The sequence below is a fragment of the Salvelinus namaycush genome, chromosome 37 (genome assembly GCF_016432855.1).
Source record: "Salvelinus namaycush isolate Seneca chromosome 37, SaNama_1.0, whole genome shotgun sequence".
Classification (NCBI taxonomy): domain Eukaryota; kingdom Metazoa; phylum Chordata; class Actinopteri; order Salmoniformes; family Salmonidae; genus Salvelinus; species Salvelinus namaycush.
In genome coordinates, this window is record NC_052343.1 from 19,707,376 (window position 1) to 19,779,250 (window position 71,875).

A 71,875-nucleotide genomic window follows, 5' to 3' on the forward strand; every position below is an offset into this window, starting at 1 on the left:
TGCCTCACTCATCTAAACATGTCCTCTTTAGTCTGGGTATATCAACCACCCCACCAACCAGGGCTGTATTTTTTGCCACCATCTATATCACATAAATAAGTGCTCATCACCTTCCTCCTTCCATCCAAAATAGCCCTGCTGTGAAATAGAGACCTGTTGCTGTTATTGTTTTTGCTCTTTATCAGTTTAAAGGCCTGTTCGTGGGCCCCTATTTAAACAACACACCTCATTTAAAAACACAGGAAATTAGTTCACTGACTGCAGTTTATTATTACTTACTTTCCTTACAGAGGATAAAGAAACACTTCAATCTGAGGAGTTTTCCTAAGTCTTCAAGTGACCTCAAGACAGATGGCATTTAATCTGCTCAGGAACTAGAAATCATATCTCATTGGGTTCATAGCTCGAGTAAATGTGTGTCTTTTACTGGGTTGACAGGCATCATACTCAGAACCATTCTACAACCATTAGTGCAAATCAACACATCATTAAAAAAAAGATAAAATAAACAAGCATAACCATATCACCTTGGGAACAGATTAACAACAGGTGTCCTACTGGACTAGAGGTTGGTCAGTGGACTGATGCTGCCCTCAAAATGCCACTCTCAGGGCTCCAGAGTAATGGTATTTTAGCACAACATGCTGACAGGCCCTGTCCAGAAACAAAACCTATCCCCTACCCCCCTAACAAGCCCTAGACACTTGGCCTCCATCTTACCACCAGCACTGAGAGAGAGCTTAGCCTCTCAGGTCATGGGTTTATTCATCTGTCTCAGTTCAAAGGTCACAGTTCACCAACAGACAGGGTAGTAGTATTACATCTTTATTACAGGAAGGTGCCAACCCAGCCCGTTCAAAATAAGATCCCTGATTGATTTATGGTATAGTAATAACAGGGTTCATACCCAGGAGGAACCTCAATTGGGGTGACAGGCTCGTGGTAATGGCTGGAGCGGAATCCGTGGAATGGCATCAAATACACTGCTCAAAAAAATAAAGGGAACACTTAAACAACACAATGTAACTCCAAGTCAATCACACTTCTGTGAAATCAAACTGTCCACTTAGGAAGCAACACTGATTGACAATACATTTCACATGCTGTTGTGCAAATGGAATAGACAAAAGGTGGAAATTATAGGCAATTAGCAAGACACCCCCAATAAAGGAGTGATTCTGCAGGTGGTGACCACAGACCACTTCTCAGTTCCTATGCTTCCTGGCTGATGTTTTGGTCACTTTTGAATGCTGGCGGTGCTCTCACTCTAGTGGTAGCATGAGACGGAGTCTACAACCCACACAAGTGGCTCAGGTAGTGCAGCTCATCCAGGATGGCACATCAATGCGAGCTGTGGCAAGAAGGTTTGCTGTGTCTGTCAGCGTAGTGTCCAGAGCATGGAGGCGCTACCAGGAGACAGGCCAGTACATCAGGAGACGTGGAGGAGGCCGTAGGAGGGCAACAACCCAGCAGCAGGACCGCTACCTCCGCCTTTGTGCAAGGAGGAGCACTGCCAGAGCCCTGCAAAATGACCTCCAGCATGCCACAAATGTGCATGTGTCTGCTCAAACGGTCAGAAACAGACTCCATGAGGGTGGTATGAGGGCCCGACGTCCACAGGTGGGGGTTGTGCTTACAGCCCAACACCGTGCAGGACGTTTGGCATTTGCCAGAGAACACCAAGATTGGCAAATTCGCCACCGGCGCCCTGTGCTCTTCACAGATGAAAGCAGGTTCACACTGAGCACATGAGCACATGTGACAGACGTGACAGAGTCTGGAGACGCCGTGGAGAACGTTCTGCTGCCTGCAACATCCTCCAGCATGACCGGTTTGGCGGTGGGTCAGTCATGGTGTGGGGTGGAATTTCTTTGTGGGGCCGCACAGCCCTCCATGTGCTCGCCAGAGGTAGCCTGACTGCCATTAGGTACCGAGATGAGATCCTCAGAGCCCTTGTGAGACCATATGCTGACACATGCACATTTGTGGCCTGCTGGAGGTCATTTTGCAGGGCTCTGGCAGTGCTCCTCCTTGCACAAAGGCGGAGGTAGCGGTCCTGCTGCTGGGTTGTTGCCCTCCTACGGCCTCCTCCACGTCTCCTGATGTACTGGCCTGTCTCCTGGTAGCGCCTCCATGCTCTGGACACTACGCTGACAGACACAGCAAACCTTCTTGCCACAGCTCGCATTGATGTGCCATCCTGGATGAGCTGCACTACCTGAGCCACTTGTGTGGGTTGTAGACTCCGTCTCATGCTACCACTAGAGTGAGAGCACCGCCAGCATTCAAAAGTGACCAAAACATCAGCCAGGAAGCATAGGAACTGAGAAGTGGTCTGTGGTCACCACCTGCAGAATCACTCCTTTATTGGGGGTGTCTTGCTAATTGCCTATAATTTCCACCTTTTGTCTATTCCATTTGCACAACAGCATGTGAAATGTATTGTCAATCAGTGTTGCTTCCTAAGTGGACAGTTTGATTTCACAGAAGTGTGATTGACTTGGAGTTACATTGTGTTGTTTAAGTGTTCCCTTTATTTTTTTGAGCAGTGTACATTGTTTACATGTTTGATGCCTTTCCATTTGAGCCGTTCCGGTCATTATTATAAGCCTCCTGTGGTTCATACACATTTTGACACATGGAATTTCAAGACTTTTACATGACTTTAAAACCAAACTTCCATTACCAACCATTAGCGATGTCTCTATGTACATAATGTAGAAAAAAAGTAAGTGTAATGTGGTATTGACACTGGCAGGCTGCTCTCTGATCCCATTTACAATCTCCTGTAGTTGTGCAAGCACTTAACCCCCCAAAGTAAAATACCAGATAGGCAATTGCAAAAAACACGTGGTCAACCCTCAGTTTGTAGAGATACTGGGTGTGCAGGCATTTGATCAAGCCCTGTTCAATCACATCAGAGCCAGGTTATCAAGGCTCGGCTGAGCAGCTAATTTCCAAAATGTGGTTTGTTAAATGGGGACTGTAATAAAAGCCTGCACACCTACTAGCTCTCCTGGAGGATGGTTGACCACCCTTGATGTATAACATATAAAATACATTTTATGCCTTTGGAAATAATTCACTGATTTAATATATCAAAGAGCAAATGGCTATGGTAGGCTACACATCTTTTTATTCAGCAGATGCAAGTCCACAACTTTTCTTCAGGAAAGTACCTTTTGTAGTTTACTCATATTTATCTTAGCTACCGTAGAAGTGTTTACTTTGCAGGCTGACTAGTTATCTGCTAGAAGGGCTGGTCCATGTTTAGCCTAGTTGGCCTGCCTAACTAGTTGTTTCTTTTGTGAAAAAAATTATAATTATCTGGACTAATAATGGGGGCCTCAAGGGAAGAAAACGGGCCGGTTTGGGGGCCTCATGGGAAAAAAATTGCTGATGTTTTACAAACGCCAGGGCCGATTTCTGGTCCCAGTCCGCCCCTGCTGACTAGCATCTATTGAGTTGCAATGTCCTATACACTGGATGCCCAAATCAACTGGAAGTATCTACAAAACTAGTTTTGAAGCCAAATAATCCAAAAGAAAGGCAACATCTAATATTTTTTTCCTAAAATTACTGTTCGAGATTCACAAAATTATTTTGATTCACATTCCGATCTTGGCGATATGCAGATTTTTGGGGGGGAATGATAAAATATGTAAAAACTGTGCCTAAATACATTTTATTAACAAATTATGAAATACATTTCCATGACTTTTCTAGGCTTAGGAAACACCATTATAAAATTCCATTACTTTTAATGACCATAAAAACCCTGTAATAACTTTGTATTATGTTATGATGGTTGCTTAACCCTTTGAAAGAGGTCAATCAGATTTGACAAATTAGCAGGTAACATTTAGCCAGTTGGAACCAGCCTGATCGCTGTGGCTAAGTAAAATTAACCTAATCTAAAGTTATTCCTCACTGATTCAGCGGTGACAGAGTCTAGATTTCTGACAGAAACTACAGACAGTTAGGTTGCTTCTCACTCTATCCATATTGTCAAAGGTAGACTGGTATGATACAAACTGCGTCCCAAATGGCATCCTATTTCCTATATAAAACGCTCATAGGGCTCTGGTCAAATGTAGAGCACTAAACAGTATAGGAAAGTGTGTGCCATTTAAGACATACCCACCGTCCTCACTGCCCCCCACAAATACCAGGCCCCCTCCACAAAAGTAATTCCTTCAGTCACACAGACATCACTTCACACAACACCCCCAAGGCTTGGACCATGCAGGGTGGCCAAGATGATGGCATCACTTCTCAGAGCCAACATTAGATAAACAACACCTTCACTGAAAGAACACACAGTTGAGTATGTCTCAGATTCTGCCAATGATGGCAAAACAACAAACCAACCATGGCTGGCACTTCAGAAACTTATTCTGTGTCTTTACAATAAGGAACCGTTAGTTTCTTTAAATGTCCGGATATAAAAGCTTGAGAAACGACTTGTGAGAAACAAGTTTGTCCCTCGTCTCGTCTGGAATCTTGCAGGGATACTGTCAAACTGTTATCTAAATGCCCTCTGGTACATGGATACAGCTGCCTGAAAGTAAAGCCCTTTAACAGTTCTCTAGACACTTAGGTCCCTCTTGAATCAAGTCTGATAATGTGCTTGCTGGGATAAGACAAAAAAAATAACACAGAAAGATATAGAACATTGAGAGCCCTTAAATCTCCTGCATCCAATAAATAAATAAATACATATTTTAAAATGGTGTTTATTCGTTCACAATTCACACTCATTATTACACAAAGGGCAATAAACATCAAACAATAAAAAACATATTTGAATAGAAAATGAGACATTTAAAACAGGGAGCCCTATGTCCCCATGGAGTCCATTGTAAACCATAGGCAGGTGTCGGCCCAATCCTAAATGGACCCCTAGAACCTTCACCTAATGCTCTTGTGCAGATCTCTGAGGATTCGATTTGTATATGCAATATGGTGAAACTTTCACCTAGCCTATCAAACAGCAAGGTGGAGTTATTACCATATCGATTGCACCGGTCAAATCCTCTCCACAATTGCATACTGGCTTAGGGGTCCATTTGGAATTGGGCCATCCTGTGATCCTTACATCACTCCCCACCGTTGGTGGCCATCTTGTTGGTCTCCTCCTTTCCTGTCAATGTCCTCTTGCTGATGCCGCTGAAGTACTTTTCCCTGAAGGCGTTGTGGCCTTGGTACGGGCTAAAGTGAGGGTCTGACAGGTGGGCCAGCGCATCTGTCTCCTATAGAGAGAGAAAATACAATTTAGCCCCATATACCAATGACAGAAAGTTCTTAGTACAATTATACCTCTTAAATTTGCGAAAAAAGTGTGAGGGTTTGCCTTCACAAAGTGGAACCAATTCACCTACAACATCAGTTAACTAAACAAATTTAGCGTCATAAAAATGCCTTTGAACACAGGTGAAGGAAGAAAGAAACCACATGATATCAGACCTCTGCCAGGTATCCCATTAAACTAACCAAACAACCACAGGATAAAATGTTCACCTTGTATTCCTCTCCTTGCCGTCACAAGCTCAGTGTAACAATAATAAATGTTAGCAGAGTGTTACGTTCCTCATATTTTCCTGGTTAGGGCTTTGGCCAGGTTGTTAGGCAGTGTTTGGCAGGCCAGCAGGCAAGAATGTGCCGGGGCGGACGGACAGTTGGATGGAGCGGGAGGGATGGTGAGAGGGATGAGGAGTAACGAGGTGTCGGGGATGCAGAGTGCTAGCAGGGATGACTCCACAGCTGGCATGCCATTCGTCAACGCAACCGCTCTCTGTCGGCCTTGGTTACCACTGCCAGGCAACCTGTCATGGACCTAGAGATAGTTTCCTTCAGTCTCCACCACATCCAAGAGCTTAAAGAGCAATCCCAGATATGAAGCTCCTAATACTTCCTTAGAGCAGGGCTATTCAATAACCACAGAGGGTCAAAGTTTTCCAGGTTTTCTTTTCTATCTGGTAGTCATTGATAGGCCTAGAGTTCACACACCTGTCCCAAATCTGAACATTTCCCAACACGACCATACACCAAACCATTCAACACAGAATAGGAAAGCTCAGCAACTAACTTCAAAGTGCTCCGTGGTAGGAGTTAAAAACACAAACATCACTTCTGAATGGAAGCAGTTAAATTCACACAAACTGACACTGCAAACTCTCTCACACACACACACCCAACGCTGCTGTCCCATGTCATAGAGACATTGAACCACTGGACACTTCCCATTTCCCACTGAGTATTTAAATACTCTATTTCCATCATAGCTCATTCTAATAATTCTACTACTGTACTTTGTATTTAGTGACTGTTTATACCCACAGCATATCGTATTTACACACTGGATTATTGACATAGCTCACTAATATATTTACTGCTGTACACATCATTCTTAGTACATCTTGTGTAAATTGTTCCGGTGTATACATACAGTGCCTTCGGAAAGTATTCAGACCCCTTAATTTTTTTCCACTTTGCTACGTTACAGCCTTATTCTGAAATGGATTTAAAAAAAAAAAATATCCTCAGCAATCTACACACAATAACCCATAATGACAAAGCAAAAACAGTTTTATTTTATTTTATTTTTTATTTTTTTTAATTTGTGCAAATTTACAGAAATACTTTATTTACATAAGTATTCAGACCCTTTGCTATGAGACTTGAAATTAAGCTCAGGTGCATCCTGTTTCCATTGATCATCCTTGAGATGTTGCTACAACTTGATTGGAGTCCACCTGTGCTATATTCAATTGATTGGACATGATTTGGAAAGGCACACACATCTATATGTCCCACAGTTGACAGTGCATGTCAGAGCAAAAACTAAGCCATGCGGTCAAAGGAATTGTCCGTAAAGCTCCGAGACAAGATTGTGTCGAGGCACATATCTGTGGAAGGGTACCAAAACATTTGTAGCATTGAAGGTCCCCGATAACACAGTGGCCTCCATCATTCTTAAATGGAAGAAGTTTGGAACCACCAAGACTCTTCTTAGAGCTGGCCGGCCGCCCGGCCAAACTGAGCAATCGGGTGAGAAGGGCCATGGTCAGAGAGGTGACCAAGAACCCGATGGTCACTCTGACAGAGCTCCAGAGTTCCTCTGTGGAGATGGAAGAACCTTCCAGAAGGACAAGCATCTTTGCTGCACTCCACCAATCAGGCCTTTATGGTAGAGTGGCCAGACGGAAAACACTTCTCAGTAAAGGCACATGACAGCCCGCTTGGAGTTTTCCAAAAGGCACATAAAAGGACTCTAAGACCATGAGAAAGAAGATTCTTTGGTCTGATGAAACCAAGATTGAACTCTTTGGCCTGAATGCCAAGCCTCACATCTGGCACCATCCCCACGGTGAAGCATGGTGGTGGCAGTATCATGCTGTGGGGATGTTTTTCAGCAGCAGGGACGGGGAGACTAATCAGGATCGAGGCAAAGATGAACGGAGCAAAGTACAGACAGATCCTTGATGAAAACCTGCTCCAGAGCGCTCAGGACCTCAGACTGGAGCGAAGGTTTACCTTCCAACAGGACAATGACCCTAAGCACACATCCAAAACAACACAGGAGTGGCTTCTGGAGAAGTTTCTGAATGTCCTTGAGTGGCCCAGCCAGAGCCTGGACTTAAACCTGATCGAACATCTCTGGAGAGACCTGAAAATAGCTGTGATAACAATGCTCCCCATCCAACCTGAAAGAGCTTGAGAGGATCTGCAGAGAAGAATGGGAGAAACTCCACAAATACAGGTGTGCCAAGCTTGTAGCTTCATACCCAAGAAGATTCGAGGCTGTATTCGCTGCCAAAGGTGCTTCAACAAAGTACTGAGTAAAGGGTCTGAATACTTATCTAAAATTTTCAGTTTTACATATTTTATAGATTAGCAAAAATCAAAGGATAGAAAACTAAGTAATAACGATAGAAACTGAAAGACTAAAAAGCACCCTAAGGAAAAGCAGAGCTAAAAATGTGTGTTTTAAGATCCCTTTTAAATATGTCCAGTTTCGGCCCCCCTCAGGTTCTCTGGCAGGCTATTCCAGAGGCTGGGGGCATAGTCTTGGTCCTAAGCTTTGGAACAGTTAAAAGGCCAGTGCCAGAGGACCTGAGGGACCTACTGGTTACATAACTAAAAAGCATGTCTGACATGTATTGGGGTGCACAATCATTAATTGATTTAAGAACCAATAGAAGAATCTTAGCATTTATTGTATTGTAAGGAGCTGGTAACATAACCATTTCGCTGCACCCGCTATAACATCTGCTAAACTGTGTACGCAAACAATAAACATGGATTTGATCTCAATATGAATGGTAGCCTACATTCTCCAGCTTTCTAGCTATTTGCAAATCCTTACCTCTGATTGGATAAATAGTCATTTCAGTTTTAGACTGAACTTTGAGCCAACATCGCATCACAATATATGGAGGACGGGGAGAAGGGCCAGGTTCACGGCCCAGTCAGTAAAGCCTGTCTTGATTAGATTTTTACCACTTCAGCCTCTAAAGCAGAAGCCTTTGAAGACTGGGTTGAGCAGCATTGCTGGATACAGCCTGCCAGGAGGAGACTACGGAAATGTGATAAACAGTTGGGTTCCAAATTGACACCCTTGATAAAAAAACAATGACTGTATAAAATACATTTTTCAAATACTCCAAACTTCAAAGCATTTGCAGTTACTTTTGATTGTTTCAGATTATTTTGTGCACAACATAATTAATTGTAAATAATGTATTGTGTCATTTTAGAGGCTCAGTATTTGAATTATTTATTTTATACAGTCATTATTGCTCATCTTTATCAAGGGTGTCAATAATTTGACACCACTGAATACAGTGTCATCAGAAAGTATTTACGCCCCTTGACTTAGTCCACATTGTTGTGTTAAAGCCTGATTTATTTGTCTGACCCATCATACACACAGTACCCCATAATAACAAACAATGTTTTTTAGAAAATGTAGCAAATGTATTGAAAATGAAGTAAAGAAATATATAATTTACATAAGTATTCACACCCCGGAGTCAATACTTTTGTAGAAGCACCTTTGGCATGTTCTTCTGGCATGTTTTCCCATCTTAGCCAAGGAACTCTGTAGTTCAGTCAGAGTGGTCATCGGGTTCTTCGTCACCTCCCTGACCAAGGTCCTTCTTGCTCAGTTTGGTCAGACGGCCAGCTCTTGTTCCATATTTTTTCAATTTCCCAATGGAGACCACTGTACTCTAGAAAACGTTTTATACTTCCCCAGGTATATAGCTCTACGGACAGTTCTTTGGACTTTATGGTATAGTTTCTGCTCTGGCATACACCGTCAACTGAGCGACATTATATAAACAGGTGTTTCTTTCAAAATCATGTATAAATAATTGAATTGGCCACAGGTGGACTCCAATCAAGTTGTAGTGACATCAACGATGATCAAAGGTAATTGGATGCACCTGAGCTCAATTTGGAGTGTCTTAGCAAAGGGATGGACACACCTACACACCTACTCAAAATATTTTTACTATTTTATACATTGTAGAATAATAGTGAAGACATCAAAACGAGGAAATAACACATATGGAATCATATGGTAACCAAAAAAAAAGTGTTAAACAAATCAAAATATATTTTATATTGAAATTCTTCAAAGTAGCTACCCTTTGCCTTGACAGCTTTGCACAATCTTGGCATTCTCTCAACCAGCTTCACCTGGAATGCTTTTCCAACAAAGGAGTTCCCACATATGCTGAGCACTTGTTGGCTGCTTTTCCTTCACTTTGCAGTCCAACTCATCCCAAACCAGGTCAGGTGATTGTCGAGGACAGGTCATCTGATGCAGCGCTCCATCACTCTGCTTCTTGGTCAAATAGCCCTTACACAGCCTGGAGGTGTGTTGGGTCATTGTCCTGTTGAAAAACAAATGATAGTCCGACGAAGCACAAACCAAATGGGATGGCGTATCGCTGCAGAATGCTGTGGTAGACATGCTGGTTAAGTGTGCCATGAATTCTAAATAAATCACTGACAGTGTCACTAGCAAAGCACACCAATACCATCACACCTTCACGGTGGGAACCACACATGCGGAGATCATCCGTTCACCTACTCAGCATCTCACAAAGACACAGCGGTTGGAACCAAACATCTGAAATGTGGACCAAAAGTACAGATTTTCACCAGTCTAATGTCCATTGCTCGTGTTTCTTGGCCCAAGCAAGAATCTTCTTCTTGTTAGTGTCCTTTAATAGTGGTTTATTTTCAGCAATTCAATTCACACAGTCTCCTCTGAACAGTTGATGTTGAGATGTGTCTGTTACTTGAACCCTGTTAAGCATTTATTTGGGCTGCAATTTCTGAGGCTGGTAACTCTAAGGAACAGATCCTCCACAGCAGAGGTAACTCTGGGTCTTCCTTTCCTGTGGCGGTCCTCATGAGAGCCAGTTTCATCATAGCGCTTGATGGTTTTTGCGACTGCACTTGAAGAAACTTTCAAAGTTCTTCAAATGTTATGGATTGACTGACCTTCATGTCTTAGTAATGATGGACTCTCGTAATGCTGGACACTCGTTTCTCTTTGCTTATTTGAGCTGTTCTTGCCATAATATGGACTTGGTATGTTACCAAATAGGGCTATCTTCTGCATACCACCCCTACCTTGTCACAACACAACTGATTCGCTCAAACGCATTAAGGAAAGAAATTCCACAAATTAACAAGGCACATCTGTTAATTGAAATGCATTCCAAGGTGACTACCTCATGAAGCTTGTTGAGAGAATGCCAAGAGTGTACAAAGCTGTCATCAAGGCAAAGTGTGACTACTTTGAAGAAAATAATCTCATATAAATATATATATATATATATATTTTTTTTTTGTTGATTTGTTGAACTGTATCTATATATAGTAGCATGCTATGATATATATGTTTAAGGTTTGGGACACTGGGAGTCAGAGTCAGATTCCAGAGAGTGAGTGAGTGAGTGAGTGAGTGAGTGAGTGAGTGAGTGAGTGAGTGTGTGTGTATGCGGTGATTCGCACAGGGCTTTCCTTTATGGGAACAATTTGGTGTTTTGAAGTGAAGAGGTTGTCAAATCCAAAGATGGATTATTTTCCATAAAATGTGTGATTAAGTCATTTAAGTGCTGTATATAAAAAAAGCCAATCATAGCCAGATGCTGAGGTTTACTGCAGACCTCGAGAGAAGCACCATCGACATCCCCCTTAACTGTAACTGTGTTGTATTGCGCGTGTACATTTAAAGAACACACACAGACAACTCATAGTAAACATTAAAAAAAAGAAACGACCTCACTGTCAACTGCATTTATTTTCAGCAAACTTAACATGTGTAAATATTTGTATTAACATAACAACATTCAACAACTGAAACATAAACCGAACAAGTTCCACAGACATGTGACTAACAGAAATTGAATAATGTGTCCCTGAACAAAGGGGGGGTCAAAATCAAAAGTAACAATTGGTATCTGGTGTGGCCACCAGCTGCATTAAGTACTGCAGTGCATCTCCTCCTCATGGGCTGCACCAGATTTGCCAGTTCTTGCTGTGAGACGTTACCCCACTCTTCCACCAAGGCACCTGCAAGTTCCCGGACATTTCTGGGGGGAATGGCCCTAGCCCTCACCCTCCGATCCAACAGGTCCCAGACGTGCTCAATGGGATTGAGATCAGGGCTCTTTGCTGGCCATTGCAGAACACTGACATTCCTGTATTGCAGGAACTCACGCACAGAACGAGCAGTATGGCATTGTCATGCTGGAGGGTCATGTCAGGGTGAGCCTGCAGGAAGGGTACCACATGAGGGAGGAGGATGTCTTCCCTGTAACGCACAGTGTTGAGATTGCCTGCAATTGCCTGCAAACAACAAGCTCAGCCCGATGATGCTGTGACACACCGCCCCAGACCACGTCGGGCCCTCCACCTCCAAATTGATCCCGCTACAGAGTACAAGCATCGGTGTAACGCTCATTCCTTCAACGATAAACGCAAATCCGACCATCACCCCTGGTGAGACAAAACCCACGACTCGTCAGTGAAGAGCACTTTTTGCCAGTCCTGTCTGGTCCAGCGACGGTGGGTTTGTGCCCATAGGCGACAATGTTGCCGGTGATGTCTGGTGAGGACCTGCCTTACAACAGGCCTACAAGCCCTCAGTCCAGCCTCTCTCAGCCTATTGCGAACAGTCTGAGCACTGATGGAGGGATTGTGCGTTCCTGGTGTAACTTGGGCAGTTGTTGCCATCCTGTACCTGTCCCGCAGGTGTGATGTTCGGATTTATCGATCCTGTGTAGGTGTTGTTACACGTGGTCTGCCATTGCGAGGATGATCAGCTGTCCATCCTGTCTCCCTGTAGCGCTGTCTTAGGTGTCTCACAGTACGGACATTGTAATTTATTGCCCTGGCCACATCTGCAGTCCTCATGCCTCCTTGCAGCATGCCTAAGGCACGTTCACGCAGGTGAGCATGGACCCTGGGCATCTTTCTTTTGGTGTTTTTCCAGAGTCAGTAGAAAGGCCTCTTTAGTGTCCTAAGTTTTCTTAACTGTGACCTTAATTGCCTACCGTCTGTAAGCTGTTAGTGTCTTAACGACCGTTTCACAGGTGCATGTTCATTAATCACAATCCAAGATAGCGTAGCAGTCGGACGTGTGTTTGTCTTGTCCCATGTAAATAGTTGGTTTCATCGTTTTTCCCCCCGTATATATTTTAATCTCACTTTCCACCTACGATCTAAATATACTTTCCTGCAACACGCCTCACCCAATGTGCTACGGATCTGCTATTTTTATATGTTATAACTGGAACCTCCATCAGCAGCTAGCTAGCTAACTAGCTACTAGTTAGTAGTCACTGTTAGCCACGGCTAGCGGTCTTCACCTTTAGCTCGGACACCAGCCAGCTTCAGCTCGGTCAATACCTGCCAGTCTGCACAGCGCGATATCAACCCAGAGCATATCGGACACATTTTCTGCACCACATCACCGGATTCCTGCCGCAAGCTCTGGGCAATTACACCGGATCATCACAGCTAGCTGGCTACTGCTGGCTAACGCCTCTGTCCTGCAGCAAGCACCAGTTGGCCTTGAGCTAGCCTCGAGCTAGGCCCATCTCCGGCTAGCCTGAAGAAGTATACCCGCTAATTCGTGGGCTACAATACATCTTTTGCCAATTGGCCTGGACCCTTTATTGCCGACACGGAGCCCCGCCGATCCATCATGACTGGTCTGACGACGTAATCGTCCGACGAGGTTTCCAACAGGCTTTTCCGTTGTGTTGTCGCCGAAGACCCATCTGCTAGCCCCGGCCCGCTAGCTTTCTGAGCATCGTACCTCCCACTCGCCTAGCATAGTAGCGACTACCGAACGGCTCCCGGACTCACCTATTGCTGCTCATTGGACCCTATGATCACTCGGCTACACATCCGTCTCTCTAATGTCAATATGCCCTGTCTTCTGCTGTTTCGGTTAGTTATGGTTTTATTTCACTGTAGAGCCCCTAGTCCAGCTCAACATGCCTTAGATAGCTCTTTTGTCACACACCCCACACATGGGGAGACCTCACCTGGCTTAGCTGGTGTCTCCAGAGATGCAAGCTATCTCATCGTCACTCAATGCCAAGGTTTACCCCCACTGTACTCACATCCTACAATACCCTTGTCTGTACATTATGCCCTGAATCTATTCTACCACACCCAGAAATCTGCCCGTTTAATTCTCTGTTCCCAACGCACTAGATGACCAGTTCTTATAGCCTTTAGCCGTACCCTTATCCTACTCCTCCTCTGGTGATGTAGAGGTTAACCCAGGCCCTGTAGCCCCCAGCATCACACCTATTCCACAGGCACTCTCATTTGTTGACTTCTGTAACTGTAAAGGCTTGGTATCATGCATGTTAACATCAGAAGCCTCCTACCTGAGTTTGTTTCATTCACTGCTTTAGCAACCTCCGCCAACCCTGATGTCCTAGCCGTGTCTGAATCCTGGCTTAGGAAGGCCACCAAAAAATCTGAAATTTCCATTCCCAACTACAACATTTTCCGTCAAGATAGAACTGCCAAAGGGGGCGAAGTTGCAATCTGCTGCAGAGATAGTATGACAGCCTGCAGAGTTCTAGCTAGGTCTGTGCCCAAACAGTTCGAGCTTCTACTGTTAAAAATCCACCTTTCCAGAAATAAGTCTCTCACTGTTGCCGCTTGTTATAGAACCCCCTCAGCTGTGCCCTGTACACCATATGTGAACTGATTGCCCCCCATCAATCTTCAGAGTTCGTACTGTTAGGTGACCTAAACTGGGATATGTTTAGCCCCCCGGCCGTCCTACAATCTAAAGCTAGATGCCCTCAATCTCACACAAATTAGCAAGGAACCTACCAGGTACAACATTAAATCCGTAAACATGAGCACCCTCATAGCAAGCATCCTGACCAACTTGCCCTCTAAATACACCTATGCTGTCTTCAAACAGGATGTCAGCGATCACTGCCTCATTGCATGCGTCCGTAATGGGCCAGTGATCAAACGACCATCCCTCATCACTGTCAAAAGCTCCCTAAAACACATCAGCGAGCAGGCCTTTCTAATCGACCTGGACCGAGTATCCTGGAAGGATATTGACCTCATCCCGTCAGTAGAGGATGCCTGGTTATTCTTTAAAAGTGCTTTCCACACCATCTTAAATAAGCATTCCCCATTCAAAAAATGTAGAACTAAGAACAGATGTAGCCCTTGGTTCACTCCAGACTTGACTGCCCTTGACCAGCACAAAAACATCCTGTGGCGTTCTGCATTAGCATCGAATAGCCCCCGCCATATGCAACTTTTCAGGGAAGTCAGGAACCAATATACTCAGTCAGTTAGGAAAGCTAAGGCTAGCTTTTTCAAACAGAAATTTGCATCCTGTAGCACCAATTTCAAAATGTTTTGGGACACCGTAAAGTCCATGGAGAATAAGAGCACCTCCTCCCAGCTGCCCACTGCACTGAGGCTAGGAAACACTGTCACCACCGATAATCGATCATTTCAATAAGCATTTTTCTATGGCCGGCCATGCTTTCCACCTGGCTACCCCTACCCCGGCCAACAGCTCTGCACCCCCCGCAGCAACTTGCACAAGGCTCTCCCCGCTTCTCCTTCACTCAAATCCAGATAGCTGATGTTCTGAAAGAGCTGCAAAATCTGGATCCCTACAAATCAGCTGGGCTAGACAATCTGGACCCTCTTTCTAAAATTACCCGCCGAAATTGTTGCAACCCCTATTACTAGCCTATTAAAACCTCTCTTTCGTATCGTCTGAGATCCCTAAAGATTGGAAAGCTGCCCCAGTCATCCCCCTCTTTAAAGGGGGAGATACTCTAGACCCAAACTGTTTCAGACCTATATGCATCCTGCCCTGCATTTCTAAAGTCTTCGAAAGCCAAGTTAACAAACAGATCACCAACCATTTCAAATCCCACCGTACCTTCTCCACTATGCAATCTGGTTTACGAGCTGGACAAGGGTGCACCTCAGCCACGCTCAAGGTCCCAAATGACATCATAACCGCCATAGATAAAAGACAGCACTGTGGCCTCCCGGGTGGCGCAGTGGTCTAGGGCACTGCATCGCAGCGCTAGCTGTGCCACCAGAGACTCTGGGTTCGCGCCCAGGCTCTGTCGCAGCCGGCCGCGACCGGGAGGTCCGTGGGGCGACGCACAATTGGCCTAGCGTCGTCCGGGTTAGGGAGGGTTTGGCCGGTAGGGATATCCTTGTCTCATCACACACCAGCGACTCCTGTGGCGGGCCGGGCGCAGTGCGCGCTAACTAAGGTAGCCAGGTGCACGGTGTTTCCTCCGACACATTGGTGCGGCTGGCTTCCGGGTTGGAGGCGCACTGTGTTAAGAAGCAGTGCGGCTTGGTTGGGTTGTGTTTCGGAGGACGCATGGCGTTCGACCTTAGTCTCTCCCGAGCACGTACGGGAGTTGTAGCGATGAGACAAGATAGTAATTACTAACAATTGGATACCACGAAATTGGGGAGAAAAGGGTGTAAAAAAAAAAAGAAGAAAAAAAAGACAGCATTGTGCAGCCGTCTTCATCGACCTGGTCAAGGCTTTCGACTCTGTCAATCACCGCATTCTTATCGGCAGACTCAATAGCCTTTGTTTGTCAAATGACTGCCTCGCCTGATTCACCAACTACTTCTCAGAGTTCAGTGTGTCAAATCGGAGGGCCTGTTGTCCGGACCTCTGGTAGTCTCTATGGGGGTGCCACAGGGTTCAATTCTCGGGCTCTTGCTGGTGGTGATTCTCTGATCCACCTCTACGCAGACGCTGTTAACAAACCTCCAAACGAGCTTCAATGCCATACAACACTCCTTCTGTGGCCTCCAACTGCTCTTAAATGCTAGTAAAACTAAATGCATGCTCTTCAACCAATTGCTGCCCGCAACTGCCTGCCTGCCCAGCATCACTACGCTGGACGGTTTTGACTTAGAATATGTGGACAACTACCTAGGTGTCTGGTTAGACAGTAAACTCTCCTTCCAGACTCACATTAAACATCTCCAATCCAAAATTAAATCTAGAATCGGCTTCCTATTTCGCAACAAAGCCTCCTTCACTTATGCTGCCAAACATACCCTCGTAAAACTGACTATCCTATCCATCCTCGACTTCAGCGAAGTCATTTACAAAATAGCCTCCAACACTCTACTCAGCAAACTGAATGTAGTCCATGACAGTGCCATCCGTTTTGTCACCAAAGCCCCATATACTACCCACCACTGTGACCTGTATGCTCTCGTTGGCTGGCCCTCGCTACATATTCGTCGCCAAACCCACTGGCTCCAGGTCATCTATAAGTCTTCGCTAGGTAAAGCCCCGCCTTATCTCAGCTCACTGATCACCATATTAACACCCACCCATAGCACACGCTGCAGCAGGTATATTTCACTGGTCATCCCCAAAGCCAACACTTCCTTTGGCCGCCTTTCCTTCCAGTTCTCTGCTGCCAATGACTGGAACAAATTGCAATAATTACTGAAACTGGAGACTTATATCTCCCTCACTAATTTAAGCATCAGCTGTCAGAGCAGCTTACCGATCACTGTACACAGCCCATTTGTAAATAGCACACCCAACTACCTCATCCCCATACTATTATTTATTTGTTGCTCTTTTGCACCCCAGTATCTCTACTTGCACATCATCATCTGCACATCTATCACTCCAGTGTTAATGTTAAATTGTAATTATTTTGCCACTATGGCCTATTTATTGCCTTACCTCCCTAACCTTACTACATTTGCACACACTGTACATAGATTTTCTATTGTGTTATTGACTGTACGTTTGTTCATCCCATGTGTAACTCTGTTGTTGTTTTTGTCGCACTGCTTTGCTTTATCTTGGCCGGATCGCAGTTGTAACTGGCCTACCTGGTTAAATAAAGGTGAAATAAATAAAATAAAATAAAATAAAAATGGTTTATGGTTGATTGAACAAGCATGGGAAACGGTGTTTAAACCCTTTACAATGAAGATCTGTGGTTATTTGGATTTTTACAAATTATCTTTTTAAGACAGGGTCCTGAAAAAGGGAAGTTTCTTTTTTTGCTGAGTTTATGTGCATGCTCGTACATACAAACACGGCACAAACATGGGTACTTTACTCTTTAGATACATGTATGTAATTCATAGTAAGCGCAACACAAAAACCTACAATTATATGGTGTTGCAATCATATTCACAAAGGGATCCATCTACCCTTTCGAAATGGGTGACGTTCCACTCAAATGCATACACACGCTCGTAACAGCACAGTCACATAGAGGCCAGATGCACACACACAGGGTAGTACAAAAGGAAAAGCACACAAACACACACACACAGACAGACACATACAGATGGAAGGACAGACAGACACCCACCTCTGGTTCCTTGATCTTCTCCATGGTGATGAGACGTCTGGAGGTGTGGCTGGAAAGGGTCTGTTCACAGTTACTGACCAGTCTGAGACAGGCGTTCAGGGGCACCATCTCTTCACAGTACCTACAAACACACACTCTACTGGTGAATCATCATGGTTGAGTACATTTTTAAACAGCTGGTCTTGTACTGTAGCATGAACCAATAAGTCTAAAGGGTTGATGGGCCCAAATGATCCTCCAAACCACAATATCTGCATCTCACCATACACTCACCTGCAGAGTAGACCAGCCTTAGCCTCCATGTAATCCCCTCAAAATTACACTACATCCAGGCCAAGTCAGCTCTCTCTCCATTAAACTCAACCCAGATCAGCTCTCTCCTCCCTCCCTCCCTCTCGCTCACTCTCTATCCTCTTTCCCGCTCCCAACTCTAGGCCATTTCTCTCTCAGCTCCAGGCCTTTACTGACCATGTCATGATCTGACTGAAGTGGACAAAAGCCACTGTGAAAAAGGTGAACTAGATTAGATTTAAGATATCGGGAAAAACGTAGTCTTGTCAGGAGCGCTCTGTGTGTGTGTGTGTGTATGCATGTGTGTGTGTGTGTGTGTGTTTGCGCGCATGTCGGCCAAGCACCACAACTAAAGCTGTCCAGGGCAAGGTACTGTATTTATTAGGATCCCCATTAGCTAGGGTCAAAGCTGTAGCTACTCTTCCTGGGGTCCATGAAACTTGACATTAATAGACAGCTGAAGGACAGAACTACCTAAAATTACATAATACATAACATTAATCGACAGGTACAGAACTACATCAATTAAAAATAAGAATACACACTTTCATATTCTTTTGCCTTGGCAATCCATGCAACATGTACTCAAATGGCTCCACTACAGTCATCCATTTTGATACAGTTGCTTACTGTTACAACTGCAACTTCTGATCCTAACCTCTCAGAACCAGTTGTTCTGTAAACACTAGATAGAATCTCACAAAATTAGGAACCACCTGTGTCCTTGGCTCTCCAGTTTGACGTCAGTACTATTCATAATAATACATGTGATTAATAGATGCTATTGAATGCAAGTGCCTGTAGAATACAGGCCTCTTGTGTGTGGTTTGTGTTTGTTAGCACTGTGATCAAAGCAAGGCGTTCCTTCTACCTGCCAATCACATCTTATTACTGGGTAGCTGGACCTTCCACATGGGCCGTTTTACCACCTTTATGGATGGTAGACTTAGTTAACACTTTATGAGCGGTAGAATGTAACACACTGCACTATACCTTAGTTAACAGTTTATGGGGGGTAGAATGTAACACAGCAAATGTTTGGTTTAGTTAATTTCTATGCACTAGACAGGGCGAAGGACTACGTTATTATGAATAGTATTGACGTCAAACTGGACATGGGTGGTTCCTAATTTTGTGAGATTCTCGCTAGTGTTTACAGAACAACTGGTTCGGAGAGATTAGGATCAGGAGCTGCAGTTGTAACAGTAAGCAACTAACTAAATGGATGACTGCAGTGTACCCGTTATTATGAGTACAGGTAGATTACGAGAGAGTGTTTGTTTGCATATTTAGCACTTTCTCCTACCAGCACCACACTGACGCTGGGCCAGATTTTCACCCTACTGTTTGTCTCCTGGGTTGCCATGGCCACTGTGGAATACAGGCATCTAATGTATTGTGGTGTGTGCGTGCGCGCTTCGGTGAGCACCCTGAACAAAGCGGGCGTTAATTCATCCTGCCAATCACCTCTTATTACTAGGAAGCTGGATCTGCCATATTGGCAGTTTCATTTAAAGATGGGTGGGGCTGCGCCTTTCACTTTCAATACAGCTTTTTCCATCCTCAGACAAATATAGAGTTGAAACCTCTGTGCAGATGCTTATAAGCAGCACAGGAGGCTGCTGAGGGGAGAACGGATCATAACAATGCCCGGAAGGGAGCAATTGGAATGGCATCAAACATATCAAATCAAAATGTATGTCACATGCGCCAAATACAACAGGTGTACAACAGGTGTAGACCTTACAGTGAAATGTTTACTTACAAGCCCTTAACCAACAATGCAGTATATAAATAAACCCCTCCCCCCCCAAAAAAAATAAGAATAAGAAATAAAAGTAACAAATAATTAAAGAGCAGCAGTAAAATAACAATGGCGAGGCTATACACAGGGTGCACCGGCACAGAATCAATGGAAACCATGTGTTTGATGTATTTGATACGATTCAAATAATTCCGCTCCAGCCATTACCACGAGCCTGTCCTCCCAATTAAGGTGCCACCAACCTCATGTGATAGCAGGCAGACTAGGGGTCAGGTTAGAGGCCATTTAAGCCCAGTAGGCTGAGGTGCAGTAGACTAGCCCATGTCTTCTACCTTTATTTCCTGGTCAGGGCTCTAAACTGACTTTTTTGTTGTTGACAAGGGGCATGTGTGCGCCTAAGGTGAAAAATGTAGGAGCACACAAAGAAATTTAGGAGCACAATGAAATATATTTGACGTAACAAGCCGTTTTCTTTGTAGCAATGGTGCAAGGGTGACGGTCATGAATCTGCACTCCGTGTATTCTCCATGCCACTCAGGGGCTGCCGCACAGTGAAGTAATACTTGCAACAATTATCTTATTATTATTTATTGCCGCTCTGGTGCTCCAAATAAAAAATGTCAGGTCGCACAGCAAAATATTTAGGCACATATGCGATTAAAATGGTCGCACTGTAGAGCCCTGATGGTATACTGTAGGTCAGATAGACACCGGCATTAAGCACAAGGATCTGTCTCTCAGTAAGGCAGCAGCAGGAGTGTTGTAGACAAAAGGAAGTTGATAACCCGGTAAAACCAACCATGGGGGTTCAAACCCCATCAGCTTCCTGCTAGCTTTGCACTCTGCTTCATTAGCGCCGTCTGCCTTATGACTTTAACCCATAGAGAATTATAGAAACCTCGAGTGACCAAAAGGTCATTTTAGCATGGGCAGCGCCATTGAGGGCTTCCACCATGCTTCGGTTATTTTAAAGTAGTCAACTCGGAGGCGATTCCTATGGGTTGTAGCCTCAATGCCGCTGCCCATGCTGTCACAGATGCCATAATTTCACAGATATAAAGATGAGTCCTCTATCTATCTCTATGCTTTAGCCTCAGAGATAATGGGTTTGGTTCCTGCCAAGGCGCTGCAGCAGAGGAAATGGCAACAGACCACGCCGCGACTGGAAAAGTTTTGAACTAGTTCAAACTTAAACACAGCATCAGAGGGGGGAGAAAGAGAGTGACTAATGAGCTTGAAAAGCCACAGATTTAATTGAAACACTGAAAGGCAGCTGAGGCACGGGGCAAGGCAGTGCTCGTCATGATGACGGCGGAAATGTTTTAATTGGCCAGCTTGGGGGACCTCATCACTCAGGCCTGTGACCAGTGTTAGGGGACCCCGTATTGGCCTGCGTCTGGTCCCACCCCAGCCCAACATAACAGTAACACAACACAGCAAATAGTTTTTTCCTACAGCAGCTGCACTGCAACTCCCCTTTGTGACACCAGTGTTTACAAACAAGCATGTTGCTACACAGCCCTGTCCCCTTGGACCATTTAGTCACCCTGTTCTATGTCAAAGGTCCTCTGCAGTAAGTCATTGGTAAATGGTGACATCTAGTGGTGTAGTATAGATCGCTCTCTCAGGACAGACTTAGGACCACCTAAATCTAACCAGCTTAGACATCTACCATTAATGTTTCAACAGTGTTGAACAGATCAGGACCTGGAGACAGGCTGTGTTTGGTCAGTGTCAGCCAATTAGCATGACTGGCCTCATGGGTTTATTTTCGCACGCTGCCCTGAATGACAGGGTCAGGAACTGCTAGGTAGTTACACACCCGGAGTGAGGAGCAGAGCACATGCACACACAGAGGCACACAGTCAGTCAGTCAGACAGAGGCACACAGACACACACACACACACACACTCTCTCTCTCCCTCAACCATCAATGCTAAGGGCTGTAGCCCTCTCTCCCTTTCCTTGTCTCAGCCAGTCAGTGTGGGGAACTCCAGTGTGTGTGTCACAGACAGTCAGGGGGAACTGCTGGAGGTGAGCGGGAGGTGTAATAGAAACTTCACAGGGCTGTGGTGCATGGTCTGGTCTCATCTTCCTGATGCTCAGACCCTGCCCTGTAATCAGTGGCCACGAGTCCCAGGGCCCAGGGGCCTGTATCCTGTCCACAGTAAACCAGCTGTATGGAACAATACACCCAATATACCCCAGGACACCTGCACACTGACCAGAACACCACTAACCCCAGGCCTGAAGACTTTATGGGACAGAGAATGAGATGTACTGACGGGAATAAACCCCTGGTCCTGACAGAGAATATGATGCTTATGAGGGGAAGAGGTGCAGGGAGAAAAGCCTGTATCTAAACTAGAATGCTTCGTTAAGCAGATCTAGTACAGTAGCAACACTTCATCAGGGTGTAGGCTGTGACTGTTGCCCTCTATTGTTTTTTAAAATTATTTTAATTTCACCATTATTTAACCAGGTAGGCCAGTTGAGAACTTGTTCTCATTTACAACTGCGACCTGGCCAAGAAAAAGCAAAGCAGTGCTACAAAAACAGCAACACAGAGTTACACATAAACAAACATACAGTCAATAACACAATAGACAAATCTATGTACAGTGTGTGCACATGTAGAAGAGTAGGAAGGTAAGGCTATAAAATAGGCCATTGTGGCGAAATAATTACAATTTAGCATTAACACTGGAAAGATAGATGTGCAGACGATGTGCAAGTAGAGATACTGGGGTGCAAAAGAGCAAGAGGATAAGTAACAATATGGGGATGAGGTAGTTGGGTGTGCTATTTACAGATTGGCTGTGTACAGGTACAGTGATTGGTAAGCTGCTCTGACAGCTGATGCTTAAAGTTAGAGAGGGAGATATGAGACTCTAGCTTCAGTGATTTTTACAATTCGTTCCAGTCATTGGCAGCAGAGAAGTGGAAGGAAAGGCGGCCAAAGGAAGTGTTGGCTTTGGGGGTGACCAGTAAATATACCTGCTGGAGCGTGTGTTACAGGTGGGTTTTGCTATGGTGACCAGTGAGCTGAAATAAGCCGGGCTTTACCAAGCATAGACTTAAAGATGACCTGGAGCCAGTGGGTTTGGTGACGAATATGTAGTGAGGGCCAGCCAACGAGATCATACAGGTTGCAGTGGAAGGTAGTATATGGGGCTTTGGTCACAAAACGGATGGCATTGTGATAAACTACATCCAGTTTGCTGAGTAGAGTGTTGGAGGCTATTTTGTAAATGACATCGCCGAAGTCAAGGATCGATAGGATAGTCAGTTTTACGAGGGTCTGTTTGGCAGCATGAGTAAAGGAGGCTTTGTTGCGAAATAGGAAGCCGATTCTAGATTTGATTTTGGATTGGAGATGCTTAATGTGAGTCTGGAAGGAGAGTTTACAGTCTAACCAGACACCTTGGTATTTGTAGTTGTCACATATTCTAAGTCAGAACCGTCCATAGTAGTGATGCTAGGCTGGCGGGCAGGTGCAGGCAGCAATCGGTTGAAGAGCATGCTTTCATTTTACTTGCATTTAAAATCAGTTGGAGGCCTCGGAAGGAGTGTTATGGCATTGAAGCTCGTTTGGAGGTTTGTTAGCAGTGTTCAAAGAAGGGCCGGATGTATACAGAATGGTGTCGTCTACGTAGAGATGGATCAGAGAATCACCAGCAGCAAGAGCGACATCATTGATATATACTGAGAAAAGAGTCGGCCCGAGAATTGAACCCTGTGGCACCCCCAGAGACTGCCAGAAGTCTGGACAACTGGCCCTCCGATTTGACACACTGAACTCTGTCTGCAAAGTAGTTGGTGAACCAGGCGAGGCATTCATTTGAGAAGCCAAGGCTATTGAGTCTGCAGATAAGAATGCGGTGATTGACAGAGTTGAAAGCCTTGGCCAGGTCGATGAAGACGGCTGCACAGTACTGTCTTTTATCTATGGCGGTTATGATATCGTTTAGGACCTTTAGCGTGGCTGAGGTGCTGAGGTGCACCCATGTCCAGCTCGGAAACCAGATTGCATAGTGGAGAAGGTACGGTGGGATTCGAAATGGTCGGGGATCTGTTTTTTTAACTTGGCTTTCGGAGATTTTAGAAAGGTAGGGCAGGATGGATATAGGTCTATAACAGTTTGTGTCTAGAGTGTCTCCCACTTTGAAGAGGGGGATGAACGCGGCAGCTTTCCAATCTTTAGGGATCTCAGACGATACGAAAGAGAGGTTGAATAGGCTAGTAAATAGGGGTTGCAACAATTTCGGCGGATAATTTTATAAAGAGAGAGTCCAGATTGTCTAGCCCAGCTGATTTGTAGTGATACAGATTTTGCAGCTCTTTCAGAACATCAGCTGTCTGGATTTGGGTGAAGGAGAAGCAGGGGGGGGGCTTGGGCAAGTTGCTGCAGGGGGTGCTGAGATGTTGGCCGGGGTAGGGGAAGCCAGGTGGAAAGCATGGCCAGCCATAGAAAAATGCTTATTGAAATGATCGATTATCGTAGATTTATTGGTGGTGACAATGTTTCCTATCCTCAGTGCAGTGGGCAGCTGGGAGGAGGTGCTCTTATTCTCCATGGACTTTACAGTGTCCCAAAACATTTTGGAATTAGTGCTACAGGATGCAAATTTCTGTTTGAAAAAGCTAGCCTTAGCTTTCCTAACTGACTGAGTATATTGGTTCCTGACTTACCCGAAAAGTTACATATCGCAGGGGCTATTCGATGCTAATGCAGAACGCCACAGGATGTTTTTGTGCTGGTCAAGGGCAGTCAAGTCTGGGGTGAACCAAGGGCTATATCTGTTCTTAGTTCTACATTTTTTGAATGGGGAATGCTGCACTTTTAAAGAGCAACCAGGCATCCTCTACTGACGGGATGAAGTCAATGTCCTTCCAGGATACCCGGACCAGGTCGATTAGAAAGGCCTGCTCACTGAAGTGTTTTAGGGGGCGTTTCACAGTGATGAGGGGTGGTTGTTTGACCGCGGACCCATTACGCATGCAGGCAATGAGGCAATGATTGCTGAGATCCTGGTTGAAGACAGCAGAGGTGTATTTAGAGGGCAAGTTGGACAGGATGATCTCTAAGAGGGTGCCCATGGTTACGGATTTAGGGTTGTACCTGGTAGGTTCCTTGATAATTTGTGTGAGATTGAGGGCATCTAGCTTACATTGTAGGACGGCCGGGGTGTTAAGGGCACAGCTGGGGGCTGAAGGGGGTCTATAACAAGTGGCAACAGTGAGAGACTTGTTTCTGGAAAGGTGGATTTTTAAAAGTAGAAGCTTGAATTGTTTGGGCATAGACCTGGATAGTATGACATCCTGAAGAGTTCTATCTCTGCAGTACATTGCAACTCCGCCCCTTCGCAGTTCTATCTTGTCGGAAAATGTTATAGTTAGGGATGAACATTTCTGGATTTTTGGTGGCCTTCCTAAGCCAGGATTCAGACACGGCTAGGACATCCGGGTTGGCGGAGTGAATGAAAGCAGTGAATGAAACAAACTTAGGGAGGAGGCTTCTAATGTTAACATGCATGAAACCAAGGCTTTTACGGTTACAGAAGTCAACAAATGAGAGCGCCTGGGGAATGGGAGTGGAGCTAGGCGCTGCAGGGCCTGGGTTAACATCTACATCCCTAGAGGAACAGAAGAGGAGTAGGATAAGGTCTAACAGGGTAAAGGGAAAAAATAACAGCATCCATCAGCAGGAAAAACAGCTGACTGGTGAGGTTGACCCTGTGTGCAATAAGGTCTTATCAAATGCTGTTTGTATCTATTCGACATCACAACAGTTGATGACAGTGCTATTTGGTTTACACATAGAGAAGAGGGAGACTGTGTAGATGATACATCTGTGAGCTCAAACCCATGTAAACACCATGACGATACATTAGACTGAACAACACCAGATGGGAATATTTGACCAATTCAGACTATAACAGGAAGTGCTGTATCCAGGGACCACAGATGGATATTAACCATGCTCCTGTATGTAGATAACTCTGGTGCAATACTGGGGTTGTTGTGAATGGTCCCTGACAAATAAACAAACACAACAATACTCACTCTGGCCTGTAGATTGGTAGCCAGTAGACTAGCCGCCCCCCGATGACCAGGTGGTGAGCTGAGAAGTTTAACAGGTCAGTGAAGATGTCACTCAGGTGGTAGGCCATGGAAACGGGGACATGGCTGTCCCCAACACTGGATGAAAGATAAAGAGTCTGTTACTGCAGTGAAGATGCCTTTACACAGATTTAACATAATCTGAGAGGACTTTATATATCTCTAGTGTATCTATTGCTTTTTTTCAAGTTTTATAGGCCGTCTTTTTCAAAACTGAGCAAATATACAAAGCACTATAAACAACACAGACTCAAGAGGAAGATGAAGACGTACTAGTCTTCAGATGACTTCACACTGTTTACACTGTCCTTCTGAGAGCCTGTTCTCCTGGTTGACTCCCGAATCCCATAGGGGGCTGAGAATTAAACAAACACAAAAATGAAAGACAAGAAATTTGAACAGATTTAAATCTGAACAAATCACAAAGAATGTGGACTTCAACAGACTAATACGTTTTACTTGTGTATGACTGTACAGGAGACATTACTGGATGGAGGACCCTACATGGGAAGAGAACACATAGAGCTCTAGGATAAGAACGTACGGTCAGTGATGATGGCGTCAAAGAGCACTCCGTCCCTCCAGATAGGCTTGGAGGCGTCAGACACAAGGACGTCCACATACAGCTTCTCTGAGCCGTACTGACGCAGGTTGGCTCTGATGTTCTCATCTGGACCCCTCCACTTCTGGTTCTTACGACTCGCTTTGCCTGAAAAATAAACCAAAATACTATTATACAGCAACGCACTGGGTTGTAATTAGGGCTGGGACAATACCAGTATCGCGATACTCCTTAGTATCGTGGCAAGGAAACAAAATACGAAGCGGTTTTAACTTCTTTAGGAAAACAGCCCTAAATGTTGGAAACATTATATTGTCATCCAGATTCATATTTATTTATTTTCCAAGCTATAGCACAAAATATTTTACATGCACACAGGTGTAAAAGGACCAGTAGAGTTTGATCTACTTCTTGATTTCTTTGCCATGGAAAGAATATTGAGATTGTGGTTATCGTCCCGGTCCTAGTTGTAATCATATCACGTATCAAGTGTTAGGCCTATAGGACAATACAATTGGATTTGAGCATGAATATGAGCACAGGAAAAAATGAAGTATTTAAAAAGATGATAGAAAGAGCATAACCAACATAATGTTCATCATATAAATGGATTAACTCGCTTGCCAAAGCACAAGATATTTAGCTCTGGGTTCCAAAATAAGAGAAAGTAAACAAGGCCATTTCTAGGACATTACCTATCCCATGGATGGTGTTGTAATCAATATCTGTTCCACAGACATATGCACCAAAATGAGAGCATGCAACCAGGAGGCTACCTGAGAGAGAGAAAAAATATCCAATAAGCACAGACTAGCCTTGGGTTCAGCTAAGATGCAGTGTATTTCTGCAAGTGTCAGTTCAAAGACCAAAAGTAACTTTTCTCTTACCAGTCCCAACGAAGGGGTCGTAGACCAGGTCGTAAGCTTTGACCCTGGCGTGGTTGGCCATGATAAAAGACAACCCAGCGTCCATACTGGTGTTACCTATGAAGTGCCTGTTCTTCACACTGTGAGAGCGAATCAACTCACGCTGGCCATCTGCAATCTAAGGAACATACAGTTGATAAGACAAGATCAGATATAGGCTTACCTTTATCATTAAATGAAACAGTGCTTCTCAACCTGGTACCTGGCTTATACACGGGGGACTTGGGAAGACTCATAAGGACGTAGGCCTCATGATAAGTTTCACAAGAGGGAATACTTCAGGCAGACCAAAATGTGATTGGGAACCAAAGAAGGTTAACAACCACTGCGGTAAACAACATTAATGAGTAATAGTCATTACTCATTTGTATAATGACACAGAAATGAAGGAGCACACAGCCTCACCCATCTCCCAAAGTAGATGTAGAGAGGCTCGTCTGGGATGTTGTTAGGGTCAGTTCCATAGTCCTCCAACAGACAGAAGATGTGTTTAGGGTTCCTTAGATTGACCCTTCCCTCAAAGGAGAGATATTCCATTGCCTTGGGGAGGAAGACCACAGGGTAACTTGTCCAGGTGTCATGGTGCATACTGCATATCAGTGCCTGCCTTTAACACAATAGTGCAGTACAAAAGGTAGAGTAAATTGACTTTTTTGGGCTCAATCTTAAGTACAAATTACTGCGACCAAGTCAAGTGTATCATACTCACATCTATCTTCTTAATTCTATCTTCGAACTCTAGAGTCTTGTTGAAAGTGTAGACGTTGATTTTGTATGTGGAGTCTTTTTGTAGGAAGGGTGACTGTTGGGAGGGGTAAAGTTACACACATTAGATACTCCACATTAGTGGAGTGGTTTGCCCTCTATTCAGATAGTAATGTAATTTCTCACAAACCATGTTCTCTGTTGGATATTTCAAGAGCGAGGTCCTGAGTTCAATGTGTGTTCTGCCATGACCCCACAGCTCAAATGCAGACCTAGGTAATAAACAAATAACCACAAAAAGGTAATTACAATTACTGTGACATTCAAGTTGAGAATCACCTCAGAAGAGAAGGGCTGATGAGCAATGCTGCAGTACCCATCTAGCTCTTTTCATTGCAACTCCATTGTTGATCTGTCTCACTTACTTTGCACAAACAGTTCTGGCCATGATGCTGTTGACATCTTCCTCTGACAAGCCATTCAGGCGCCAGAATGGAGACTGGGGAGAAGAACAGCAGATTTTAGGATTTGAGTAGCCTATGCATGGACACATGGCCAACTTCTCCCTTCATTGTGGGCCGGCTAAGGATTATTGGTGTCTCTGAGGGGTCTTTGGCCTGGTTTGCTAACTACCTCTCAAAGAGCGCAGTGTATAAAGTCAGAAAATCTGCTGTCTCAGCCACTGCCTGTCACCAAGGGAGCACCCCAAGGCTCAATCCTAGGCCCCACGCTCTTCCCAATTTACATCAACAACATAGCTCAGGCAGTAGGAAGCCCTCACATCCATGTATATGCAGATTAATTTTGTGTTAAACGCAAAGCTTTCTCAGTGTCCAACAAGCTTTCTCTACCCACAAAGGTCATGTGGTTTGGTAAAAAGAATTCACCTCTTCCCACAGATGTTAATACTACCTCTAAGTGTTTAGAGCTTGAGGTAGTCACCTCATACAAGTACTTGGGAGTATGGCTAGACGGTACACTGTCCATCTCTTAGCACATATCCAAGCTGCAGGCTAAGGTTAAATCTAGACTTGGTTTCCTCTATCGTACTCGCTCCTCTTTCACCCCAGCTGCCAAACTAACCCAGATTCAGATGACAATCCTACCCATGCTAGATTACGGAGACATAATTTATAGATCGGCAGGTAAGGGTGCTCTCGAGCGGCTAGATGTTGTTTACCATTTGGCCATCAGATTTGCCACCAATGCTCCTTATAGGACTCATCACTGCACTCTACACTCATCTGTAAACTGGTCATCTCTGTATACCCGCCGCAAGACCCACTGGTTGATGCTTATTTATAAAACCCTCTTAGGCTTCACTCCCCCCTATCTACTGCAGCCCTCCTCCTCCACATACAACACCCGTTCTGCCAGTCACATTCTGTTAAAGGTTCCCAAATCACACACATCCCTGGGTCGCTCCTCTTTTCAGTTCGCTGCAGCTAGCAACTGGAAATAGCTGCAACAAACACTCAAACTGGACAGTTTTTTCTCAATCTCTTCATTCAAAGACTCAATCATGGACACTCTTATTGACAGGTGTGGCTGCTTTGTGTGATGAATTGTTGTCTCTACCTTCTTGCCCTCTGTGCTGTTGTCTGTACCCAATAATGTTTGTACCATGTTTTGTGCTGCTACCATGTTGTGTTGCTACCATGTTGTGTTGTCATGTGTTGTTGCCTTGCTATGTTGTTGTCTTAGGTCTATCTTTATGTAGTGTCTCTCTTGTTGTGATGTGTGTTTTGGCTTATATTTATATTGTATTTATTTGTATTTTTAATCCCAGGACCCTGTCCCTGCAGGAGGCCTTTTGGTAGGCCGTCATTGTAAATAAGAATTTGTTCTTAACTGACTTGCCTAGTTAAATAAAGGTTAAATACATTTTAAAAAATTGGTATGGCTATCAGGCAAATAATACATATGGACACTAACTTATTTTACCTTTTCTTTGAAGTTTTCACCTGGATCAAACGGTTTGCCCCTGAGGGACAGCAGCGACCTAATCTCCTGTAATGTTACGATGTACAAGAAATAAAATCTGAACATTTCTGAAGAATTCAAACATGACAGCTTGCAGCTTGTAACGTTACTAGCTTAGCAAGCTAATGTATGGGGATAAATGCCGTAATGAGACACCCAGATCTTTAGAGATGGAGAGAAATAACACAACATTTACAGTTTGACAGAGAGGTACGACATTGATATGCATACCGGTAGCCTGAAGTCAACATTGTCGTGGGCCAGATGTATCAAATATTGTAGGCATGTTCTGCTACAGTGGATCGCCATGTTCGAGTTCCCACGCAAAATACATCCGGCTAGGAACCGCGTCCCCGCGAATAGTGGTTCCTGTCAGTTTCAAAATAAATACCACTTTACCAGCAATGAATGTGCATTAAATGCATGTATTTTGGAAACGCAAAATTAAAATGAGTATGTTTCAGTTTTGTCATTAACGTCCAAATAATTGTGTGCTTATTATTCTGTATAGCTGCTACATAACTGCTTCATAAATTAGGGTGAATCATTTTACTGTAGAGAGAGCTAATGATCCACCAACTAAACATATCCCAAAGTTAAGCAGCTTTACTTCAGAACATTGCTCACTGACAGGGCACGTGACACCAACATTTAGCTACCTGCGTCATCACCACATTGTCATTGGCTACTTTGGATGCCGATCAGTGTTTTTCACTGCGGGTAGAAAAATAATCCGATTCAGCACTGTCCTAATGTAAAGTTCCATAGCATGGATACAATGTTGCTAACAGACACACGTTCCTCAGGCTATGTCAGTGTTCGTGACAAGAAGTGTAAGGTACCTAAAATCAAATATCAGGACCAATGTCAGCTATTCACAACGGGTCGACACGGACAGAAGAATAAAATCTCGGAATAAGCAATACATCGATTTTGACATTGTAGCAGTGACACTTGTCAATTTACCGTATGTATGTCACTTTCAGTTTACAGATGTGTGCTCACCTTGCATTCCTATATTTCTTGTAATGTGACATTTATTTGTGCGAGATAAATTAAATGTTTTTCATTTTTAAATCAATCTGGAACAGGGGCATCATGTACCCTAACAATCTGAGGGGGCACAAAGTATGTGAGGATGGCAGGGGGGTGGTCCCCTTCCTGAAATGGGCAAATGTAGCATTTTTCAAACATCTGAAGCAGCCTTTTCCTGCAATCTAGAGCCATAATCACTATGCTTAATTCTATTAAAAAAATATGTATATTTTTCTGCATATCTAAGCATACCTCTTGAGCTCTCTGTATTCTCCTGACTGGTGCTTATTTTTTTCAAAGAAACTAAATATGCTTCTCTGCATCTCTTCTAAAGTCTAGGTAAAATATTCAAAGGAATGTGAGTCTTATTCAGTACATTTAGTAATTGCTAGCTTTTCTAAAGACTACCAAACTTGCCAGCAGGCATGCCAACTAAGATAGTTAGACAAGCTAGCTACTCTAACCTGATAAATAGCCTGAAATGGCTTCTTGGTAGCTAGGTATGAGGTTGGGAGATTGGGAACCTATCTGGACTAGCTAAAGCCAACTTCATAAAATTGCTACAGTAGGTGGCTAGTAGTATTATAGAGAAACAACAAAATATTTAACAAAAAAAGTAAATAATATATACACTGAATAAAAATATAAACACAACATGCAACCATTACAAAGATTTTACTGAGTTACTATCAATCAATCAATCAAGTTTATTTTATATAGCCCTTCGTACATCAGCTAATATCTCGAAGTGCTGTACAGAAACCCAGCCTAAAACCTAGTCATAGATACCTTAAAAATAAAAGGTAGGGGCGTGGATCAGAAAACCAATCAGTATCTGGTGTGACCACCATTTGCCTCATGCAGCGCAACACATCTCCTTCTTATAGAGTTGATCAGGCAGATTGTGGCCTGTGGAATGTTGTCCCACTCCTCTTCAATGGCTGTGCGAAGTTGATGGATATTGGCGGGAACTGAAACACACTGTCATACACATCAATCCAGAGCATCCCAAACATGCTCAGTGGGTGACATGTCTGGTGAGTATGCAGGCCATGGAAGAACTGGGACATTTTCAGCTTCCAGAAATTGTGTACAGATCTTTGCGTCATGGGGCCGTGCATTATCATGCTGAAACATGAGGTGATGGCGACGGGATGAATGACACAATGGGCCTCAGGATTTCGTCACGGTATCACTGTGCATTCAAATTGCCACCAATAAAATGCAATTGTGTTAGTTGTCCATAGCTTATGCTATGAAATGGAGAAAGGAGAAATTCTCACTAAGAGGTACAGTACAAGTCAAAAGTTTGGACACACCTACTCATTCAAGGGTTTTTCTTTAATTTGACTATTTTATACATTGTAGAATAATAGTGAAGACATCAAAACTATGAAATAACACATGTGCTAACCAAAAAAGTGTTAAACAAATCAAAATAGATTTTATATTTGAGATTCTTCAAAGTAGCTACCCTTTGCCTTGATGACAGCTTTGCACAATCTTGACATTCTCTCAACCAGCTTCACCTGGAATGCTCTTCCAACAGTCTTGAAGGAGTTCCCACACGTTGAGCACTTTTTGGCTGCTTTTCCTTCACTCTGCGTTCCAACTGATCCCAAACCATATCAATCGGGTTGAGGTTGGGTGATTGTGTAGGCCAGGTCATCTGATGCAGCACTCCATCGCTCTGCTTCTTGGTCAAATAGCCCTTACACAGCCTGGAGTGTGTGTTGGGTCATTGTCCTGTTGAAAAACAAATGACAGTCCCACTAAGAGCAAACCAGATGGAATGGTGTATTGCTGCAGAATGCTGTGGTAGCCATGCTGGTGCATTGAATTCTAAATAAATCACTGACAGTGTCACCAGCAAAGTACCTCCATACCATCACACCTCCTCCTCTATGCTTCATGGTGGGAACTACACATGCTGAGATCATCCGTTCACCGTCTCACAAAGACACGGCAGTTGGAACCAAAAATCTCTAATTTGGACTACTCAGACCAAAGGACAGATTTCCACCAGTCTAATGTCCATTGCTTGTGTTTCTTGGCCCAAGCAAGACTCTTCTTCTTCTGGGTAACCTTTAGTTGTGGTTTCTTTGCAGCAATTCGACCACGAAGGCCTGATTCACACAGTCTCCTCTGAACAGTTGATGTTGAGATGTGTCTGTTGAACTCTGTGAAGCATTTATTTGGGCTGCAATTTCTGAGGCTGGTAACTCTAATGAACTTATCCTCTGCAGCAGAGGTAACTCTGGGTCTTCCTTTCCTGTGGCGGTCCTCATGAGAGCCAGTTTCATCATAGCACTTGATGGTTTTTGCAGCTGCACTTGAAGAAACTTTCAGTTCTTCAAATGTTCCGCACTAACTGACCTTCATGTCTTAAAGTAATGATGGACTGTCGTTTCTCTTTGCTTATTTGAGCTGTTCTTGCCATATTATGGAATTGGTCTTTTACCACATAGGGCTATCTTCTGTATACAACCACTACCTTGTCACAACACAACTGATTGGCTCAACACATTAAGAAGGAAAGAAATTCCACAAATTACCTTTTAACAATGCACACCTGTTAATTGAAATGCATTCCAGGTGACTACCTCATGAAGCTGGTTGAGAGAATGTCAAGAGTGTGCAAAGTTGTCATCAAGGCAAAGGGTGGCTACTTTGAAGAATCTCAAATATAACATATATTTTGATTTGTTTAACACTTTTTTGGTTAGTACATAATTCCATGTGTTATTTCATAGTGTTGATGTCTTCACTATTTTTCTACAATGTAGAACATTTAAAAATAAAGAAAAAACGTGAAATTAGTAGGTGTGTCCAAACTTTTGACTGGTACTGTATATATAAATTAGAAATAGGCCTAGGCTACCATACAGACATGTAATTGTGCTCTCAACAGTTGTTCATTGAAACTTTTATTACACCCACAGAAAATGAACTATGCCTAAAACTGGACAAACCACTTAATACGTACAAGACATCTGAAACACCACCATGGAGAACAACGATGCACCTGTCGAGTTTAACGATGACAGGACAGTGTGTGTGACGTCAGTGAAAGGGTTAAAGGAGAACTGGCAGAGATGGTCCAACAAGCACCAGGAGTACCAGAAACACAACCCCTTCAGTAACGACCGGGGGGCTATGGTGAATGTGACTGCCCAGCAGCAGAGGCTCCAACGGGACCAGGATGGCTACGGGAGGCCCCTAGAGGGCTCGTTGACAGAGCAGAGGGGCCGGGACGCCCACGTCCACATCAGCCGGGAGGTGGAGGAGCTCTGCCAGGTGATCAGGGACATCGGGGAGAGCCGTGGCGGTGGGGACGGAGGCAGCGAGGAGAGACCTGTGGTGACGGTGGAGTTTGGGAAGCTGTTTGAGCACTATGTGAACATCTCCAACAAGGTGGTGGGGATCCTGCTGAGGGCCAGAAAACAAGGCCTGGTCAGCTTTGAAGGGGAGATGCTGTGGCAGGGGCAGGATGACCAGGTCCTCATCACACTGCTACAGTGACCAGGATGAAATGACAGGGTCACCATTATGCTGCTTCAGTGACCAGGTTGATGCAGCCGAAGGACAAGACAGTAACCTAGGCCCTGTCCAGAAACATCCCCTAGCCCTCTAGGCATTTGTGTAGTTGTGAAAGGATTGGCTAGGTCTAAGCAATATGGTGAAAATTACATTAGGTGGGAAGGTGCAGCAACAGCACCTATCCAATTCTTTCAGATTTACACCTGCACCTAGCAGGGGTAGTTGTTTCTGGGCAGGGCCCAAGAGAACCAACCTGTGGCAGCAGTGACATGCAATATGGTGCTGTAGGATGAACCTGAGCTTATTGGCCTGACTGGACTTTTTTGCATTCCCAGTTACATCAGTACACTGTAATCTACATAGCGCTTACAATGTTCTTTAGCAACCTTTGTAATTAGACACAGAGGAAAGGTGTACTTATTAATGGCAAAAATACAACACTCTGACACTGTAGGCTTATGTTAGAAATGCTGGAAGGAGGCTATGAAACTGCATACATGGTTGACAATGTAGCAAAATGCATCACAATTCTATTTACATTCAGGAGAAATAGCACATCACTTTTTGGTCGACTGGCATTTGTGAAATTCACACTGTACTAAATGCATTATTCAACCTAACAAGGTTTGTTTGAGGAATGTTTTTGCAGTTACTTGCACCCATAACACAATATGATGAAATGTACTGTAACACTTTACTCATTTGAAAAAAATATATTTTGTCACCAACGAATATACTGTATTCCAAACGTGTTTATGTTTACAAAGGAAAGCACTGATGTTTATCAATAAAGTCTTCCAAAAGATCACCAAAACTGACTGCTAATTAATGTTAAATTGCATTAGAATGACAGGTAACACTATTTAAAACCTGCATAACATATAATACTTTTAAATAAGGCATTAGAAAGGGTCATAAATGGTTATATGAAGTTACATTGCCTAATAACGGCATACTTTACAGTAAGTGTTACTGAATGATGTTTCCCATTAATAAGAGACCAGGAAGGAAATCTGAAACCCTTGTGGAGGCAGCAATGCATCATTTATTTAACCATGAACAACCATTATTATTTTACAGGGACACGTCAACCAATAAATACAAACACATGACGCTCTCAATTTCATGCAGCAGCATACACTAAACATACATTACTTCGTTGAGTGTTCCATTGGGCTGTAGTGCATAACAAAATTAAGAATCACTCTCCAACATTCATAATAAAATAACACAATTAATGTAGAGTATTGTGTTAAAAGAATGTGTGACTCAAGAAACAATTGTTTATGGATGACTGAGAATTAGTAATGTAGGTATTATTCAGTGACTATATTAAAACTCCACAATCCAGTCTACACTTCCATTTTACCCTTTGATCGTATATGATTGATTACCATTCATGCAAAACAGTTGCTTTTCTGACCACTTGACTGAGTCCTAAAAGAGCTCATACTTCTCATTATATTTCTCTGCTTTCAGTTATTATACCTCATAATACGGGATACTGTTGACAGCGACTGCATCGCAAATGGCGCCCTATTCATTACACTACTTTTGAGCCCTATAGGAAAATGTGCCATTTGGGATGCCAGCCAGTGGCACAATGCACATGTATTACTCATCTTTATCAAAGGTATCCTGCAATGAGACTTACAGTAGGTTTCCCAGTCCCAATACATCCCATTCACTTACCATTCTCAGGTCTCCTGATTATGATCACTTAGGAATGCCTTTACGTGACTAATCATTCTTTACATTAATACTAGAGCCTAAACACAAACATGTATATTTGTATCACTTTTGATATCTTTCTATACCAACGGAAATTGACCCCAAAATCATTCCAGTCATTACTATTTCATATTCTGTGGTAAAAAAAATAAAGCGTAACTATTGGTCATTTTCAAAAAAGTCTTTAAAATAACAAGGAAGGAAAAAATATTTGGCTTAATTTCTGATTTGGCTGTTCAGCTTGATACTAGAATTAAAAACCTCATCACTAGTCTCACTGTAACCTGCTGGGGAGTACAGTACACTCACACAGAGAACCACGGAGGAAGACCAGACCAGTCCTGACCTGCCCACCACTACTAGTAAGGTAACCCCGTTTCTCACTGAACCAGCCCAGACTGCAACCCACCGCTCAGGTGGTCTCTCCCTTAGAGTTCAGCTGCTGAATCAACTGGTCAGCCTGCAGGAGACAAACACAAATAGTACAAGAATAAATAAATGACAATTCATGGCTTCTTCATGGCTTTTTGATGACTAAATTGCCAATCCATTGTCACGCTCATGTATTGTATCAAAAGGTAGAAAAACAAAGGCTCTTGCATGAGGTGCATGCCTGCAAACCAACCTGATGGGAATAGACTGATAGAGGTGAGTGTCCCTGACATACTGTATAGATGGCCATCCTTTAACCTGGGAAGACCCATATACACACTGAAGGCAGACACAGGTAAAAACAGGTTTCCTAGTCCAGTATATTTGGGGGTTTAGTCACCTTACATGGAGTTAATCGTCCATGAAAGCTGGCAGTGATAATGCAGTGAGAGATCAGTGTTGGCTGACTGGCTCGTAACAGATGACAACACAACAGCCAGAGTTAAATAAAAGAGCTGCTAGAACAGTGAGGAACAATGGAGCTATTCATCAGCTGCCAATCTAGACTGTCTAACTATATGTTTAAAAAAAAGAGCCCTCTTTCCCAAACACAATGCTAACAAGCTACTCTGACAAGTCTAAATGAGTGGAGTTGATGTGTTGGTGTCCAGGTGCTGTCAAGGCAGCAGGGCAAGGGAAATTATTGTTCTATCCAGACTTTGGTACTGTATGAACACTGAACTCAATAGGTGGATAATATTATCACAGAACAGACAATGTGGGGGGGAATAGTGAAACATTTATCACACAAATTCTGACAGCTACTGTACTACAATGGCCATTTGAAAGAGACTTACCATGACAAACCAATAGGAGTTGGGTCTGTAGAAGAGGCGGGACATGAAGCCCAGCTGACTGGCAGGTGCCAACACATGGAGGTGCAGGTGAGAAACAGAACAGAATGGGGGCCAGTGGAAGCCAAACCTGTCGATACATTTTTTTTTTAAACAATGTCTGCTTCTTTGTCTCTGCATGATCTGCTGTGACAACAGCAACATGTTCAAAATGCAAAATTCTACAGACTGCTGAATGTGATTTGCCATTGTATGTCATTTCATTAAGCCAAACCAATCAACTATGCATGCATAGCAAAAATAAATAAATTGGCCTATACAAATTGGAGCCACTTGTTAAAAGGGCCGGGACGATACCAGTATAGCGACTCTCGTCAGTATCGTGGCAAAGAAACAAACACACAACACGGCTTTAACTTACTTTGGAAAACAGCCCTAATGTTGGAAACAGACATCATTATGTCATCATCTAGTCACATTTGTTCATTTTTCAGGCTAGATCACACAATAGTTTGCATACAGCAGGTTTTTAAAGAACAAACGAGTTGTCTGCTTTCTATTTAATTTTTTTGCCATAGAAAACATATCTCGATACTGGTATTGTCACAGCCCTAATAACATCTGAAGATTGAAAAACGCTCCTTCATTTGAATCATGTGACATTGACTGGAGAGAATGTTGTGGTCATACCTAACATCACTGAGGTCTAAGACATTGTTCTTCTGAAGGATCTCCATCCCTATCTCCACCATCTTCTCTACTGATCACACACACAGCAGGATAATCAGTTAGACACACACACACACACACACACACACACACACACACACACACACACACACCTTTAAAGTTGCATACCTAATGACACATGCTCTTTACTGAGTGATTTACAGTTTCCAACATGTCTCGTGGGCACAACCAGGTAATGATGGGGAGCTCCAGGCTTGATGTCCCTGAAGCAAGAGACCTCCTCGTCCTGTCAAGCGCACGAAGTCAAACACATGGGGTGGTCACTAGTTGGTTCAGCTAGGACGTCCATCACAATCAACATTGTTTTCAGTTTGGAAGCTAACCTGCCTAAAAACTATTTTTAGGATCATGAATGTATATTGTTTCCACATAGCTATGGAAAAATGATAATGGAACAAAGGGGATAATGGATTAGCTCAAATGACCTGTCGTTAACTGTCAGTGGTCATCATCGTCGCTGTTTTCTGACAGCTAACCTAGCCAGCTAACGACGTTAGTTAACGTAACGTTAGCCTAGCTAGCTAGGTTAGTGTCAATAATTCACTCATACTTACAACATGAAGAATCTCCGTGCCCATCTCATTGTTGACAACCTTGCAGAATATGCATTTCTTGTCGTATCCTTCGCCTTGACCTACTTTTATTTTAGAAATATCTACATTTGCACGTTCAGAACCCTCGTTGGTTGCCATATTTATTGGTCGTCACTAGTTGCCACAGCCACAAAGTCATAAACCCCGCCTATTTCTACAATTTATTTTCTTAAAATGCGATTTTAAACCTAACCTTATCTCTAACCTTAACCACACTGCTAACCTTATCTCTAACCTTAACCACACTGCTAACCTTATGCCTAGCCAATTTTAACTTTGTGGCTGTGGTAATAAGTGGAAATCATATTGTCGGTGAGACTGTGACCTATAATCAACGAAGGAATACAATTGGATCAAGCGGTTATCGTCGGTGAGTCGAAGTGCAAAGCAAACAATTACCCAACTTGGCAGTGCGCACGAATGTCCACCTGAAGGTGGCAGTGAAACACGTCTCTCACTGAATCGTCTAGATAAAATATTTACATTTTAGACATTTAACAGATATGCTTTTCTATTTTCTGCCACTTCTTCAACATGTATAAGTCAATGCTACGGTTATATTGCATTGTTGTATTTGCCAAAATTATTTAAAGATGGGTTTTTTAAAGCCATTTTCGTGACCTAGGAAAAGAACGATAAAGATGAACTTCTTGGTTTATTTTTTACTGGTCATAGACTATTGTTTATCTAACTTCTCCTTACTATTTACAGTACTAAAGATGTGCTCAACTTAGGTATTTTGTATTTTATTAGGATCCCCATTAGCTGTTGCGTAAGTACATTAGGCTGCATCCTATGTAGGCCTTGCTTTTGAGATTGCAGGTGTCATTTTCATTAATCTAACATACTTTCTTTGACAGTACAGCAACATGTAAATCAATGCTGTGACATTTTATAATTTCTTTCAAACCCAATAGTTGTACAATGACTGATGTATGTGTGATTACTGAGGTGGCCTTAGGCTACCTATTGCTAGCTTAATTTCAACATACAGAAATGACTGGGCATCTAGCATGATATTTCAAAATACTGGGTTAATCTAAAACATGTCAAATGTCCTTTTGTTGTTATCCTTTTGTTATCATTAATATTAGTATTACTATTTCAGGCAATGGTGCTTATTGATCTTATAACAATCAGTCACATAATCACACAAGTTTAAAGCACATTTTTTGTCACCTGGAAATGCAGAATTTTAATAAGGAGCCATTAACAGTGCCAGCACTGTACAGCACACATACAGAAAAACAAAACAAAATACTTCCCTGGATAACATTCTTTAAATATATCTATATATATATATTTATAGCAAATATAAAAAACACCAAAGGAATGTGAAAAAGACGCCAAATTAAAACAATTGGTCCATCTTATATCCTGTTTCGTTCTTTTAAACAAATTTCATTATTCTCTTTTAGAAATGTAAGAAAACATTTAACATGGATTTAAACCCATACCTTTAGTACAAACCATTACCGTGGCTGTTTCTAGACCTGAGTGTTGTGTGTGTGAGGAATCCCTACAGGGCATCTGATGTTGTACCCTTGTAACACAGACACAGAAATAAATACAAAATAGTTGGGTAGTACAGTAGTGTGTTCATCTTAGCCTCTATAAAGTTCAAAGCTTATGATGGAATTGTAATGAGAATAGGATCTTACTCTAAAATGGGCTTTGGTTTGTAAATGCTGTCCATAACAAAGGATTGATGGAGGGTTTACAGCTTAGATGTCTAGAACCAGTTGTAATGCTCGTATTGGACAGAGCTTGTTCAGTAGCAGGTATTGAGCAGCAAACAGCAGGACACTGTAAAACAGCCTGTCTATCTCTACACAATACAGTCCTCAGTTAACCAGGCTAAACACAGATACAACCCGAGTTAATGCTGGTATAATAGGTTACGCACTGGTAAAACACAGGTAAAACCAGCCTAAAAGTCACTAGACAAGGTTTTACACAGGACAAACCCAGGGGAGAATGACTGCCCCCTCTCATTCAAGGCCAACCACAGTACTGCAGGCATTATTTGCAGAACACAGGATCCCCATTACAGTGAATGGGAAGATGACAATCTTCATGGTCAATCTTCGTATAAATATAATAACAAATAAAAACAAAAAATTATACTAAGAATTGCTTCTATTACCCCAGATGTATGTGCTTGAACCGATTGTTTTAAAATCGCACACAGAATAAGTTATTATCATAATTTAGTAGCTAATGGCAGCATGCCCCATTCTGCCTTTAACGTGAAATTCTCAATGAGAGGGGGCAGCACTGAGCTAGCCTGCAACGTCACATCCTGGAGTAGCTCAAACTAAGCATGTAATGCCTACGTAAATCTCCCACATGAGACGCCATCTTAACGGACTTCCTTGGCTTCAAATGCACTATTGAGTTTTCACATAGGAATGACTGGTGTCACGTGATCGATGGCATTGTCCATTCATATATACAGTCATTGGACAAACCAAGCTTACTGTATTAAGCTTACTGTACTTTAACAGCTTGAACACAGGCTAAACCTCACTGAACACAAGTAAAGCCATGTTGTAAACCATAGATAAACATGGCTCTGGCTTTTTTCTCTCTCTCTTTTCCGCTTCTGAGTCTCTCAGCGTCTCGCTCTGTTTACTGGACAGTCCAGACCTCCAGGTCCTGCACTGTGAAGTCTTGCTGGGTGGACAGGGGCTGGTTGTTGAAGGTGTGACATGGGAAGCTGGCACCGTAGTACAGATCAGCATCCAGCCACAGGCTAAAAAGCCCCCTAGAGGTCAACAAGAGAAACATATATCAGACCAGAGGGATGCGGTTTAGCCTATCTGATCTGTAGACATCAATGAGTTTGTGGAAGCTAACTAGATTTACTTTTAGATGATAAAAGCTTCGGTATTTCTGATAAAGAAAATTCTGAACACTTACCCTCCTCCACCAATCTGTAGAGAGTCCATATGGCCCCTGATGAAGTACGAGTTCTCACCACTCCACCTGTAGGCCTGTGTGAAGAGAGAGAGGTGTCAGATTAACTCCACCCATCACAACAGTCAAGAGACAGCCTATTAACTACAACGACAGGGGCTGTATCTGAAATGACACCCTATTCCCTATAGTACAAAGGTAAGCTCTGGTCAAATGTAGAAGTGGGTATATAGTGAATAGGATGCCATTTTGGACAAAGCCGTGCACACAACAGTATGCAGTGTTACCTTGAATGCAGGGTCGAAGCTGTAGACAAAAGTCTCTCCTGTTCCATAGCAACAGTCACTCACTCTGAAGGGATGGGAGGAGAAGGCACCAAACACCTGAGAGAGAGGAAAACAAACCTATTAGCATTTTACTGGGATCGTATGACCCATTCATAATGTAATAACATTGTAATAGCAGTACATGGATGTAACAGTACGTTAGATGTCAGTCATATAGAACAGTGCGTTGTTGAGATGTCTACCTTTTTTTCCATGTCTTTGATGACCAGAAGCACAGGACTGTCGATGTGGGCCATTTGCCTGTACAGAGTCTTCAGGCTGGTGCCATGAATGGCTGTGCTGTAGACCAGGTTCCATGGATACCCCTGTGTCCTCACTGGTATGTGATTGGCCAGCTGTGGGTTTCAGAAACAGAGGATGAGATGGATGATGAGAAAATGTCCCATTTAAATTCACATGTCAAAGCTGTGTAATGCTGAGATGAGTATGTGCACTTTATTTTCCCGGAACTCAGTATAAATTGAAGAACCAAAAAAAAGTCCCATATTTAGCTTTGTACATATCAAACAAACCAAAGCACTAAGTTCCTCCCATGAGCTGGCAGTGTAGCCTATATAGTGCTGTGAGATGATTGCTTTACTTTTCCTTTACTTCATTAGGTTTATTTGACAGGTACAAAGCACCTTCATCAACATTTCTGTAAACGTGCCAGAATTGACTGTATTAGCCACAGTGTTTTGTTGTAGTGTAGTTTAACAGTAACTCACACTCTCGATGTGTTGGTCGTTGAGGAGCTGGCTGTGATTTCGGAGAACAGGAAGTATGTCCTCAGGCTCCTCGTCCTCAGAGCGTTTACCCTCCTCTGACCTGCACACGCTCCTTCGAGGCTTTATTGAATCCTTCCCTGTGATGATCTGCAAGGAAATAACCACAAACTCTGTTAAGGGGAAAGTTCACCAAAATTACAAAATTACTTATATGTCCCAGATATTATAATTTTTCGCTTTCATGTTCAAATTATCTTAAAGTAACTTTATTAAGGTACAAAATCCATGTCAGACACTTTGGGATGATTTGGACATGAAATCACAACTCTGTTAAAACACATTCTCCTTTTCTCTCTGTGAGTTTCTCAGCCACATCTCTGTTAAAACACATTCTCTTTTTCTCTGTGAGTTTCTCAGCCACATCTCTGTTAAAACACACTCTCTTTTTCTCTCTGCTGTGAGTTTCTTAACCACACTGATATTGTAAAACAAGGCTGAGTAATTAACTGACTCAAACACAAACACAAACACAATAAAACATGAAATTACACCCACAATCAGTACTAGTGAGTCAGGGTGGTTGATAAGAGACAAAATACAATAATTTCTTCAAGCCTTCACCAATAAATAAACTACTCTTCACATATTTGGGTCATACTAAAGGTATTTCAAAAATACAAATAAAATGGCATGCATACTAGTACATTATCTCACACTAAACATTTTAATTCACAAAAATCAGAGTATAGTTAGCAACCCACCTCTACATATGGCTCCAGACATTTGTTTGCAAAGTAAAGCACCTTGATGTTCTCCTGCATTGGTCTCATGTCTACTAATATTCCTCTTATTCACCCCAAACACAACTCATGTATACTAATAATGTAACACAGTTGCCTCAGTATATGATACTGTATGTACCACAGGCACAGGCAAGAGTGTAAACTGATAACCTATACCCAACCATCAAATGCTCTATCTTACTTCATTCAACTTCCATCCCCCTAAATCTCATTGGCTGATAGCAGACCTGCTTGTGGAAACCATATTGGCCACCTTTTGTGTTTCAGATTCCTTTCTCGAAAAACAGGATGGCACTTGTTGTCACGATCGTCTTTGGGTGAGAGATTGGACCAAGGCGCAGCGTGTGGAAAGTACATATTTTATTCAGAAGAGGGAAAAAAACACGAAACGAACACTATACAACTAAACAAACAAAATGACGACCGTGAAGCTATAATAACAAAATGGTGCTGACACTGACCATTACATACTGACATAGACAATTACCCACAAAAAGCTAAAGCCTATGGTTGCCTTAAATATGGCTCCCAATCAGAGACAACAATAACCAGCTGTCTCTAATTGAGACCCAATTCAGGCAACCATAGACTTTCCTAGACACCTACACTGAACACTAAACTATCTCCTCTACTAAACCCCCTAAACCATACAACACCCTAGACAATACAAAAAACACACAAACTTCCCCATGTCACACCCTGACCTAACTAAAATAATAATGAAAACAAAGATAACTAAGGCCAGGGTGTGACACTTGTAGTAAACTGAATTACAGGGCATATGCCCATATAGGGGGTGTCCGGCAGGTTTGAGCTAACTGTCAAAATATCTCATTGTTGCACTCATGGCAGTGAGCCAACAATTCTGTAGCCTGGGTACTAGTCTGTGTCTCCTAACCTTCCACTCCTTGTACTCCGTGCCATTTGCCAAACATGTTTAGCATATGAGAAGAAGTGGCAAGGAGTGGAATGTTAGGAGAAGAAGACTGGTACCCAGGCTAACAAATATGTGCCTTAAAGCTACAATATTTCATAGATATTTCATCACAACAAACCTAACCTAGATATATAAATGTCAAATAAAAATCGTTTCAAACTTGCTTAAATCTATTTCATACTTGTTTCATTTGTCTAATCCATTCTTTATAATGAGAAACTGCTCTCATTGTTTTAGAGATAGAAGTGGTTGAATGCAATGCCACATCTTTAGATCCTTGAATCAGAACTCACCTCCCAGTTTATGGCAGTAGAGCAGCACAGCACAGCTAGCTGGAATTTCTCCACTACCAGACAGCAGCGATGCTTGTGGTGTCTCGTGTTATTGTCCTTGGTGTGGATCTGTTCAAACCTGAGGATGCAATCACACACATCAATATATTGTTTATCTACTTTAAATTATGTAATACATTTCACCAAAACCCCTCTACAAACCCCTCTACAATATGACTGAAACACAATCTAATCTCGCAACCACAAGCCAGAAATCTTTAAACAAGCCTAAAGTGAACCAATTTCTGCATGGAAAAACAAGTCTTTCAGCTACTTTTCAGAAATAGCTCTTACAGGAAAAAGCTAATTTAGGGTGCAAATACATGACTACAGCCCATTGGAATGCCACTATCAGATCATACATAGCCTCCATTTGTGGCTCACCACCCACATGCATTCTGGTCCGCATGAATAATGACTAAAGCACCCATAAGACCTGAAGAGGCTGGAGCTGAAGCTGACATAGGCCTAGCTATTTCCCTGATCAAGAAAACCCCCAAAAGCTGCAATATCAAAATCCCTCCTACTGCCCTTGTTAAATTACATTTTTAACCAAGCAAAGAAAGGGCAAGATTCGTCTTTACAAAACCCTTATTTCTCCAAATCAAGCGTCCAGGTTTGGTATCCATAGTAAGTATTGTGACTTACTCTTCAAAGCTGTAATTGACTCCCATGCTGAATAGTAGCTGGGGTAGAAAGGAGGTGCAGGAGATGAAAAAGGAGGTGAAGAAGAAAGGATGATATGGTGAAAATGAGAACGGATTGTCTGTCTACCCCAGCTAGTGCTTTAACAGCATGTCCACCCCATCTCAACCATCAGGCATCTTATACTCCAGCGTTCCCTTAGATAAGCCCCTTTCACCATAAACCCCCCCCCCCTTAAAGTCCTTCAAGGCCGCCTGACATGGAGGATTTCACAATGGCTTTAGATAGCCTCTGTGACACATTATCTTGACTTGCAACAGTAGGCCTCCCTGGGCTGAATCTGGGTCAGAAAATGACAGTGTCAATTCACTGTCGTAGAGACGCTAATTTCCAAACAAATAAAGGTCTGGCTGACAGACACTGTCTTTCTCTATCTGTCTCTTTTCCTGATACTTTTCTTTTATTGCAATCTGCACTTTACTGTGTGAAACACAGCCAGTCTCAATTGACTCCCTACCACTTCACTTTGGCCCTAACCCTTCAAGGTGTGCAGATCTGTAAGGTGGAAGCTCCTCCAAATAAAATCAAGTTTATTTTATCAAGTTTATTTCACTACATTGCCTATAGTGTCAAGAGAAAGGGGTAAGGAGCAGATTGGAAACTCTGTCTAAAAGAAAGCCAGGGGTCACAGAGGAGGCCAAGAGGTTACACAACAGTAGCCAACCGTAGGATGGAAGAAATCCATATCAGACTGTGTGGGGGCTGATTATACAGACACACATGGAGGGTCGATGGTGTTGCACATTTACATGACTATGTGAAATGTATTTTATTGCGTTAAATACAAATGGACAACTTTTCCATGAGTGAAAAACATGAATCACATCCAATAGACAGTAGTGAGTTAAATATCTACTGTAATCTACTGGTACCTACTGTATACAAAAAAAAATATGCAGACTGAGCTATCAAAATCCCACATGGACCTGGACATGCTAAATGCATCCTTAGTGCATTTAACTACTAAATGCAACTAATTGAATGGCCACTTTGGGATTGTGTACAAAATGCAAATCAGGCAATAAGTATTTAAGCAAAATGTGTATATTTAGATGGGGGATGGGGAAGAAGGCCATGGTATCTCTTTAGTTTGGTTTGCTGTGGTATACTGCTGTAGACCCTGTGGCAGGCCCTCTATCAAAAACAATAGAGTAGAAGGATGAGGAATTATCATCCAGAATACAAACAGAGTTTGACACTTCATCAGACCATTATCACAGAGACTTTGACTGGACCTAGGGATATTATATGTAAGAACCACTGAAACTTTGTATAGCGCAACCCCAATCTATGAAACCCATTGATTAAAAAAACTTACTGTTTCACACAGATGTTATCATTCCATATTGTGTGTTTTCATGTCAATAGTGGTGCATATCTGAGTGGTAATAGGCAGTAGAAAACATTTGTCTATCACCCTTAACTTGCGTCAGTTAATCTTACCTGCTGTAAACTGTGTACGTGACGAATAACAGTTGATTTGGGATGGGAGAGCTACAGTAGGGTTCACACACAGGTCACAGACTCTACAGATGTGTCAGAGAACTAATAGGATTACTAGGCTACCATGTGAAAACAAAATTGTGAGGAGAATATTGACCGTTCAAAAGGTTTTGAAAGAGTAAACAGCATTCACTGGTAAAGGGCAAAGCTGCAGGTGTCAGCCCTCTTTAAAGATGGACGCCTGATGTTCACCTGTTCACTCACAGATGTTGAGAAAGAGGAACTGCCTTACTGTAAAACAAAACTTTACTACTATATTTATCATCCTCTGATACGGAGTTGTCTCTTCCTCCTATATACCCATTTTATGAGGATTGAATGAAATGCAGAAGCACTATCCACCTAAAAGCACACAGCAATTCAACTGTCAAATACAAACAATGACTGCATTCAGTTGTATGAGATGAAAACTGATACTTTCCTTATTTATCTCAGTTTAGAAATTTCATTCTGTTACAAGCCACCCATTAGGGAAAGGGGATATCTTCTCAGTTGCACAACTGAATGCATTCAACCGAAATGTGTCTTCCTCATTTAACCCAACCCCTCTGAATCAGAGAGGTGCAGGGCCTGCCTTAATTGATGTCATCGGTGCCCGGGGAGCAGTTGTTGTTGGGGTTAACTGCCTTGGTCAAGGGCGGAATGACAGATTTTTCCACATTGCTGGCTCTGGGATTCGAACAAGCAACCTTCCGGTTACTGTCCCAACACTAACTGCTTGGCTCCTTCACCAGCCAGAGGTTCCAGTCCAGTCAAACGAACTACATGCAGTAACAAATGCATTTTATTAGGAGCTAAACATGCATAACTCTCTCTCTGATTTTCATGCGTAACCTTTTGCTTTGGGATCAGTACCCATTTAGAGCGTATGCAAAAAGTTGAACATTTGGGCCAAGTGTTAAGTTTGTATTTTTTCTTCAGTCGGCCTAAATATAGTTTAGCTTGTACATGCTGTAGTTCCATGTGTCTATTTCTCGGGTTTGCTGCAGCAGTGGAACATTTTTCATTACCAAGTCAACTCTGGGCCCATTATAGAGAGGAGTCACCCTCACCTGTCCTGTATAAGGCACAAGAGAAGAACTTGTTGAGTTGAACCAGTTAATTTTGAGTGACATAGAACTGTATGCCTAGTGTCCTAGGCCCCACAGAGCAGCAGTAAAACGACAACAATAGCAGCCACATCCTCCTGACCTGGTTACCTTAAACTCATACAAATGACAATATACTACATGTTTCAATGAGAGATCCAACCACTTTCAGCAGTTCTTGAATAAGAGAGTTGACACAAAAGGACCATGATGTAGAGTAGATTCAGATGGCTGTGTAAATAAACTTGGCAATACTGTATTCCTTTTGCCTGGCTGGTTGAACCAGACTTGATAAGTAAAGAGGTAGAATAATGGTGGGCAGTGTTCATTCTGGTTCAACCAGGCAAGTACAGATGTATTATCTTAATTTGATCACTCTGTGGTCACAGAGAATTTTCCTGCACCTGAGGAAATTCAAATGTGCCTCTTGATTTACATATATTTACTGAAAACTGCAGGTTTCTTTCTCTTTCGCTCGCTCAAACGCTAAAGAACCAGACAGAATAAATGTCCTACTACTGTAGGTCCTACTGCTGTGACATTCAAATGTACATGCATTTCAACAACCGTTGTTTTATATAGCTTAATAACACAAAATAGATATTGTTCTCCACTACGCCATACAAGTGTATATGAAATGCAGCTGTAGGCTACACCTAAACTATAGCCTACTGTAGCCTATCCAAGACTAATTTCCCAATAGAAAATATATTTTTTAAATAATCAAGTCCTCCTGCTGCAGGATTATTTTACTCCTGTGACGAAACTGGTCAAATTAAGATCTGACACCTGTATTTCTTCCCTTCATACACTAAACCACAGCAAACTGTTCCCATGGAAAAGCAAGTCTGCTGCAGTCAGCATCAAATCTACTTGTATTTGTCACATGCTTCATATATATAAATAGTGACATGAGGAAAAAATACACAGTGAATAACGAATAACAAAAACTAGTAAAAATAACATGGCTATGTACAGGGAGTACCAGTACCGAGTCAATGTCCATTGGTACGAGATAATTTAAGTAGCTATGTAATTACATACATTGAGTGTACTAAACATTAGGAACACCTTCCTAATATTGAGTTGCACACCCTTTTGCCCTTAGAACAGCCGTAATTCGTCGGGTCATGGACTCTACAAGGTGTCGAAAGCGTTCCACAGGGAAGCTGGCCCATGTTCACTCCAATGCTTCCCATAGTTGTGTCAAGCTTTTGGGTGGTGGATCATTCTTGATAAACACGGGAAACTGTTGAGTGTGAAAAACCCAATTCTTAACACCCTCAAACCCGGTGCACCTGGCACCTACTACCATACCCTGTTCTAAGGCACTTTTTCTTGCCCATTCACTCTCTAAATGGCGCACATACACAATCCATGTCTCAATTGTCTCAAGGCTTAAAAATCTTTCTTTAACCTGTCTCCTCCCCTTCATCTACACTGATTGAAGTGGATTTAACAAGTGACATCAACAAGGGATCATATCTTTCACCTGGGTTAATCTGGTCAGTCTATGTCATGGAAAGAGCAGGTGTTCCTTGATGGTAGGGATAATGTGACTAGTTAACAGATAGACAATAGACAGTAGCAGCAGCATATGTGGTGAATGTGAAAGTGTGTATGAGTGGGTTTGTGGTGGCAGTATGCATGTGTGTGCATGTTGTGTGTGGGCATATGTAGTGTGTGTGTGTGTGTGTGGGGGGGGGGGGGGGGGTACATAGCATCAGAGCATTTCACAAGATGAATAAATGTGTTTATGACCAAGCCAAATCTCAAAGCTCGCTGAACCAGTTTGGTCTGGAAAAAGGATGTCTAAGTAGCTTGTATTCATTTTTTTGTCTTATTCTTATTTTGTTCTATACTCTTTGCTGTACAGGGAGTGTCTGTGGGTTTTTCAAAAAGCGCATTAAATCCCATGTATTATTATTATTATTGTACTGTTGGCAAGTAAAGTTTGTACATTTTTGGGAAGAGGCCTGGGTAGAATGGGGACATATTCTCCTCATGCTGTTAGTGTTTATCATATGGTCATTATCTGAAATAGAATTTAATAGATGAGAGGGCAATGAGAACAAGAAACGAATCCAACTTCACTACAGACTGTTCAAATAGATTGTAATTCATCAATACCACATCTCTCTCTCCCTTTATCTCTCTCTCTTCCCCTCCTCCCTCTGTTAAAGTTCTGTCTATATCTAGCAATAATATTATGTCACTGCAAGATCAAACTTTAGTGTCTTTCTATGACTCAGTGGTGCATTGTCTGATGTAATGCAGAATAAAAGAGGGTTTTATGCTTGATGGTAGTGATATTACTTAAAACCTTCAGAGTCAACTGAGTTAATGAATGATGTTGAGATGTCAGAGAGGCTTCTTCCACTGACCTACATACTGCTAGGTTGCATGCAGCAGAGAGTCACTCTGTGGTAAAATGCTACTCTACACTTCTCAGGCTCACAGAGGTAAGGGGCTTCCAAAGAAATTAAGTAGGCCGATGCATGCATCATTTTCCCATTTAGAACTAACCATACAGTATTTTGAAATATGAGAGCAACCGCAGTTTACTTTCCCCCAACATGTTTACCAATGATTGAGGTAATGCTTGGGGGTCAATTTAATTGTATATCTATATGAATTGTGGAAACATATAGATTATACTGTTGTTATTACCTAACATGACTGTAATCATAGCTGATCAAATTAATGATAAATAATAAGTAATAATAAAGAATCATACTTTGTTGGAGGGTTAAGGGGTTTATAAATCTATTCATAACCTAGATTACAAAATAACTTTTAGGGGACACATTTCAGTAGGAAAGGTGTTGAGAGCTCAGTTGACGATACCTAACTGTAAGGGGGTGCGTGCTGGTGGCAGGGAAGTCAGGCGCAGGAGATCGAACTTGGTATAAACGGAGCAGTTTAATAAGTGCTCAAAAACTCTGAAAACCAAAATATACAAAATAATACAACTGGGTACAAAACCCGTCGCACACCAGAACATAACTTGCACATAGCTCACAAACAAACAATCACCGACAAGGACAATGAGGGGGAACAGAGGGTTAAATACACAACATATAATGAATGAGATTGGAACCAGGTGTGATACAAGACAAGACAAAACCAAAGGAAAATGAAAAGAGGATCAGCGATGGCTAGAAGGTCGGTGACTTCGACCGCCGAACGCCGCCCGAACAAGGAGAGGGACCAACTTCGGCGGAAGTCGTGACACAAACATTGAGTTGAAGAGGAGAAGATAACTGAAATAATATGTTCAGCTGAGGGCTGTGCACAGACCTTTGATTGGGATACTTATTTTGCTAGAACCACTCCTGGGGTGGGTAGGAGGCTATATCAGCTAATCATCGCTAATGTAGGCTAGATGAATTTTTCAAGACTAATTAGTTTATGAGAAATGATCTAGTTTGTTAGGCAAACCTTATGTAAAGCTTTTTATACACTGAACAAAAATATAAATGCAACATGTAAAGTGTTGGTCCACTTGAGCTGAAGTAAATTATCCCAGAAATGTTCCATACACACAAAAAGCTTATTTCTCTCAAATCTTGTGCACAAATTTGTTTAAATCCCTGTTAGTGAGCATTTCCCCTTTGCCAAGATAATCCATCCACCTGATAGGTGTGTCATATCAAGAATCTGTTTAAACAGCATGATCATTACACAGGTGCATCTTGTGCTGGGGACAATAAAAGGCCACTCTAAAATGTGCAGTTTTGTCACACAACACAATACCACAGATGTCTCAAATTTTGAGGGAGCGTGCAATTGGCATGCTGACTGCAGGAATATCCACCAGAGTTGTTGCCAGAGAATTTAATGTTAATTTCTCTACCATAAGTGGAAAGGGAAATACCTAGTCAGTTGTCCAACTGAATGTATTCAACTGAAATGTGTCTTCCGCATTTAACCCAACCTCTCTGAATCAGAGTGGTGCGGGGGGCTGCCTTAATCAACATCCACATCTTCGGCGCCCGGGGAACAGTGGGTTAACTGCCTTGCTCAGGGGCAGAACAACAGATTTTTACCTTGTCAACTCGGGGATTCAATCCAACAACGTTCCAGTTACTGGCCCAACGCTCTAACCACTGTGGTTAACTCCTACATCGTTTTAGAGAATTTGGCAGTACGTCCAACCTGCCTCACAACCGCAGACTATCTGTATGGCGTCATGTGGGAGAGCAGTTTGCTGATGTCAACGTTGTGAACAGAGTGACACATGGTGGCGGTGGTGTTATGGTATGGGCAGGCATAAGCTACAGACAACGAACACAATTGCATTTTATCGATGGCAATTTGAATGCACAAAAATACCGTGATGAAATCCTGAGACCCATTTTTAAGGTATTAGTGACAAACAGATGCATATCTGTAATCCCTGCCATGTGAAATCCATAGATTAGGGCTTAATGAATGTATGTCAATTGACTGATCTCCTCTTTGAAATTGTTGCATGTTTGGTTTATATATTTTTTTCAGTATTTACATTTTTTCATTTGTAATTATTATTATAATTTCGATCTTGTCTCATCGCTGCAACTCCCCAACAGGCTCGGGAGGCGAAGGTCGAGTCACATGACCCACCAAACCTCGCTTCTTAACACCCGCCCGCTTAACCCGGAAGCAATGTGTCACTGTTCAACTGACGACCGAGCTCAGCCTGCAGGCGCCCGGCCCACCACAAGGAGTCGCTAGAGCGCAATAAGCCAAGTAAAGACCCCCCCCCCCCAGCCAAACACTCCCTTAACTCGGACGACGCTGGGCCAATTGTGTGCCGCACTATGGGACTGCCGATCACAGCCGGTTGTGATACAGCCTGGGATCGAACCCAGGTCTGTAGTGACGCCTCTAGCACTGCGATGCAATGCCTTAGACTGCTGCGTTGTTCGGGAGGTCCAATATAAAGAATTTTATACTCTTTGTTAGTTGACTCTTCTTCTAAAAATCCTCTCTCTTAGTGGACTGTAGTGACTTGCGTCAGTATCCACCAGAATAGATCAGCTTTACTGCCCTTTGGACCTGGTTAGCCTCTTCATTTACAATTTAGTCATTTGGGAGACACAGTAGTCAGTGCATACATTTTCATATTTTTTTTAATGTCTTAACATCAGCATGAGATCACCATCACCTATCAAAACGATCACATTTTATATCAGTACATCTGCAGACCTTTTTATGTCTTTTATAGGTCGTTCTGCCATAACGACACCATTTTCCCGTAGTATGGAGTGCAGCATTGATACATGAAGGGGGCAAGACAGCATTGTGCCATGGGAATTAAGGGAAAAAGAGGAGAGCCAGCCTTATCTGCAGGGGACATGCTGAGAGGGAACATCTCAGCAAGAGGGTTTTACGTAACTGTATTAATATAAAAACAATCATAAAATTCAGTTAAAATTCAGGGCATACACATTAATATCAGTGCCCTCATTCACAAAGCGGTCTTTTGACTGGGTTAAGAAACTTAACTTCCATTTTTCCACAGAAATGTCAAAGTAAAGGGTCAAAGTGTGTGTGTGAAGAACCCTTTAACATTGTTAAAAAGTAAAACAATGCTTTTGAGTTAGGGGATCAACCAGCTTGTGATATTCCCGCTAATGCAGTCAGTGTCCCACTGCCGGTCAGTTCAACACTTTGCCCTTTACATTTGCACCGCTCTGTGGTTGGCATGAATCTGAACCACAGCCAACCCACATTCAGTGACTTTCTGTCACTTGTATGTCAGTCACATTAAAGCTGGGACTTTAATTTAAACAATAACAATGTGGACACCCCTCTGTTTTGGTAAAAAGCTGAGGGATTGGCCTAGAGAAATTCAAGCACTTTCTGTTATGCTGGTGAATGAGGACCCAAAAGCGACTTAACAGAAACAGAGTCTTTATTCCAGTCTTAAACAAAAACGATACTCCTGGATATTATCTTAGGTAAATACAAAACAGGAAAACTGAAATCCTCTCGTCAGTAGAGAGGAACGACTGGAGACGCGACCACAGACTGCAGGTCGCTTCGGGAAGGCACAGGCCGTAGCTGACATAGACACCTGCTCACACGCAGCATCTGAAGAAGGCAAAAACACGACAGGGCGGAACAAGGACACAGAACAGCAAACATCAAACAAGGATCCGACAAGGACAGAAGCGGAAAACAGAGGGAGAAATAGGGACTCTAATCAGAGGGCAAAATAGGGGACAGGTGTGAAAGAGTAAATGAGGTAGTTAGGAGAATGAGGAACAGCTGGGAGCAGGAACGGAACGATAGAGAGAGAGAGCGAAAGAGAGAGAGAGGGAGGGGGAGAGAGAGGGATAGAAAGAGGGAAAGAACCTAATAAGACCAGCAGAGGGAAACGAATAGAAGGGAAGCACAGGGACAAGACATGATAATCAATGACAAAACATGACAGTACCCCCCCACTCACCGAGCGCCTCCTGGCGCACTCGAGGAGGAACCCTGGCGGCAACGGAGGAAATCATCAATCAACGAACGGTCCAGCACGTCCCGAGATGGAACCCAACTCCTCTCCTCAGGACCGTAACCCTCCCAATCCACTAAGTACTGGTGACCACGTCCCCGAGAACGCATGTCCATGATCTTCCGTACCTTGTAAATAGGTGCGCCCTCGACAAGGACGGGGGGGGGGGGAGGGAAGACGAACGGGGGCGCGAAGAAAAGGCTTGACACAGGAGACATGGAAGACAGGGTGGACGCGACGAAGATGTCGCGGAAGAAGCAGTCGCACAGCGACAGGATTGACGACCTGAGAGACACGGAACGGACCAATGAACCGCGGAGTCAACTTGCGAGAAGCTGTCGTAAGGGGAAGGTTACGAGTGGAAAGCCACACTCTCTGACCGCGACAATACCTAGGACTCTTAATCCTACGTTTATTGGCGGCTCTCACAGTCTGCGCCCTGTAACGGCAAAGTGCAGACCTGACCCTCCTCCAGGTGCGCTCACAACGTTGGACAAAAACCTGAGCGGAGGGAACGCTGGACTCGGCGAGCTGGGACGAGAACAGAGGAGGCTGGTACCCAAGACTACTCTGAAACGGAGATAGCCCGGTAGCAGACGAAGGAAGCGAGTTGTGAGCGTATTCTGCCCAGGGGAGCTGTTCTGCCCAAGACGCAGGGTTACGAAAAGAAAGGCTGCGTAATATGCGACCAATCGTCTGATTGGCCCTTTCTGCTTGACCGTTAGACTGGGGATGAAACCCGGAAGAGAGACTGACGGAAGCACCAATCAAACGACAGAACTCCCTCCAAAACTGTGACGTGAATTGCGGGCCTCTGTCTGAAACGGCGTCTAACGGGAGGCCATGAATTCTGAACACATTCTCAATGATGATTTGTGCCGTCTCCTTAGCGGAAGGAAGCTTAGCGAGGGGAATGAAATGTGCCGCCTTAGAGAACCTATCGACAACCGTAAGAATCACAGTCTTCCCCGCAGACGAAGGCAGACCGGTAATAAAGTCTAAGGCGATGTGAGACCATGGTCGAGAAGGAATGGGAAGCGGTCTGAGATGACCGGCAGGAGGAGAGTTACCTGACTTAGTCTGCGCGCAGTCCGAACAAGCAGCCACGAAACGGCGCGTGTCACGCTCCTGAGTAGGCCACCAAAACCGCTGGCGAATAGAAGCAAGCGTACCCCGAACGCCGGGGTGGCCAGCTAACTTGGCAGAGTGAGCCCACTGAAGAACAGCCAGACGAGTAGAGACAGGAACGAACAGAAGGTTACTAGGACAAGCGCGCGGCGACGCAGTGTGAGTGAGTGCTTGCTTTACCTGTCTCTCAATTCCCCAGACAGTCAACCCGACAACACGCCCCTCAGGGAGAATCCCCTCGGGGTCGGTAGAAGCCACAGAAGAACCAAAGAGACGGGATAAGGCATCAGGCTTGGTGTTCTTATTTCCCGGGCGATAAGAAATCACGAACTCGAAACGAGCGAAAAACAACGCCCAACGAGCTTGACGTGCATTAAGTCGTTTGGCAGAACGGATGTACTCAAGGTTCTTATGGTCAGTCCAAACGACAAAAGGGACGGTCGCCCCCTCCAACCACTGTCGCCATTCGCCTAGGGCTAAGCGGATGGCGAGCAGTTCGCGGTTACCCACATCATAGTTGCGTTCCGATGGCGACAGGCGATGAGAAAAATAAGCGCAAGGATGGACCTTATCGTCAGAATGGAAGCGCTGGGACAGAATGGCTCCCACGCCCACCTCTGAAGCGTCAACCTCGACAATAAATTGTTTAGTGACGTCAGGAGTAACAAGGATAGGAGCGGATGTAAAACGCTTCTTGAGGAGATCAAAAGCTCCCTGGGCGGAACCGGACCACTTAAAGCACGTCTTGACAGAAGTCAGAGCTGTGAGAGGAGCAGCCACTTGACCGAAATTACGAATGAAACGCCGATAGAAATTAGCGAAACCGAGAAAGCGCTGCAACTCGACACGTGACTTAGGAACGGGCCAATCGCTGACAGCCTGGACCTTAGCGGGATCCATCTGAATGCCTTCAGCGGAAATAACAGAACCGAGAAATGTGACAGAGGAGACATGAAAGGCGCACTTCTCAGCCTTCACGTAGAGACAATTCTCTAAAAGGCGCTGGAGTACACGTCGAACGTGCTGAACATGAATCTCGAGTGACGGTGAAAAAATCAGGATATCGTCAAGGTAAACGAAAACAAAGATGTTCAGCATGTCTCTCAGTACATCATTAACTAATGCCTGAAAGACAGCTGGAGCATTAGCGAGACCGAACGGCAGAACCCGGTATTCAAAATGCCCTAACGGAGTGTTAAACGCCGTTTTCCACTCGTCCCCCTCTCTGATGCGCACGAGATGGTAAGCGTTACGAAGGTCCAACTTAGTAAAGAACCTGGCTCCCTGCAGAATCTCGAAGGCTGACGACATAAGGGGAAGCGGATAACGATTCTTAACCGTTATGTCATTCAGCCCTCGATAATCCACGCAGGGGCGCAGAGTACCGTCCTTCTTCTTAACAAAAAAAAAACCCGCTCCGGCGGGAGAGGAAGAAGGCACCACGGTACCGGCGTCGAGAGAAACAGACAGATAATCCTCGAGAGCCTTACGTTCGGGAGCCGACAGAGAGTATAGTCTACCCCGAGGGGGAGTGGTTCCCGGAAGGAGATCAATACAACAATCATACGACCGGTGAGGAGGAAGGGAGTTGGCTCTGGACCGACTGAAGACCGTGCGCAGATCATGATATTCCTCCGGCACTCCTGTCAAATCACCAGGTTCCTCCTGAGAAGAGGGGACAGAAGAAACAGGAGGGATAGCAGACATTAAACACTTCACATGACAAGAAACGTTCCAGGATAGGATAGAATTACTAGACCAATTAATAGAAGGATTATGACATACTAGCCAGGGATGACCCAAAACAACAGGTGTAAAAGGTGAACGAAAAATCAAAAAGGAAATGGTCTCACTGTGGTTACCAGATACTGTGAGGGTTAAAGGTAGTGTCTCACATCTGATACTGGGGAGAAGACTACCATCTAAGGCGAACATGGGCGTGGGCTTCCCTAACTGTCTGAGAGGAATGTCATGTTTCCGAGCCCATGCTTCGTCCATAAAACAACCCTCAGCCCCAGAGTCTATCAAGGCACTGCAGGAAGCAGCCGAACCAGACCAGCGTAGATGGACCAACAAGGTAGTACAGGATCTTGATGGAGAGACCTGAGTAGTAGCGCTCACCAGTAGCCCTCCGCTTACTGATGAGCTCTGGCTTTTACTGGACATGAAATAACAAAATGTCCAGCAGAACCGCAATAGAGGCAAAGGCGGTTGGTGATTCTCCGTTCCCTCTCCTTAGTCGAGATGCGAATACCTCCCAGCTGCATGGGCTCAGTCTATGAGCCGGTGGGAGGAGATGGTTGAGATGCGGAGAGGGGGAACACCGTTAACGCGAGCTCTCCTCCACGAGCTCGGTGACGAAGATCTACCCGTCGTTCTATGCGGATGGCGAGTGCAATCAAAGAGTCCACGCTGGAAGGAACCTCCCGGGAGAGAATCTCATCTTTAACCTCAGCGTGGAGTCCCTCCAGAAAACGAGCGAGCAACGCCGGCTCGTTCCAGTCACTGGAGGCAGCAAGAGTGCGAAACTCTATAGAGTAATCCGTTATGGATCGATCACCTTGACATAGGGAAGCCAGGGCCCTGGAAGCCTCCTTCCCAAAAACTGAACGATCAAAAACCCGTATCATCTCCTCTTTAAAGTTCTGATAATCGTTAGTACACTCAGCCCTTGCCTCCCAGATAGCTGTGCCCCACTCCCGAGCCCGACCAGTAAGGAGTGATATGACGTAGGCGATCCGAGCTCTCTCTCTTGAGTATGTGTTGGGCTGGAGAGAGAACACAATATCACACTGGGTGAGAAAGGAGCGGCACTCAGTGGGTTGCCCAGAGTAACATGGTGGGTTATTAACCCTAGGTTCCGGAGACTCGGAAGACCAGGAAGTAGCAGGTGGCACGAGACGAAGACTCTGAAACTGTCCTGAGAGGTTGGAGACCTGAGCGGCCAGGGTCTCAACGGCATGACGAGCAGCAGACAATTCCTGCTCGTGTCTGCCGAGCATTGCTCCCTGGATCTCGATGGCAGTGTTGCGAGAATCCGTAGTCGCTGGGTCCATTACTGGTCGGATCCTTCTGTTATGCTGGTGAATGAGGACCCAAAAGCGACTTAACAGAAACAGAGTCTTTATTCCAGTCTTAAACAAAAACGATACTCCTGGATATTATCTTAGGTAAATACAAAACAGGAAAACTGAAATCCTCTCGTCAGTAGAGAGGAACGACTGGAGACGCGACCACAGACTGCAGGTCGCTTCGGGAAGGCACAGGCCGTAGCTGACATAGACACCTGCTCACACGCAGCATCTGAAGAAGGCAAAAACACGACAGGGCGGAACAAGGACACAGAACAGCAAACATCAAACAAGGATCCGACAAGGACAGAAGCGGAAAACAGAGGGAGAAATAGGGACTCTAATCAGAGGGCAAAATAGGGGACAGGTGTGAAAGAGTAAATGAGGTAGTTAGGAGAATGAGGAACAGCTGGGAGCAGGAACGGAACGATAGAGAGAGAGAGCGAAAGAGAGAGAGAGGGAGGGGGAGAGAGAGGGATAGAAAGAGGGAAAGAACCTAATAAGACCAGCAGAGGGAAACGAATAGAAGGGAAGCACAGGGACAAGACATGATAATCAATGACAAAACATGACACTTTCAAATTCATAGACATAACTATGGATGCAGGGACAAACTATTAATTCTATCAAAATTATAGTTTTACCATGTTTTGAGACTATATAGTGTTTGTTTACATTTACATTGTTTACGAACCCTGGAGTAAAAACAAGCTTATTTTTTAGTTCTGATGGGGTTGAACTAAGCTCATGAGGCATTTTTAAGCTACATTATTCAGGAATCAATCAATGTAGGTAGCAAATAAGGATTCTAGCATTAAAACTAAAACATGCAATACAACCAAATAAAAAACATTTAAAATATGTATTTATATTGCCAAATTGCATGAAATTACTATGGATGCTGTTTCCGCCATAATACAAAATAATTGTCAGGTAGGGTAGACAGCTCTGTCCACCAATTTAACTCTAGGGAGAGAGAGTAGTGAGACTCAGACCCCCCAACTCAATCCATTGCAAAAAAATGGGAACCAGAAGGCAGGTTCACTCAGAATGCATCAACAGGCTTCCATGGAAACTAACCAGCAACACCATCATCACTTATCAAACAGAATCTTTACATGTTTTTCTATTTGCTTCACTTTTACCCATCACTCTAATAAAGGTGTGGGGACAGCTATATAGCTTGTGGTACTGTAACCAGGCTGTATCTAACCCTACCTCAGTGGCTGCTCAGTGGGTGGGGTTTCTGTCACAGTGGAATGAGTAGCAATCTGAGTCAGGGGACTTTCATGTGGAAATTCATCACCCACATTAATCTTCCAGCAAGACAATAACCCCAAGCACTAACCAAAATCCACAAAGAAATGGTTAATTGTCCATAAAATCAACATTTTGCAATGGCCATCTCAGTCTCCGGATTTGAATCTCATTGAAAACCTGTGGTTTAAAAGCATACAATATAGCTCAGTATTTGTATTATTTGTTTTCTACAGTATTTTTTCGTCATCTTTATCAAGGGATCCAATCATTCCGGACCCCACTGTATATGAAATGTTGAAACATAGAGTTTACTTTTGTTATTAACTAACATGACTGTAAAGAATAAGTAGTAATAAAGAGCTTAACTTTGTTGAAGGGTTAAGAGGTTTATAAATCTAATCACAACCTAGATTACAAAATAACTTTTAGGGGACGCATTTCAGTAGGAAAGGAGCTGAGAGCGCAGTTGACGATACCAAACATTGAGTTGAAAAGGAGAAGATAACTGAAATAAAATGTTCAGCTGAGGGCCGTGCACAGACCTTTGATGGTGTTACTTCTTTGCTAGAACCTCTCCTGGGGTGGGTAGGAGGCTATATCAGTTGATAATCGCGAATGTAGGCTAGATTAATAAACTAGTTAGCTAGTCTATGCTGTCAACTAGGGCAAGAGAGCGTAGTGCTGTGGTAATTAAGAAACTTTGTACAATGCAACCCCAATGAATCAATGATTTTGAAACCTATTGATTTAAAAAACTGTCTAACACTGGTTCACGCAGAGGTTATCATTCCAACTCTTATTGTGTGTTTTCATGTCGATAGTGGTGCGTGGCTGAGTGATAATAGGCAGTAGAAAACATTTGTTTATCACCCCTAATTTGTCAGTCTTGCCTTCTGTAAACTGTATACGTGAACCTCACCATCATTTGGGGTGCTGCAGAACTGCACGGGTATGCTACGTGACAGAGGCCGTGTTCCCCTGATCAGGCGAGGCGACACAACAACCAATAAACACAATGAAACAATGGAACCGCCACGGACGACGACACCCCTCTACTGAGATACCAGCAAGAATAAGCCAGACCTGGCAAGAATAAAGCCGTTACCTCGGCAATTTCCATTCTAAATATAATACCCGCAATGAAGATCGTAAGGAAAAATACAAATGGTCGAAATTCGTAAAATGTTATTAGGAAGCAGACTAAAAATATAATTATGAATAGCCTTAATAGCACAAATAATATTATAGCATTGATAATACTGTTAACAGCAATAAGAGTAATGATTACTATAAAGTTATTATGGTAACAACAGTTAAACAAATAACATAACTTTATTTATAATGCTTCTATTAACAATAGTATTAATAACAATAATAATGATATCATTATAATAATAATAATACACTTTTTAAAATCTTTCTTTTTGTCCCATTGTTATTTGGTCCATTATTATTTAAGTGATGATGCCCGAGAAGCGGGTGTTTGGAAGATATATTAGCACGGCTGTTGAATATTGAAACAATGTTGTAAATGTCGGAGAGACAGACAGCAAGGTTTATACAAAGCTCCACTGTTGAAAACTAAATGTTAGTCTAAAATAAATGTGAGATACAGTGCCTTTCAAAAGTATTCATCCCCCTTGGCGTTTTTTCTATTTTATTGCATTACAAATTGGTGAAGTGAAATGAAAAAAATAACTTATTTTTTTAAACAGAAAAGTGGTGTGTGCATATGTATTCATCCTTTGCTATGAAGCCCATAAATAAGATCTGGTGCAACCAATTACCTTCAGAAGTCACATAATTAGTTAAATAAAGTCCACCTGTGTGCAATCTGTCACATGATCTGTCATATGATCTCAGTATATATACACCTGTTCCGAAAGGCCCCAGAGTCTGCAACACCACTAAGCAAGGGGCACCACCAAGCAAGCGGCACCATGAAGACCAAGGAGCTCTCCAAACAGGTCAGGCAAAGTTGTGGAGAAGTACAGATCACGGTTGGGTTATAAAAAAATATCTGAAACATTGAACATCCCACAGAGCACCATTAAATCCAGTATTAAAAAATGGAAAGAATATGGCACAACAACAAACCTGCCAAGAGAGGGCCGCCCACCAAAACTCATGGACCAGGCAAGGATGGCATTAATCAGAGAGGCAACAAAGAGACCTAAGATAACCCTGAAGGAGCTGCAAAGCTCCACAGCGGAGAATGGAGTATCTGTTCATAGGACACTTTAAGTCGTACACTCCACAGAGCTGGGCTTTACGGAAGAGTGGCCAGAAAAAAAGCCATTGCTTAAAGAAACATTTTTATTTTCATTTTATTTTATTTCACTTTTATTTAACCAGGTAGGCTAGTTGAGAACAACTTCTCATTTACAACTGAAACCTGGCCAAGATAAAGCAAAGCAGTGCGACACAAACAATAACACAGAGTTACACATGGAATAAACAAACATACAGTCAGTCAATAAGCAAACAAGTTTGGTGTTCGCCAAAAGGCATGTGGGAGACTCCCCAAACATATGGAAGAAGGTACTCTGGTCAGATTAGACTAGAATTTAGCTTTTTGGCCATCAAGGAAAACGCTATGTCTGGTGCAAACCCAACACCTATCATCACCCGAGAACACCATCCCCACAGTGAAGTATGGTGGTAGCAGTGTAACAGGCGTAAAATATACTTTATGTATTTCACCAAAAATCCCTCATATCTATTTTCATTAATTATTTTAAGGTTATTGTAAGATGTATTACATGACTTTCAAGAGTGAATATTTTATAGTATTTATTTTCTAAATTGTGTTAATGCTGTGATGTCATCAACGGGAGCCATGCTCTTACTCCTCAGTTTGCTCAGAGCGTGATGAGGAGAAGTAGGTGTTATGTATGCTCCGGTCTTTTGAATGCACATGTTCGCAAATGTTCACAAATTCACAAGAAAAGACAAGCAAAAGTTATATCGTCACTGATTTAGTGTTGCATTACTGTTTATAGGAATATACTGTATATTCATGTGAATGGAGATAATGTTTGAGTGCAACTTTGCAAGGCTAGCCCAACTACCGTTAGCTTTGTTGCGGGAGAGGTTGTCTGTGTTAGTGGCCTGTATAGCCCTAGTCAGCTTCACGTTAGTTTTTTTGTTGTTTCTTGTTTTTGTTGGCGACATTCAAAATAAAAAGAAATGTACGTTCACCACGCTGCACCTTGGTCCGGTCATTTCCACCCTGACGACGATTGTGACAGGGGGTGAATACTTTCGCAAGCCACTGTAATGTTTAGATGCTTTTTATAGTGGAGATCAAGTTTATAAATTGCCTGGCTGGGCTGATGAGACAGTGGATTAAGCAGTCAGATGGAACAGAGAAAATTGGCATTTTAATGTCCTAGATTTAGCCGGTGATTACTTATGGAATAGACACCGGTTGGAATGTGGTTTTAACCAATCAGCATTCAGGGTTAGACCCACCCATTGTATAATGAACTATACACAATGTTCTGTCATTCATATTTCACTACACACAATTTCCTGTACATTGTGTCACAGTAAAAGGGAGTCAATTTCACTCAGGAGCACCACTAGTATCCAAATCCATGGAGTTTACACCCCCAAGGCCGTCATTGCTATTATTGTGGCCCTCTAAGGCTGCGTTTGGACAGGCAGCCCAATTATTATGTTTTTTTCACTAATTTGTCTTTTGACCAATCAGATTAAGTATGAAAAATATCTGATGTGAAAGTTCTAATGTGATTGGTCAAAAGACCAATTAGTGAAAAAAGTATCAGAATTGTGCTGCCTGTGTAAATGCAGTTTAAGAGTGGGAAATCAGCTTAAATCCAAATATTTGCATATCAGATGTATAGGTTTTATTTACACAAATACATGTGCAACAATGGAGCACTTTGGCAGTTTACAATAACACTGAATTGCAGTGCAGCTTACATAGATATAAGAAAATTAACATGATTAACCCTTTGTTGTCTTAAAACCTGTTTGGGATAGGGGGCAGTATTTTCACGTTCGGATGAAAAGCATGCCCAGAGTAAACTGCCTGCTACTCAAGCCCAGAAGCTAATATATGCATATTATTAGTAGATTTGGATAGAAAACACTCTGACGTTTCTAAAGCTGTTTGAATGATGTCTGTGAGTATAACAGAACTCATAAGGCAGGCGGAAACCTGAGAAAAATCCAACCAGGAAGTGGGAAATCTGAGGTTTGTAGTTTTTCAAGTGATTGCCTATCCAATATACAGTGTAAATGGGGTGATATTGCACTTCCTAAGTCTTCCACTAGATGTCAACAGTCTTTAAAACGTTGTTTCAGGCTTCTACTGTGAAGGGGGAGCGAATAAGAGCTGTTTGAATCAGCGGTCTGGCAGAATGCCATTAGTTTAGTCATGCGCACGGCCGTGAGCACGAGCTCCATTCCTTTTCCTTTCTAAAGACAAAGGAATTGTCCGGTTGTAATATTATTGAAGATTTATGATAAAAACATCCTAAAGATTGATTATATACATTGTTTGACATGTTTCTACGAACTGTAATGGAACTTTTTGACTGTGTCTGGACCTAGTGCCTGCGCCTTGTGCATTTTGGATTACTGGACTAAACGTGTGAACAAAAAGGAGGTATTTGGACAGAAAGATGAACTTTATCGAACAGAACAAACATTTGTTGTGGAACTGGGATTCCTGGGAGTGCATTCTGATGAAGATCATCAAAGGTAAGTGAATATTTATAACGCTATTTCTGACTTTTACTGACTCCACAACATGACGGGTATCTGTATGGCTTGTTTTTGTGGCTGAGCGCTGTACTCCGAATATTGCATGGTGTGCTTTTTTGAAATCTGACACAGCGGTTGCATAAAGAAGAAGTATATCTTTAATTCTATGCATAACACTTGTATCTTTTATCAAAGTTTATGATGAGTATTTCTGTAAATTAATGTTTTTGAGGCACAACATTACTGAACATAATGTGCCAATGTAAACTGAGAGTTTTGGATATAAATATGAACTTTATCGAACAAAACATACATGTATTGTGTAACATGAAGTCCTATGAGTGCCATCTGATGAAGATCATCAAAGGTTAGTGATTCATTTGATCTCTATTTCTGTTTTTTGTGACTCCTCTCTTTGGCTGGAAAATGGCTGTATGTGACTAGGCGCTGACCTAACATAATCGTATGGTGTGCTATCGCTGTAAAGCCTTTTTGAAATCGGAAACGATGGCTAGATTAACAAGAAGTTAACCTCTCTAGGGTACGTGAGACGGTAGCGTCCCACCTCTTCAACAGCCAGTGAAACTGCAGGGCGCCAAATTCAAAACAACAGAAATCCCATAATTAAAATTCCTCAAACATACATGTATTTTACACCATTTTAAAGATACACTTGTTGTAAATCCAGCCACAGTGTCTGATTTCAAAAAGGCTTTACAACGAAAGCAAACCAAACGACTATGTTCGGTGAGTGCCTATTCACAGAATAACACAGCCATTTTTCCAGCCAAAGAGAGGATTCACAAAAAGCAGAAATAGAGATACAATTAATCACTAACCTTTGATGAGCTTCATCAGATGACACTCATAGGACTTCATGTTACACAATACATGTATGTTTTGTTCGTTAAAGTTCATATTTATATCCAAAAATCTGAGTTTACATTGGCGTTCAGAAGTTCCAAAACATCCTTTGATTTTGCAGTGCCACATCAATTTACAGGAATACTCATAATAAACATTGCTAAAGGATACAACTGTTATGCATGGAATTTTAGATGCACTTCTCCTTAATGCAACCGCTGTGTCAGATTTCAAAAAAGCTTGACGAAAAAGCAAACCATGCAATAATCTGAGTCGGCGCTCAGAGCCCAATCAAGACACAAATATATCCGCCATATTATGCAGTCAACAGAAGTCAGAAGTAACATTATAAACATTCACTTACCTTTGATGATCTTCATCAGAATGCACTCCCAGGAATCCCAGTTCTACAATAAATGTTTGTTTTGTTCGATAATGTCCATCATTTATGTCCAAATTCCTCCTTTTGTTCTAGCGTTCAGTACACTTTCCAAACTCACGACGCGCGGGCAGGTCCAGCGGAAAGTACCAACGAAAAGTAAAAAAAGTAATATTACAGTCCGTAAAAACATGACAAACGAAGTATTGAATCAATATTTAGGATGTTTTTAACATAATTCTTCAATAATGTTCCAACCGGAGTATTCCATTGTCTTCAGAAGTGCGATTGAACAGAGCTCGCTCTCACGTGAACGCGCATGGTCAGGGCATGTTCAGGTCATGATAGACCTGACTCATTCCTCTCTCCTTCGGCCCCACGTCACAGTAGAAGCATCAGACAAGGTTCTAACGACTGTTGACATCTAGTGGAAGCCTTAGGAAATGCAACATTACCAATATCCCACTGTATCTTCAATAGGAGCTGAGTTGAAAATCGCATGAATTTGTGAATTTGAATTTGGCGCTCTTCCATTTCAGCGGATGTTGTCGAGCCTTAAGAAGTTTTAAAGGTAAAAAATGACCCGCTACTATGTTTAACAGCAGAGAAAACCCCCTAAATGATATTTTTTCAACTTGAAATTTGATGACTTTTCCTAGAGTGACACCATCATTAGAAAAAGTGAAACATCGCCTTTGTTCATATTTCCATGAAAGCTGTACACCACCAGTGTACAAAGATTGTCTTAGGGTCATTTTTGACCCGGCAGTTATACAATTATTTACACACCACAAAAACCACAAAGATACACACACGAGAAATTGAGATTATGTGTGCTACTGATTGAACTCAGTCAGCAGCTCCTGAGGAGGAAGATCACCATGGTTGGCACAGTTAGAAAGAACAAGCCTGAGCTCCCCCTTGCACTGCTCGCAACAAGGGGGAGAGAGGCCTTCTCATCAAAGTTTGCCTTCAACCCACCACCACTCTAGTTTCTTACCTCCCAAATAGGAACAATAATCTGGTCCTCCTGAGCACACTGCACAAAACGGCTGAGATCAGTGATCGTGAGGACAGGAAGCCAGCCATCATCCTGGACTACAACCACAACAAAGGAGGCAAGGACAACCTGGACAAGGTGATTGGAACTTACAGCTGCAGGAGGATGACTGCCTGCTGGCCCCTGGTCATCTTCCATAACATCATTGATGTGTCCTCATACAATACCTTCATGATATGGAACAAGATCAACCCTACCTGGATGCCTAATTATCGGAACAAGAAGAGGGTGTTCCTGGAGCAGCTGAGAAAGGCACTTGTAACCCCACACATTCAAAGAAGGGAGCACCGCCCCCGTACAGCAGCCTCTGCAGCACTTGTGAAAGCTGTTCAGGGGGCTGAATCCTGTCCTGATCCACCTGAGGCTGCAGCCTCAGATGGATCACGTCAGCCCGGGACCTCCACATTTGGCTTTTCACCTGCGGGATCGTCTGAGACCAGCCACCCAGACAGCTGATGAAACTGAGGAGTATTTCTGTGTGTAATAAAGCCCTTTTGTGGGGAAAAACTCAACCTGATTGGTTTGGCCTGGCTGCGCCCCTGCCCAGTCATGTGAAATCCATAGATTAGGGCCTAATGAATTTATTTCAATTGACTGATTTCCTTATATGAACTGTAACTCAGTAAAATTGTTGAAATTTCTGCATGTTGTGTTTATATTTTAGTTCAGTATATTTACATGAAAATGTACAGTACTTTCAAATACCTGTAAAAACAGTGAGTTATCATAAAATACACTATTTACAGCCAAACGTACAATCATCAGACATATGAACTAGTACTTATTAATCAGGGATGGTCCAACCTTCTTTTAAGGAGCCACATGGTGTGCAAGCCTTTGTGCAAGCCTTTGTTCAAGCACAGTTCTACATGTTTCTACGAATAAGCTGATTAGTAGAATTGGGTGTGGTAGAACAGGGCTTGAGCATGAAGCCTGTTCACTCTGTGGGTCTCTGAGAGCATGGGTGGCTACCCCTTACAAGAATACCGTAACATATGACAAACTGCTGGGAAACACCTGTAAAAACATGTCATTAGTGTACAAAAGCACAGAAAAATGAAACGCAAAATACAAATTATAGAATTACTAGTCATACATTGAATATGCATTGAAACTTTAGCTAATATAAATGTAATAAGTAATGCTTTTAAACAATAGGCCTATATTTTCAAGAAGATCAACACAACTTCCACTTGGTTATCTCTGTGATTTTAGCAAATGCCTTTGGCGAGGAACATAATGTCTTAAAGGTCCCATGCTTTCAGTTCCTGAAAGACAAAATGTCACACCCTGATCTGTTTCACATGTCTTTGTGCTTGTCTCCACCCCCCTCCAGGTGTCGCCCATCTGCACCATTATCCCCTGTGTATTTATACCTGTGTTCTCTGTTTGTCTGTTGCCAGTTCGTCTTGTCTTGTCAGGTCTTACCAGCATGTCTTCCTGTTCCTCAAGTTCTGTTTCCTAGTTTTTCCCGGTTCTGACTATTCTGCCTGCCCTAACCCCGAGCCTGCCTGCCGTCCTGTACCTGCCTGATTCTGACCTGATTACGAACCTTTACCCGCCCTGACCCCGAGCCTGCCTGCTGCCCTGTACCTGCCTGACTCTGACCTGATCACGAACGTCTGCCTGTCCTCGACCTGCCCCTTGCCTGCCCCGTGTTTATAATAAATTATCTGAGAACTGTACTATCCGTCTCCGTTGTCTGCATCTGAGTCATATCCTGAGTCATGATACAAAATGGAAGCAGCAACAGTGTATAATTTGTTTTCCCTAATTCAAAACATTGTAGTTCCCCTAGAGGGTGCTATGGCATAAAAAATTAGCATAGAATGTTTTAGCTAGCAGTTTGTGAGTAAGAAGAGAAACCCGCCAGATACCTAGTCAGTGGTGTAAAGTACTTAAGTTAAAATACTTTAAAGTACTAAAGACATTTTTTGGGGTATCTGTATTTATATTTTTCCCAACTCTTACTTTTACTCCACTTCATTCCTAAAGAAAATAATGTACTTTTTACTCCATACATTTTCCCTGACACCCAAAATTACTCATTACATTTTGACAGGAAAATTGTCCAATTCACACACTTATCAAGAGAACATCCCTGGTCATCCCTACTGCCTCTGATCTGGCAGACTCATTAAACACACATTCTTTGTTTGTAAATTATGTCTAAGTGTTGGAGTGTGCCCTGGCTATCCGTCAATAAAAAAATATATAAAATTGTGCCGTCTGGCTTGCTTAAGGAATTTGAAATCATTGATCCTTTTACTTTTGATACTTAAGTATATTTCAGCAATTACATTTACTTTTAATACTCAAGTATATTTAAAACCAAATACTTTTAGACTTTTACTCAAGTAGTGTTTTACTGAGTGACTTTCACTTTTACTTGAATCATTTTCTACTAAGGTATCAAGTATGACAATTGAGTACTTTTCCCACCACAGTACCTAGTCCAGTGTTGCCAATTTAGCGACTTTGTTTTCATACCCCTCCAGCAACTTTTATTGGTAAAAGAGACTAGCTACTTTTCAGGCTACCTTTGGGGAGTTTTGCCACAGAGATTTTCTATGGTTTTAATAGCATTTAGGGACTTTTCCCACTCAATTCTGCCGATTGTGAGAAGCTGTCTGCAACAGCAATGGGACCACAACTGTGCCGCAGAAAGGCAAATTGGTGCTGTGGCGTCGTTGCGGTAATGGCAAAACGTCATCTAGTGACTTCTAGCAACAGATCAAGGAGCCAATAGCGCTTCTCACTACAAAATAGTTGATAACACTTAAACCAGTACTTTTTTGCAAGAACTGTACACACCGTGCGTAACGACATGTCTATAGTTGCTCTGCGAAACTCCATATTTTGGTGAGCACCGCACGTATTTTGACATAACGTTCGCAGAGCTGGCAAATGGGGCTTTGTGATGCTGTAGTGGACAATTAATCTTGACAATTAATCTTGATGGTTCTACAGTCGTCTCAAATAAAACTGTGAAGGACCTCGGCGGTACTCAGCACCCTGATCTGTCTTTTGAAGAACATGTCAGGACTGTTTCAAGAACAGCTTTTTTTCTACGTAACATTGCAAAAATCAGAAACTTTCTGTACAAAAATGATGCAGAAAAATTCATCCATGCTTTTGTCACTTCTAGGTTAGACTGCTGCGATGTTCTACTTTCCGGCTACCCGGATAAAGCACTAAATAAACTTAGTGCTAGTGCTAAACATGGCTGCTAGAATCTTGACTAGAACCAAAAAATGTGATCATATTACTCCAGTGCTAGCCTCTCTACATTGGCTTCCTGTTAAGGCAAGTGCTGATTTCAAGGTTTTACTGCTAACCTACAAAGCATTACATGGGCCTGCTCCTACCTATCTTTCCGATTTGATCCTGCCGTACATACCTACACGTACGCTACGGTCACAAGATTCAGGCCTCCTTACTGTCTCTAGAATTTCTGAGTAAACAGCTGGAGGCAGGGCTTTCTCCTATAGAGCTCCATTTTTATGGACTGGTCTGCCTATCCATGTGAGAGACGCAGACTCGGTCTCAACCTTTAAGTCTTTATTGAAGACTCATCTCTTCAGTAGGTCCTATGATTGAGTGTAGTCTGGCCCAGTAGTGTGAAGGTGAACAGAAAGGCACTGGAGCAACAAACCGCCCTTGCTGTCTCTGCCTGGCCGGTTCCCCTCTCTCCACTGGGATTCTCTGCCTCTAACCCTATTACATGGGCTGAGTCACTGGCTTACTGGTGCTCTTCCATGTCGTCCCCTAGGAGGGGTGCATCACTTGAGTGGGTTGAGTCACTGACGTGATCTTCCTGTCTGGGTTGGCGCCCCTCCTTGCGTTGTGCCGTGGCGGAGATCTTCGTGGTTTATACTCGGCCTTGTCTCAGGATGGTAAGTTGGTGGTTGAAGATATCCCTCTAGTGGTGTGGGGGCTGTGCTTTGGCAAAGTGGATGGGCTTATATCCTGCCTGTTTGGCCGTGTCCTGTGTGAATTTAAGTATTCTCTTCTCTCTCTCTCTCTCTCTCTCTCTCTCTCTCTCTCTCTCTCTCTCTCTCTCTCTCTCTCTCTCTCTCTCTCTCTCTCTCTCTCTCTCTCTCTCTCTCTCTCTCTCTCTCTCTCTCTCTCTCTCTCTCTCTCTCTCTCTCTCTCTCTCTCTCTCTCTCTCTCTCTCTCTCTCTCTCTCTCTCTCTCTCTCTCTCTCTCTCTCTCTCTCTCTCTCTCTCTCTCTCTCTCTCTCTCTCTCGGAGGACCTGAGCCCTAGGACCATGCCTCAGGACTACCTGGCCTGATGACTCCTTGCTGTCCCCAATCCATCTGGCTGTGCTGCTGCTGTTCTGCCTGTGACTATGGAACCCTGACCTGTTCACCGGACGTGCTACCTGTCCGAGACCTGC

The 71,875-nt window shown here is 43.0% G+C and overlaps 4 protein-coding genes across 7 annotated transcripts; 1 reads left to right on the plus strand and 3 right to left on the minus strand.

The window, feature by feature from the left end:
• Positions 1-4,726: 4,726 nt before the first annotated feature.
• LOC120031183 (tRNA (guanine(10)-N2)-methyltransferase homolog) lies at positions 4,727-30,816 on the minus strand. Of its 3 annotated transcripts, XM_038976814.1 has the most exons (13): positions 30,505-30,816; positions 30,235-30,300; positions 28,716-28,789; positions 28,481-28,562; positions 28,295-28,387; positions 27,991-28,125; positions 27,547-27,703; positions 27,355-27,435; positions 26,642-26,806; positions 26,371-26,452; positions 26,041-26,175; positions 17,919-18,039; positions 4,727-5,252 (listed from the first exon to the last, which is right to left on the minus strand). In XM_038976814.1, exons 1-13 carry the CDS (start codon positions 30,580-30,582, stop codon positions 5,100-5,102), a joined length of 1,422 nt encoding a protein of 473 aa, XP_038832742.1. In that variant the 5' UTR covers positions 30,583-30,816; the 3' UTR covers positions 4,727-5,099. The 3 variants fall into 3 exon arrangements, with proteins under 3 accessions (XP_038832742.1, XP_038832743.1, XP_038832744.1); XM_038976815.1 differs by lacking the exon at positions 30,235-30,300; XM_038976816.1 differs by lacking the exons at positions 28,481-28,562; positions 28,716-28,789; positions 30,235-30,300; positions 30,505-30,816 and having other exon boundaries at positions 27,991-28,192; positions 28,295-28,383.
• A 187-nt stretch (positions 30,817-31,003) lies between these two features.
• Positions 31,004-35,651, plus strand: LOC120031265 (actin-binding Rho-activating protein-like). Its single transcript, XM_038976942.1, has 2 exons — positions 31,004-31,240; positions 34,251-35,651. Exon 2 carries the CDS (start codon positions 34,315-34,317, stop codon positions 34,828-34,830), a length of 516 nt encoding a protein of 171 aa, XP_038832870.1. The 5' UTR covers positions 31,004-31,240; positions 34,251-34,314; the 3' UTR covers positions 34,831-35,651.
• A 219-nt stretch (positions 35,652-35,870) lies between these two features.
• Positions 35,871-39,342, minus strand: LOC120031046 (histidine triad nucleotide-binding protein 3-like). Of its 2 annotated transcripts, none has more exons than XM_038976588.1 (5): positions 39,110-39,342; positions 38,664-38,781; positions 38,496-38,562; positions 37,809-37,935; positions 35,871-37,039 (listed from the first exon to the last, which is right to left on the minus strand). In XM_038976588.1, the coding sequence occupies exons 1-5, from the start codon at positions 39,245-39,247 to the stop codon at positions 36,992-36,994; spliced, it is 498 nt and encodes a 165-aa protein (XP_038832516.1). In that variant the 5' UTR covers positions 39,248-39,342; the 3' UTR covers positions 35,871-36,991. The 2 variants fall into 2 exon arrangements, with proteins under 2 accessions (XP_038832516.1, XP_038832515.1); XM_038976587.1 differs by having other exon boundaries at positions 38,496-38,565; positions 39,110-39,336.
• Positions 39,343-41,779: 2,437 nt separating this feature from the next.
• On the minus strand, positions 41,780-43,951 carry LOC120031675 (nuclear receptor coactivator 7-like). Its single transcript, XM_038977468.1, has 6 exons — positions 43,883-43,951; positions 43,122-43,268; positions 42,597-42,749; positions 42,355-42,450; positions 42,071-42,144; positions 41,780-41,915 (listed from the first exon to the last, which is right to left on the minus strand). The coding sequence occupies exons 1-6, from the start codon at positions 43,949-43,951 to the stop codon at positions 41,780-41,782; spliced, it is 675 nt and encodes a 224-aa protein (XP_038833396.1).
• Between the last annotated feature and the right edge of the window lie 27,924 nt (positions 43,952-71,875).

Bases quoted from the DNA above. Each gene is read 5' to 3' on its own strand.
- LOC120031183 (XM_038976814.1), bottom strand. From the start codon at position 30,582: ATGGCGATCCACTGTAGCAGAACATGCCTACAATATTTGATACATCTG. The intron at 28,126-28,294 runs GTGAGTATGATA...TTCCTCCCCAAG, and splicing joins ATAGAATTAAGAAGATAGAT to GCAATGGAATATCTCTCCTT. The intron at 5,253-17,918 runs GTGGGTGTCTGT...CTCTCTCTATAG, and splicing joins AGAAGATCAAGGAACCAGAG to GAGACAGATGCGCTGGCCCA.
- LOC120031265 (XM_038976942.1), top strand. From the start codon at position 34,315: ATGGAGAACAACGATGCACCTGTCGAGTTTAACGATGACAGGACAGTG.
- LOC120031046 (XM_038976587.1), bottom strand. From the start codon at position 39,247: ATGGCAACCAACGAGGGTTCTGAACGTGCAAATGTAGATATTTCTAAA. The intron at 37,936-38,495 runs GTATGACCACAA...ATGTATCGACAG, and splicing joins TTAGACCTCAGTGATGTTAG to GTTTGGCTTCCACTGGCCCC. The intron at 37,040-37,808 runs GTAAGTCTCTTT...TGTCTCCTGCAG, and splicing joins ACTCCTATTGGTTTGTCATG to GCTGACCAGTTGATTCAGCA.
- LOC120031675 (XM_038977468.1), bottom strand. From the start codon at position 43,951: ATGAGACCAATGCAGGAGAACATCAAGGTGCTTTACTTTGCAAACAAA. The intron at 43,269-43,882 runs GTGGGTTGCTAA...ATTTCCTTGCAG, and splicing joins GTCTGGAGCCATATGTAGAG to ATCATCACAGGGAAGGATTC. The intron at 42,451-42,596 runs GTAGACATCTCA...CCTCTCTCTCAG, and splicing joins TCAAAGACATGGAAAAAAAG to GTGTTTGGTGCCTTCTCCTC.